Genomic DNA, 68,230 nt, shown 5'->3' with positions numbered 1-68,230 from the left:
GCTAATCTAATGTGCTCGCTTGCATGTTACATGACCTGGTGTTCAGAACATAGATATGTCAAAGCAAATGGGGAGTAGACGCAATTGCTCCCGGTAAATGAGAACGAGTTGACACTGTCCAAAGTGGAATGCAAGAAGACGTTTCTCTAAAACCGACAACAGTACTTGAACGAATCAGTTCAGGAGAGATGCTGCGTCGTCCAGAGTCAATGCAAGTGCTCATTTTCCGACACCTCACATTTCTACGTTTTCGCGCTCATATGTTTTTAGGTCGTCTCCTCCCATGCCCCCATATTTATTTCAAAGGAAAAAACCTTGCAAGTAGTGTTCACTGTGTGAATGAACGATATGGATGTGTAGGTAGTTTGTGCTTCCTGCTAAGGCAGGGAGTTGCTCGCACTTCTTATGTTCGAGAAGGGAACCGTAGCTCCATCGATTGAGGGCTTGGCGTATGCCATTACTTTGCAGCTACTTTATTTGATTGCGTTATTGGTCAGTCCAGTGATCCTACCTAGAAAATTAGGTGTCTCCCCTCTTTGTCTCTAATTACACGTCTCTCTCCAGGGTGTGATTTTAATAAAATCGTTTTATCATTTCGACTGCACATGCAAGGCCGTTTGCAAATACCATATATAGTACTTCCTCCGTCGCATAATTTTTGTCTCAAATTTATCAAAAATGGATTTATCTATTCCTAAAAAATGTCTAGATACATGTAACATTTTGACAAGAATTATGGAACGGAAAGAGTAATTAATTACACACACCACCAGGTAACTATGTATTTGGGACTAACCCACGCATTCCGTACCTTACTGACTGGGCACGGATTGCGGGTCAGGGCATGGTCCAAATTAAGAAGTCCTACCATCCCGCTAGCCACGTATCATTGCCAATAGAAAAAGATTTTACATTAAATTTTTTTGCAATGGATTTTTCTTTGCTGATCATGCTTCAGCATAGGAGCCTGACCATGCCAGACACAATCCGGATCAACAACAACTGTGACATGGTTTGCAATAACATGGACCGGTGATTACCCGCAAAAAAAAAATAACATGGACCGGTGATACATGTGTCCATATTTGCATCCCAGTCCAAATTAAAACACAATTGTCGATCAGCACTCACGAATCAGCGTATACATCTTTTATGACTGCATCATTTTCGCAAGGGTTGTTAGATTTTTCATCTTTAGAGTATTTTTTGAGAAATATCAGTACCTACATGTATTTATATATGATCTAGCGCTTGCGTTGTAGTTCTAGATCTCCATAATTCACCGGTTTCACCATCTTTCTCTCCCCACCCAAACGAAAATTTCACAAGAGAAAAAAAGAGACGAGAAGACCGCTAAGATCGCATACATTATATCCTAGCTAGCACATATACAGCATTAAGAAGGAGACATCGGGAAGGGAACAATAGAAACAACCAGAATATCTGTTGGACGACAACCCGTCATTTGCTATTCGTTTTTCTTTCAGTCGGCTGTCTGACATTGCGCCATTCATCTCCCAAATCACAGATTGATAACCTGGTTGCGAGGGCTCCATGATGCTCCCATATTTGGGTCAGGATGAACCGCACGGGCGATTGGCACACAGATTCGGCCTCTCCTTTGCAGAATCTATCCGGTGCACCCATGTTTATAAAACAGTAGTAGCAAGAATATGAGACACAAAGTGATTAAAAACAGTAGTAGTTCTTATGCCGTGCGTCTTGTTCACCCACGAGTTGTGACAATGCCAGACCTCAGACAGTACATACATTTATGCAAGAGCAAGTGTGCAAGTCAGTTGGTCATCCCTAAATCTTCAAGTATTAACATTCTGCAAGTTGTGTAGATTTAACAATTGTCCTCATTGGTTCTACACGTCGTGTGTTGGCAATGAGCCCTTGGAAATACAAGCCCTCCTTCCCTAGAGCATAAGAGCAACATATTGATCCGTGTTATATTCATCCGCACACTTGATTGCACTAGTGAAATTCCACAAGAAAGAATATTGCCGCCTGCAGGTTCATGTACAATTTTTTTTCTCCCCCTTTTTAAGCTGCCTCTACCAAAGGGCAGCTTAATTTTGTTGGAAATAATCTTTCCTTGCCGTGAGTTAGTAACAGTCCAAGTCCCTCTGAGTTTAGGATTAGGAGTTGTGTCTGTGTACACGTGGGTTTGTAGTCCGAGTAGGACTTGATTCAGCTAGCTATGTGCGTATATATATACATATGTATGCGGCTGATTTGAATCAAGCTTGTAACGTGAGATTTAAAAGAGGAATAAAGAAACAAGGCACGACAAGTGACTTTGGCCAAATAATTTGGTGATCCTCGTGTGCGTCTTCATGTGATTGATTTTTGGGCAAACCCAACAAATTTGGTTTTGCAGTTGCAGTGCAACCTGAGTACCGAACTGCTGGTATTTAATTATCTGGGAGAAGATTAAAAAAAATATAAATATACAAGCACAGCATAACATTGTCTACGCTTGAGTAAATCGGTCTTAAATCGTGATCCTGAGCACACCGGCCGCTTACATCAACCATCACCATTAGTTGATTAATTAGAATCACTACGGGTCAGATTCTGGAGTCTCAATGGCGCAGCTCAAGTTGAACTGGACGCGCGGACTTGATGGGGCTCAGGATCCTACCGACAATGCAGCCGTATGCTACCGAGGTCTGTTTCTGAGGTCCTGCGAATGTAGCGAGCGTCCTGCCAGTGCATGGACATGCGTCATAGCTCCATGCACGGAGCAATGTCCATCTCTTTCCCCAAGTCTCCTATTCCCTTCTGACAGTCTTTATTTTGTCATTCTTTCATGCATCCTCTTAGACTTAGGCTCTTAATTAGTTTGTCCGTTTTCTTATTTTGGCTATTTTTGTAGCAGCAAAACGAGTGGGTGGGTGTCGACATCTAGTAGGTCATCGAGCTTAAATGGAGATGGGGAAATATGTACGCATATATGCGACATTATTTGTAGTTACGCACGGTGTAAGGTAGGTTGGTAGGTCTCTCTGTTTTGCAACTGTTCCTTTTTAAACAAGATATAATGTAGTATTTATTGTTTCTTTTCAAACAAGTTGGCAGGATCGTATTTGCATAGTTGCCGTCCGATTTTGGTCCGTTCTGAGCAAACTCAACCAGTCAGGTAGATGACAGGATAACCATAAGCTAGCGCAAAAACAAAGTTCTTTAATCCACTTCACCAAGGAATATACTCAATTTCACACATCACAAAATTCACAACTCAACAACTCAACTTATTTGCAAGTGATGACACCCTCAAAGCATAGTCATAACACAAGGTTGGTGCGATGAAATTAACCAAGATAGGTACCTCGCTAAGGGCCTATTGCTTAAAAGAAGTGAAAGAAGAGGATGACCATGGAAACGCTGAACCTCTTCCACCTTATCATAGCAAAAATAAGACCAACTGACCAAGGGCCTCCTCCCACAGCCTTGGTTCTGCACACCATATCCATTGCTACGATATCATGCGATGTAACTCCTTAATGGACAGCCCCAGCTGCGCTCTTTTGATGCATCAGTCCAATCGAGATTTGTAAAGTAGACATCCAGAGGGGGGACATTTAGTCGAACACTAAATGGGTGGAGTCCGGGAGGTTTCCTTGCGTAGATGGAGACGGGGGCATCAGCACCCAACGCTGCAACCCGTATTACCGGCCAATCCAACTTGAAACACAAGCCGATGTCTCCTACGATCTGGTGCACATACCCAACACTAACCTTCACAACCAGCGGAGGCTGATCTCTGTGCCGATCCCTGACGGATGTTGCCATGCCCTGGAACTCCGCTCGGACTTGTAGGCATGCGCCATCGAGCAAGGACACATGAGGCCCTGAACCTCGAGGCGGTGGATCAGTGTGATGGGCCACCCACTCCACAAGTCCCTTAGCCGGGAGGCAGTGGAGGAGTGCGACGAACACCCACCCATCGATGGAGGCGACGATGGGCAGCGGGGTGTTGGTTCGTCCAGGACGCAGTGGCAGCGCAAGTGCTCTTTTTCCGACGTCTCACATTTCTATGTTTCCATCCTCATATTCTGTTAGGTCGTCGTCTCCACCCATTCCCATGTGTTCATATGTGAATGAACGATATGGAGTTTGTGCTTCCTGCTAACTGCTAAGGCAGAGAGTAGCTAGCACATCTTATGTAGGGAAAGTGAGCGGTAGTTAATTCCATCAATTGAGGGTTGGTATAGTGCCATAACTTTGCTACTTTATTTGTTTGTTCATCTTGGAGTTATTGGTCATTCCTGTTTCGTAATAATACCTAGCAAATTATGTACGCGCGCGCTGCTCCTCTAACTACACGTCTCTCTCCCCCCACTAAGTAACACTGATCGGGGTGTGATTTTATCATTTAAGTGCGCAAGGCTATTTGCAAATAAGATAGTATACGAGGACGGTTGTTTACGTACAATTAATTTTTAGGGCAACAGTATGACAGCACAATATGCTCCCTCCGTTTCTTAATATCTATACATTTGGGGTTGTCATAGCACTACGGGAGAAAGTGGCTTTGCCTCCGGCAAAGCTTTTGCCGGCAGCTTTTTTTCGGGGCCGCCGGCAAAGCCCGTCGGCACGGAGGACCACCGGCAAAGGAATCTTTGCCGGCGGCTTTCTCACGGGTCCGTCAGCAAAGCCTTTGCCGGCGGCCGAAACGACGGCCTCCAGCAAAGAAAAGAAGATCACGACATGCGGTGCCGTTAACGGCTGAGCCCACATGTCGGGCCTTTGCCAGCGGCCAGGGAAAAAGCCGTCGGCAAAGGGCCGGCACGTGGCACGCCGCGAGCCGGCCGCGCGTGCCACGGCTGGGCCCACATGTCGGGCCTTTGCCGGTGGCCAGGGGAAAAGCCGCCGGCAAAGGGTGGGCACGTGGCACGATCTGGTGCGTGCCCACGCTCAGCCTTTGCCGGCGGCCAGGCCTTTGGCCGCCGGCATAGGGTATTTTTTTTGCTTTTTTTATCGCAGCAATTTGAAATATTTTCACAGCACACACACACACACACACATATATATATGTATGTATGTATATATATGTATATCTATGTGTGTATATATATGTATATATACAGATATATATTCATCCACATCACAGCAATACATCCACACAAAATCATCGACGCATTCACATCACAAGCATATATATAAACATCTCATGAAAGTCCGAAAACATCACATATCTCACAACAAAAGTATTACAAGTGCTCATCACATGCATGGTGGCAACATATTACAAGCTAGCTAGTGTTCATGCACGACAAGATGGTGACTCGGGCACCTTCAACATCCACCACCCATTGCACCAGTAGAAACCTATGAAATGGAGTTGAAATAGCATAATTAGATATAAACAAATGAATTGAAGTGACAATTGTAGTATTTGAAGCGGAACTTAGCCATTTGGCTCATTTTTGAGCAAATATGGCTCATTTGGCTCCAAAAATGCCACCAAGGCACAATTTTGGAGCCAAATGACCCCTAAATACTCTAAAATGGCACGATGGCAACATTTTGGAGCGAATATGGCTTATTTGGCACCAAGATGGTGCCTTGGTCACATAAATGTGCCAAATGGCACAAAAATGCCACCAAGGCACCATTTTGGCTACAAAACGAGCCATTTCGCTCCATTATGCCACCATGGCTCCATTTTGGAGCCAACATGGCTCATTTGGCTCCAAAATGCGCTAATATGGTTCTTTTGGCTCCAAAATGGTGCCCTAGTGACATTTTGGAGCCAATATGGCCAAAAAATGGCACAAGGCACTCTGTTGGAACCAACATGACTCATTTAGGTCCAAAAAGGTGTCTTGCTGCCATTTTTGAGCCATTTGGCTCCAAAATGCCACCATGGCACTATTTTGGAGCTAATATGGCTCTTTTGGCTTCAAAATGGTGACATGTTGGCATTTTGGAGCCAATATGACTCATTTGGCTCCAAAATGCCACGAAGGCACCATTTTGGAGCCAATATTGCTTTGCCATCAAGCCACCATTTTGAAGCCAACATGGCTCATTTGGCTCCAAAATGGTGTCTTGGTGGCATTTTGGAGCCAAATGGCACCATGGCAACATTTTGGAGCCAATGAGCCATATTGACTCCAACATGTTGGCTTGGTGTCATTTTTGGGCCATTTGACTCCAAAATGCCACCTAGGCACCATTTTGGAGCTAACATGGCTCTTTTGGCTCCAAAATGTTGCCCTGGTGGCATGAATGAGCCAAATTTCCAAATATGCCATCAAGGGACCATTTTGGAGCCAAGATGGCTCATTTGGCTCCAAATTGGTGCCCTGGTGGCATAAATAAGCCACATGCCAAAAATGCCACCAAGGCACCATTTTGGAGCCAAGTGAGCCCTCTTGGCTCTAAAAGGTGATCTATGTCACTATGTGATGCTACGTTACGCAGTTCTATGTGTGGAGACAAAAAAGTAAGTTTTCAAAACAACGGACCTCGAGATGAGACAAGTTTGTGGCAACTTACCCGAGTCAGTGCCTAGGAGCAGGTGACTGGCCAGGAGGGTTACCTCCAGCAAGGCTTGCGTGTGAAGAAGGGTCGTTCGAGCCACGGCCGGATTGATGCTGTTGCACAGATGATTAGGCATTGACCCCAACCCTCAACGAAAGTAAGAAAAGTCATGAATGGAGATTGAAATGTTTCGAGTGAACTCACCGGAGTCTGTGGAGAAGGTTGTGGAGCATGCTCAATCTGGAGATTGACAAACGCCAAGTCGAACGGCGGTGGTGCTGTAGGCTGCTCTTGAGAGGTGGCGGCGAGGTACGGTTGCATATTGAAAAGACAAAGAGTTGCAGTTACGGAACTAATACCATGCTTTCTTGGCTATTATGTGCGGTAAACATACCCTACGGTGGTCGTACTAAGCTCTCGGTGCGGCCTGCATCTGAGCCATCTGAGCCTGCATCTGAGCCTGGACCTGAGCTGCCACCTGAGCCTGGATCTGAGCATCCTGAGCCTGCCTCTGAGCCTGCACCTGAGCCGCCACCATAATCTCCACCTCCTGCAATGCCATTACAAGTTCATTGTCGTTACAATGAAATGCGAAAAGACACAAGCTGGTGAATGAAGAACAACTAACCTGCTGTGAGAACTGCCGTGCACCTGGACAACTGCGTATACTAGCACTCGAGCTCATGGAAGTAGCCTTCAGGTGAGGTAGGCCGGGAATGGTGCTCGGATCAATGGTTCCATTCCCGAAGACCAGCCTACCGTGCTTCATGCCTCCTCCTGCCCTCACGACCACTTCCACATCCAGGTCGTGCTGGCTAGGATCAGTCCCGGGGCCGTGCACCTCCTCAAACACCTCCGCGTAGCCTGTAACCTTGGCATGGTCAGCCGGGGTGGCGTAGGCTTCGGGCGGGGCGTTCGCACTGTACTCCGACACGGTGCTCGCCTTTCCCCTGAGGGCGCAGTCAACGGCCGTGAAACTGGTGAGGCGTTCTTTATCCAGATGAGACTTCGCATGAAACAACAAGCAACAACAAGATAGTTAGGGGTGAGGCTCGCACATGAAGATCTTTTTGGGAGAAAAACACATACATAGTTGTTGATGTAGCCGTGCAGGTTCACGCTCCCTTGATGGTGCATTCCACTTGGGTTCGCCAACCTCCTCTCCCTAAGGAGCCCGTGAGTCTCCACGTACTCCGGGCTGCACCACAAGTCCACCAGCGCCTTCCAGGCATTTAAGTGCGAGACGCACCAGTGCGGAGGAACCTAAATGAACAAGTACAAGCCCAAACACGAAGAAGTTAAGCCTTAGCCCTTATTAAGCAAGGAAATGCACTTTATTTAACTTTACCTGCATGTACTTTTCGTGCTCGAGATGCGTCATGATACATTGTGCCTTGTCCAATTTCTGTTTCTTCACTTAGGCATAGTACTTCCTCACGGCGTAGACACGCGCGTGATAGAACATCTCGGACAATGCCTTCTTCACACTTGCCTCGAAGTGCCGTGCAATTTTTGCATCATCAATGCCTTCCGCCAGCTTGAAGAACCGCTGCAATTATACAAAACGGATCCATTCATGAGTTATATATTTTGCATTACAATTGTTCTGACTAATGTATGCATTGTGCGAAGGCGACTTACCCAGAATTCGCCCTTCACCCGCTCGGCTTTGTTCGCATACACCATATTCTCTCTATCTTGAAAGTCCGGTCGGGCCACGTAGTGTGCCCATGTCCGAGCTACCTCTGGCTCCTCTTTTCCTTCAAGAAGAACCATGCCAGGGAAGTGGTCCTTGAGGAGGACCCCAAGCACAGCCTTGGGTTGCATCGTAAAACACCCGGCTGCAACAAACCATCCAACCCCTGCACAAGGATAAGACAAGTCAATTGCAGTTAATAAATGAAACAACAATTTGATGTAAACTAAATTCTAAGATCAAGAAAGGTACATCTTGGTTGTTGGATGAATGACCGGCTTCTCAGCTTCACAAGAGGGCCGCTTGGTGGGGAGACGAGTAGGACCACGTTGGTACACTTTGTCTGTACCAGAGCTGGAGGCAGCCCCCGCCGAGGCTCCCGCGGAGGTACCAACAGAGTGATCCTGCAGCTCGTCCTCACCAAAGTCCCCCGCCTCCATCTCCATCTCCCGCACCTCCTCCTGAATCTCCTCCTCCCTGTCATCCTCAGGATCGTACAGTGGATCGAGTGGCGGCGGCGAGGGAGAGGGCTCCCTCTTGGCTTTGCCCTTTGCTTTACATGCAACGGTTTTCTTCGGGGGTTTGGCCTTCACTTTAGGCGGAGGGTATAGCTCTTCGACACGCCTCTAAGAGGCACTACGCCCGCCCACCATGGTTCAATCACCTGCCATGAGGAAAAGTGAATAAGTTAGTACGGATTATACAAGTAAATGTAAAAAATAAAACAACAACTTGATGTAAACAAATGAAACAACTTTATGTACAATACAAGTAAAGTTGAGATTCAACGAACTAACTAATTAAGTAGGACGGATTATACAACTAGATGTAAACAAATGAAATAACATCTTGATGTAAATAAAAGAAACACCAACTAAATGTAAACAAATGAAACAACTTGATGTACAATACAGTAAAGTTGGGATTCAACGAACTAACTAATTAAGTAGGACAGATTACAACTTGATGTAAACAAAAGAAACAACTAAGTATGGGCATGTGGTGTAGTCTTCGTCATCAGGATCAACTAGAAGAGCCGCATCAAGATCACTCTCAACATCACTATCAACATTGGCATGTTCTTCATTGTCGTCGTCACCATCACCATCAACCTCGTCACCTTCACCGTCATTGTCTACTTCCGTGCCCGGAGAATCAGTATACCGTACCACGAAATCACTTATGTCCCCGCCAGCTTCTTGGAAAAACTCGTCGCCAGGCTCTCATTGCGGCAGATAATCTTGGTCGTTTGGTTATGGTAGTTTACCATGTGGCTGCACGTGGTACACGACATCCAAACCCTGAAGGCGAGCCTCAAATCACACAAAAGATGGTCTAGAGAACTTGAAATCTTGGATCATGTCATCAAATGGGTACATAGAGATGGTGTTAAGAGGAAAACACAATTCAAGAATCTGAGGTTGCACTTCCTTCACAAACTAGACTAACCCGCAAGAACGTTCCGGACTTAGGGGGGAAAAGTCGCAATTCGGACGGACGGAGCAGAATCCTTTGAGGACTTGGGTAGCTTTTTGGTTTTTCATGTCCCCATGTGCTAGTACAACACAAAGGTATAGAGTAAAGTGACTTGAGAACACAAGTTTTGGTGAAAAGCTAGCCCGGAGACGCCACGAGGCCCGCAGGAGAGGGCGATGCCTGAAATCACACGACGAATAATCCAGAGAACTTGAAATCTTGGATGATGTCATCAAATGGGTTCATAAAAATGGTGTTAAGAGGAAAACACAATCCAAGTATCTGAGGTTGCACTTCCTTCACAAACTAGACTAACCCGCACGGAAGTTCCGGACTTAGGGGGGGGAAGTCGCAATTCGGACGGACCGAGCAGAATTCTTTAAGAAATTGGGTAGATTTTTGGTTTTTCATGTTCAAATGTCCTAATAGAATAAAAAGCAAGTCTAAACTGACAGGAAAACCCAAATGTTTTGTGAATAAATAAAGTAAAAACTAGAAGAAAAAAAAGTGAACTGAGCCTAACTCAGGTGGTCTGGTTCCTTGTGGTGGAACCAGCTCACCCAGATCAAAGTCCTAGACTTGACATGGGTGTCACATTTCCCTGGATTTTTTCCAGGATTTAACCGGCGCTATTCTTTCAGTGGTGGGTGACGTACCCGTCAACAGCGAGCCGCCTGCGGTGACTTCGTCAATCTCTCAAGATCTATCGGCCAAGTCTTTCGGAGGTGTTCATAGGGGTAGGGTGTGCGTGTGTGCGTTCATAGGGGTGAGTGTACGCACGTGTTGTGAGCGTCTGCGTTTGTACTGTGTTTCTCAAAAAAAAACTGGAAAACTCTTTGCCGGCGGCATTTTGCGGGGCCGCCGGCAAAGAAGCCTTTTCCGGCAGCATTTTGCGGGACCGCCGGCAAAGGGTTATTTTTTTTTCTTAAATTCGTGCGCGCGTGTCCAAATTTGAACGGGTTGTTCGGGAAAAACGAATCTCTTTGCCGGCGGCTTTTTTGTGGTGGCCGCCGGCAAAGATATTTTTTTTCTTCCACCGCCGGCCGTTTCGCCCGCCGTTAACCTCGCATGCGGGCCCACGTGTAGGGGCTCTTTGCCGGCGGCCTTCATTTGCCGACGGCTTTTCGAAGAATTTGCCGGCGGCCGATCCTTTGCCGGCGGCTTTTCTCGGGGCCGCCAGCAAAGACCCAATAGAAAGCCAATTATGTCAACTTTGATGGAGTTTGTATATGAAAAAATACCAACATATACAATACCAAACAAATACAATATGAAAATAGATTTGATAGTACGTAGTCCTAATGATATTAGTTTGGTGTTTTATATGTTGCTGTTTTTTACCTACAAACTTGATCAAACTTTGACTTAAGACAATCTCAATGGTATAGATATTTTGAAACAGAGAGAGTACTTGAGTGTGGGCACACAACGACATTTGGTTCGGGCATACACATTAATTTCTCACGCCCGGTTGCGGTGACGTGGTACTGATATATGTGTTCCATATTTGCAGCCCAGTCCAAAGCACAATTTTGTCAATCAACACTCAGGATTCAGCATATAGATTTGTATCCTTTTCATAAGGGTTTTTGTATTTCCATCTTTAGGGTCTTTTTAGAGAACTGCCAGTACCTACATGTACGTATATATATGATCTATAACGATTGCGTTCTAGATCTTCATACTTCACATGTTTCACCACCTTCACTCAGAATTCTAATTCGCTCATCAAGGAGGATGGTGGCATGTCCAGTTGCTAATTCTCGACTCACAGGATGAGCATGCGCGCCAAATAGGTGTTCGTACGTCAGGAATCTATTTGTCAGAGATCAGCATGCAAGAAAACAAGTGCAGGCTGGTAGCACCCGAGGCTGCTAGGCCTACAGAGTAACAGCCCTCTCCTTCCCGGCGCTTCCTACTCCCTAATTTATTTGCTGAGTGTGGTTAAGTGACAAGAGAAAAGGAACGAGTGCTGTGCGGTACCAAAAAGCATATGTGTGTTCATTGTGTCCGTGTGTTAATCTCCTGGCCAAAGCTATCACTAGCTCCCATGTTTATTTCAAAGGAAAAACATACAAGTACACATAGTGTTCATGTGTGAACGAACGAGTTTGTGCTTCCTGCTAAGGCGGAGAGTAGGTACTAGCTAGCACATCCTACATATGTAGGAGAAGGGACGTAGCTTCAATTGAAGGTTGGCATGCCATTCATTTCTGTTGAGTTCATCCCATCAGTAATTTAAACACATGCATGCATGTTTCATTCGCATCATATGTACGCGGCAGGTTTTAGTACTTATTTGTCCATCTTGTGTGAGTTTTTATCATCCTTCCTTTTTTTATTTTAGTACTACTACTTATTTGCCCTCTCATATTTACCGGTCGAACCACAAAAGTGACGACGATGAATCTATGTGCTTGTACGTCAGCCTTACACAGCTACTGAGTACATCTTTATCATATTGCCCACGTGGGTTTCAAAATAAGTGCCCTCAACTTTTTGTTAACCCCAACCCAAACATACGAGAAACATCGCAAGAGAAATAAAGATTATAATATATTTGGACTATTGACCATACATATAGAGAAACAAAAACTGCATTTTGAACTACCCTTCCAATTCCGCTTAAGCAGATTGTCTACTTGTCTTTAGTTAGAGTGACCCCGCGTCGCAAGAACGAAAGGAATTTTTTTTATTTTGAGCGGAACCTTTAACTTCTCAATCCCATTGTTAGAATTCGGTATATCATAATTAACTGAAGTTTGATACTCCCTTCCTCCAACAAAGGATGTCTCAACTTTAACTAAACTTGAATAGATCTATACACTAAGTCATATCTATATACATCCAAATTTTAACAAACCTGAGACATCTTTTATTGGACGGAGGGAGTACATTAATTTCTAGAAACGACCAAAATTGATGTTGCACAACAAGCTGTTACTTTATCTGTCTTTTCATTTCCTTCGCGAGTCTCCATCAGTGGCCGGTTCGTCTTGCCGTTCATCTCCTAAGTCAGAGCTTACTCACCTGGTAGCAAAAGGCCTCCTTGATGCCCTCACCTGGTAGCTCCGGTGTCGGGAAGATCAGAGAACGTGTTGCTGCTCGATCTACTCAAGCGCGCAGCATAGGAAACACGAGAGGGCGATCAAACAGAACAAGAAAAAGAGAGTTTGCGCTGGGTAATTGCTGCAGCTTTTCCGTTTTTCTCTCTCTGTTATTCATCGCCAACTCCTCAAGGTCCCCGCGAGATCGCTCCAGCAGCCATGCTTGCGAGCTACTCGCTCTGATTCTAAATTCTTGACTCAAATTTGTCCAAATATGGATGTATCTATTCTTAAAAAATGTCTAGATACATGTAATATTTCGACAACAATTTAGGATCGGAGGGAGTATACGCTAACGGAAGAAAATACCAGCCAAGTCATAACTGACGAAACTGAAGAAATCGACAGCAGACAGTGTGCAGGGTTTTTATTCAAAAGTATAACACAGAGCCAACCAGGACACAAGTTATCTCCAACTCCTTGTCAGGTGTTCCTGGACTTTACATGATACATTGAAAACAATTTCAATTAGTTAGCTAGGTGTTGGACGAAATAAAATTTCTGCACTACTCCTAGGTGTGTACCTTATCGCCTTATTGGATCGAACAGCGGTCTTCTTGTTCCTGGTGTCTCTTATTCCCAAATTCTTTGCTCAGTTGTCCCTAGTTTTGTTCTTCTCTTGTCTCTCCATGCCACTAACAGCTTTTCTTCTTCTACTCTTCTTTTATTCTCACCTGCGGCGTGCATGTTTGATAGCAGCTGCAAAGAGTGTCACTAATGAAGTTTGTAACTACATAGTACTATTGATTGGAAGGGCATATATATATGCACATACATCGTGGTCGTGGTATGGATGATCCAAGATTGTTGGCTGCGTACTATTCTGCATTCATTCCTCCGTGTAGTACATTTCTAGCTACACAATGAGTAGATGTTGAGATGTTTCAACGTTGAGCGTGCGCTTGTTTTAGGGGATTAAAGCCCAAAGTGATTTGTATCGTACTATTAATCGTTGTGTTTTCGATGGTTCGCTCCCCCATATCGGACCAGCAACTCGCCGCCCTTCTCATGGAGCACCTCCGCGCCTTGCCACTTCCCCTGTGCTTCCCTGGTGCGTGCCTCTTAAAGCCCAAAGTGATTGCGTTAGATGAAGATGAAGATGTCAAAGCAAAGCGGGAGTAGGCACAATTGCTCCCGATAAATGAGAAATTGACAACTTGACAATGTCCAACATGGGATGCAATTAAGAAGATGTTTCTAGCTCTCAAAACCGACGACGTACAGTAATTAATTGAACAAACAGCTTCAGGAATCCTGATCTACGACTAACACGCGAACAAGCATGTGGCGGCCGAGGTGTTGATTCGTCTAGAAAGTTGTGCCAATGCAAGTGATCCTTTTCCAACGTCTCACATTGCTACGTTTTCTCCCCCATGATCGTCTCCTCCCATTATGATATTTATTTCAAAGGAAAAAACCCTACAAGGCTGCAAGTAGTGTTCATGTGTGTGAATGAACAAAATGGATATGTAGTTTGTGCTTCCTTCTAAGGCAGATTGAGTAGCTCGCACATCTTCCTTCCATCAATTGAGGCTTGGGCGCTTGGCATAATGTCATTACTTTGCAGCTACTTTATTTGATTGCGTTAATGGTCAGTCCTGTTTCCTGATCTTACCTAGCAACTTACGCGCCTCTCCCTCTTTGTCTCTAATTAGACGTCTCTCTCCAACAAAATGATTTTAAATATTGCATTTATGTTTTTGCAATGGATTTCTCTTTGATGATCTTGCCTCACCAGAGGAGCCTAACCATGTCAAAAACAATAATACGGATCAACAAAAGTGACATGTTTCGCAATAGCAGGTCCAACGATAATACTCCAAATTAAAGACTATCTCACAGGCCATCAGCTGTGGCCTCGATCGATCTATAGCATACTCGAAGACCTATCTTCGGCGAAGCCTCCGCTCTCCCAGTACACGCTGTGGTGTTACAGAATGTGACATGTTCCTTTGCTGATCCACTTTTTAGCGAATAGGCGCTGGTATTGTCAGCAACCCGTTCGCCGGGCATCTCAGCAAGAGAATTAACCAACTGCCAAGTGCAAACTGGTAGCACTCGTGACTATCAGGCCTCCGGAGCAACGGTACTCTCCTTCCTGACGCCTCACATCCCTGAATCCATTTTCAATTTTTCTTCTTATCTAGTACTTCGTTTCAAAGACCATATATGACACGCCAATCAACATTATTTTCACCTTCCTGGGCTGGATGGGCGCTATACATCATATATATATGTGCAACGTTTGGCTGTAATGCTACTCACATTTTGATCACTAGTACTATAAGTTGACGTAGACCTTTGGATCTACTAAAATAGACCGGTTACAACGACATGTCCACACATACATGTGATTTTCATTTAGAGTTCCAGTATTGCACACTATACATACATCAGATATACTAAGAAAAATTATTTTGCACCAGATGCGAGTTCCAGTATTGCACACTATACATACAACAGAATATCATATATACTAAGTAAAATGATTTTGCACCAGATGTAGATACGTAGGGGTTTTTTTCGAAGGAAAGAGAACAGGCAGTTAGTAAATACTCTGTTGTACCTACCATATAAATGTTGTGGTTGTTCTCGAACATTAATTTATGAGAGTGTCTATTTCACAGTCGATTTAGAAATAGTTATTTCTCAATCAACGATCATAGTCATCCAATTAAGATTTTCTCATCATTTATACTTGCATGAATCTCAATGTTGCATCGGATGGTTATTAGCGTCGACTTAGAAATAGTTATTTCTCTATCGTCTTAGAAATAGCAAAACCGTTAATTTATTTACTTGAGACAATTCTGATGCATACTTTGGAAATTAATGGTCATCTATATATGATGCTATTCACAGAGGTTTATTCGGTCATTAAAGTTAATCTAGTGCTCTCGCTTGCATGTTAGATGACCTGGTGTTACAGAACATGAAAATGTCAAAGCAAAGCGGGAGTAGGCATAACAATTGCTCCCGATAAACGAGAACTTTTTTTTGCGGGTACCGATAAACGAGAACTTGACAGTGTTCAAAGTGAAATGCACACTGACAGTGTTCAAAGTGAAATGCAACACCTCTTCCTCCCTTGCTGGACTTGGGCGCCACAGGCTGCAGCACTCGGCCCACGCCCCCACCTCCCTTGCTGGACTTGGGCGCGACGGGCTGCAGCACCGAGGCCCAGGACGACGTGACAAACGTTGCGGCCTCTTTGACTCCTGGGCCGAGCTGTGCCCCATCGGAGGAGCTTCTCGGGACGCCTGTGCTGAGCGCTTCTCGGGCACGATCGTTGTCACCCACGCAGTGCCGTTCAGGAGGGCCACGTACGGTTCATTCCCACTCCTCGCCTGCTGCTTCGGTTGGAGAACCTCGGACGGATACGACCTCCCGGTTCGCGTCTCCTCCAATCCACTACGGACGATCTCGCACCTCCTCTTCGCGCGCTTTGGTCGTTGCGCCGCGTCCTCGCAATTTGGGTGAATTCCTTGTTGTGGCCAAGTCTCGCTCGGATGCTCTTCTGGTGAACCCCCCTGCACACCGCCGTCAACTGGCTCCGGACTTCCAGCCTCGACGAAGCTCCCGGTTGGCAGGTCAAGCGCCAGGGCTGAACTCCGAGCAACATGCCCAGCGGGTGCTGCTGCGGAAGCTCGGTATTGTCAAAGAGGATGAGGTCCCCTCCAAGGAGGCCATTGGCGCTTATCGCAGGCTGTTTGAGATTCCCCTGGAGGAGGACATGGTGGCTGCCATCGCGGATCTCTTCGGTTGGACCGTCGCGTCACTCCGAGGTCCGCCACCGCCACGATCTGATCTGCTGGGTGGTCGCCTCGTGGAGGCTTGACCCCTGTTGTTTTTTCGGGTGTTCCCAATTTGTTGTTATGTCATTTGATCCAAAGCTTTTGGTGTGGAACGTCCGCGGCCTGAATTGTGGGGCGCGTCGTTGGGTGTTAGGACCATTGTTTCCTCTACGGGCGCGTCCATTGTATGTTTACAAGAAACCAAACTCTCTGTTGTAACCCCTAATCTGGTTATGAATGCCTTGGGCGCGGATTTTGATGATTATTTCTGCTTGCCGGCGATTGGCACTATGGTGGAGTTTTGATTGCCTGGAATAGTCGCGTCGTTCAATTGTGCGCCCCCCACCTTGCGGAGCATTGCCTTACGGCACACGTTACCCTGTCGAAGGGGCCACCTTGGTGGCTGACCTGTGTGTATGGCCCTCGGCGGACGCGGACAAGATCGCTTTTCTTGATAAGCTTCGGGATGTACGTGACCTCCACCCCGGGCCTTGGGTGGTTTGCGGCGAGTTCAATCTGATCTACCGCGCTGAGGACAAGAACAATGGCAATCTTCATCGTCGTATGATGGGACGTTTCCGACGCTTCCTAAATGACTGTGAGCTGAAGGAGATCTACTTGCACGGCCGTCGCTATACGTGGTCTAATGAGCAAGAGGCTCCCACCCTTGTGCGGCTGGACCGGGTCTTCTGCACAGTTGATTGGGAGGAATCCCATCCTAGTTGTTCTCTGCGTTGCCTCTCGACGGTGGTCTCCGACCACTGCCCACTTCTCTTGGATTGCAAGCCACGTCCATGCGGCCGTAGGCGCTTCCAATTTGAGAAATTTTGGGTTAGGCTCGAGGGTTTTTCTAAGGTGGTGGCTGACGCCTGGGCTTCCCACGTTGAGGAATCGGATCCGTTTCGATGGCTCTTTGCTCGCCTAAAGCTGTCCGCGAGATGCTTAATGGGCTGGAGTGACAAGCATGTTGGCTGTGTTAAGCGCCAACTTTTGGTCGCGCGGGAAATCATTTTCCGGCCGGATGTCGCCATGGAAACAAGACTTCTCTCGGTGCTGGAGCGTGCGCTGCGCTCTAAGTTGAAACAGGCTTATTTGGGTCTCGCCTCGCTTGAGCGCACCATTGCCCGCCAGCGGGCCAAGATCTCCTGGCTGAAGGAGGGTGATGCTAACATCACTTTCTTCCACCAGCACACTTCCTTTCGGAGGCAGCGAAACCTGATCCATGGCCTGTCGGTTGATGGCACTGTCCTGTCAGATCATGCAGATATGGCTAAGGCGGCTTTTGACCATTTCTCCTCCATTTTAGGGGAGTCGGAGAATCGTCAATTCTCCCTTGACCTGGACTTCTTGGGTTCCTGCCAGGGCGACCTGTCGGACCTGGACGCTCCCTTCTCGGAGGACGAGGTATGGGAGGTGGTTAGACACATGCCGTCCGGCAAGGCGCCGGGGCCTGACGGCTTTACCGCTGAGTTTTTCCAGGCTTGCTGGGCTTTGGTGAAGTTTGATGTGATGGCTGCCTTCGACAAGCTCCACTCGTTGCGTGGGCGCGGTTTCCAAGGATTGAACCAGGCATTCCTGGTGCTAATACCGAAGAAACCGGACGCCGCAACCTTGAAGGATTACCGGCCTACTAGCTTGATACATTTCTTTGCCAAGCTGGTTGCTAAGGTCCTGGCCTCTAGGTTGGCTCCGAGGTTGGGTACTTTGGTGGGGGACAACCAATGTGCCTTCATAAAAAAGCGGTGCATCCATGACAACTTTGAAAGGGCATTTCGATCCTTAATGAGTTTTGGTGTTAATGACAACATAACTTGTGGACTAATCGTGCGCCAAATGTATTCAGATTTGATAACTATTGTTGTGACATGATTCATCGCCCTCAAAAAGGAAAAAAGCGTATAAGGATTTACGGCTTTTTATTTTATTGAGTCGTAGGAAAATCCGTACTATAAAGAGGGAGTCCATTTGGGAAAGCTTTGGGTGAATCAACTTCACGTACACAAATCTACTAGATTGCATCCACATAAAGCCTAAACCCGATTTTGAGTTAAGAGTTGTCGTTATCCTGCTTTGGCTATCAGACTTTTCCAGTGATAGCCGGTACTACCGCCTAATTAGCCGGAGGTTCCGGTGGGCGGAAGTTCCGCCCTGGTGCCGGTCTGGTACTGAAACGCTACTGGAATCCTACTGCGTAAAGCGGTAGGAGGCCGGTAGTAGGACGGAAGTTCTACCCCTAGGACTTCCGGTCCACTACCGGCCTGGTACCGGGGTTACTGAAATGTTTCCTAATGGCTGGATTTTGATGGGGTATAAAAGGGGCTTCGTCCCCAACAGGTTTCTTGCCCGAGCACACCCAGTTCATCCCCATTCTCTCACTCAAGAACACCAAGAGCTTCAAATCTTGATATCTCTCTCCCTGGTGCATCCCCCAAGCCAATACTTTGAGGAAGGGTTGAGAAGAGCTCGATCTAGGGTTTCACCAAATCAAAAGTTGATTCCCCTCGTTTTTCTTGGTGGATTTTGTTACTCTTGAGATTTTGGGATCCCTAGCCGGAAGGTGTCTCTTCAAGCACTCCAATCTTGTGAGGAGTTGTTTGAGGATTTGGGAGGAGCCTCAAATTTAGTTGTGGATTCGTGCCCTTCTCTTTGTTTGTAAAGGTTCGGTGTTCGCCTTCAAGCAAGCCATTAGTGGAACTCACCTCGCCTTTGTGGTGTTGTCAGAACTCATCCCACCTTTATGGTGTGGTGAGTTGGAGAATAGTGTGAGCCTTCGTGGCGTCTCTTCCTTTGTGGTAGAGCATTCCTCCAAACGGAGACGTACACCGATCCCAATAGGTGGAACTCCGGTGAAATCTTCGTCTTCCCGTGTGGTATCATACTTGCCCCCTTTACTTACTTGTTTACTTCATTGTCTATACTTTGCTTCGGCTATTTTGCACTTCATACTAGGGTTGCATTCCTTTTAGAGAATTTAGTGGACCCTAAGATTAAGTGTTTGTATCTTTCAAGAAAAGAAAAAGAAAAGTTAAAATTTGTTAGTTGCCTATTCACCCCCCCCCCCCCCCTCTAGTGGACCATACCGATCTTACAAACTTCATGTTGGTTCAACAGACGGCCCGATATCTCAATCGGCTTCGGGAGCCTCGGGTCATGCTCAAGTTGGCCATTGCCCAGGCTTTTGACTCCATCTCTTGGGCCCTCCTTGTTGCGGTGCTGCGACATGCGGGCTTTGGGGCTAGATTCCGTGAGTGGATCGCCATTCTCCTGTCCACGGCGAGCACCCGCATCCTATTGAATGGGGAGCCGGGACCACCGATCTGGCATTGAAGGGGTTTGCGACAAGGAGACCTGTTGTCGCCCATGCTTTTCGTGTTGGTGATTGACACGCTCAACCGACTCCTCTCTAAGGCCTTTGAGATGGGGATTCTCCGACCGCTCGCGCCTCGCCAGTTTTCCACTGGCGTCTCCCTCTATGCCGATGATGTGATCTTATTCTGCCACCCGGATCGCTCGAAGCTGATGGTGGTCCGTCGCATCCTTGCCCTGTTCGGGCAAGCTTCGGGCCTGCATATCAATTTTTCTAAATGCTCGCTGTCTCCAATTGGTTGTTCTGATGAAGAGGCCGTGGAGGCGGCAACTACGATGGGTTGCCAGCTTGCCCCCTTCCCGGTTCATTACCTCGAGATTCCCTTGGCGCTACGAAAGCCATCTCCTGAGGCGTTCGACTGCTTGGTTGATAAAATCGCTGACCATCTCCCATCTTGGAAGGCGGGAATGATGTCTAAGGCAGGACGTCTGACTTTGATCAAGTCGGTCTTGTCTGCCATGCCCCTACACCAGCTGACGGTGTTAGGTTTGTATCGCAAGGTACAGAATAAGGTTGAGAAGATCATGCAGCGTTTCCTGTGGTTAGGACGGGTTGAAGCCAGGGCCAGGAACTGCCATGTCAACTGGCTGAAGTGCTGCCGTCTGTTGTGCCTCGGTGGGCTGGGTATTCCGAACCTCGTCAGACTGGCCGTCAGTCTACGTGCTCGCTGGCTTTGGCGTTTGAAGACTGATCCCCTTCGACCTTAGCGGGATCTGGATCTCCAGTTCTCTCACACGGAGCGTGCCATCTTCTTCGTCTCTACCAAGATGGTAGTCGGCAATGGTGCCACCGCCCTGTTTTGGAAAGACCGGTGGGTTGACGGCCGGGCTTTATCCGAGTTGGCCCCGGATCTCTACCTTCTTGTTCCAAGGCGCATTCGGAAGACCCGCACGGTCTGTGTGGCCCTCACGGATAGACGTTGGATCCGTGATATCCAAGGGGCCGTTGGCTCTCTGGCAATACATCCAGGTTTGGAGATGGACCCGCACCGTTTGCCTCTCGGACTCGATTGATGTCCTCTCCTGGCAGTGGACGACGGATGGCCTGTACTCTTCCAAGTCTTGCTACCGGGCCCTCTTTCAGGGTGGGATCACCTCCGACACCTGGAAGCTGAACTGGAAAACTTGGGCCCCTCCACGGGTGAAATTCTTCATTTGGTTGGCCTGCCAGGACCATTGCTGGACTGCTGAGAGACGGGCACGTCATGGGCTGTCCCACGCGCCACGATGCTTGTTGTGTGACTAGACCTTGGAGACCATGAACCACCTTCTTGTGGGCTGCCCGTTCTCCCGCATCTTGTGGCATGAAGCTCTCTCTTGGATCCGCTCCACCTGCGTCCCGTCGACCGCCGGCATTTCTTTTGCGACTTGGTGGCTGGAATCCATCCGCTCCTCCCCTCCCACCGCGCGGAAGGGCACGGCATCCTGATCATGCTTACGGCGTGGTCTATCTGGAAGCATCGCAACGCTACCGTCTTCGACAACGCAACCCCCAACGTCGCCTCCCTCCTTGACCTGATCAAAGCTGATGCTAGATGTTGGGTGACTGCGGGCGCGGCAAGCCTCGGAGCGTTGCTGCCAGCTAGTTAGGCGTGACGCGTTGTATTTCGGGTGTGGCCCTCTGTGGTCTTGTACATAAACTTCTTTCTATCAATGCATCGAGACGCAAAGCTTTTGCGTTTTTTCGAAAAAAGTGAAATGCAAAGAAGTCGTTTCTAGCTCTCAAAACTCACAACGGCAACTGAACAAATAGGTTCTGGAATTTTGATCTACGGGTAACACGCGAACAAACATGCCATCGCGAGGTGTTGGTTCTTCTAGAAAGCTGTGGCAAAGCAAGTGCTCTTTTCCTGACGTCTCACATTTCTATGTTTTTCTCATATTTTCTTAGGTCGTCTCTCCCTCCCATTCACATGTTTGTTTCAAAGGAAAAAAAAGAAACTGCAAGTGCATAGTGTTCATGTGTGAATGAACGATATTAAGTTTGTGCTTCCTGCTAAGGCTGGGAGTAGCTCGCACATCTTATGTAGGATCGAGAAGGGAATCGTAGCTCCCCATCAATTGAGGGTTGGCATAATGTCATTACTTTGCAGCTACTTCATTCATTTGATTGTCCTGTTTCGTGATCCTACCAAGCAAATTAAGCATCTCTCCCTCTCTGTCTCTAATTACACGTCTCTATCCGGGGCGTGCACAAGGCCGTTTGCAAATACCTAGAAGCCATATATCTCAACTTATTCTGTAGACAACCTCAAGAAAATAATTGATGAAGCGCCAAGTGCTCCTCCCAAAGTTTGTATCGGCAAAAACCAAGATTTTGTTCAGTACATGTGATGTTCAAATGGCTCGAAAACCCAAAGAAAATGAAGCGCCATCGATGCCACCACTACTTAGCTCGATCATGTGTCAATTGTACCGGTCGAGGAAACGATGATAATCTTTTTTTTTTACGAACTAGACTGGAGCTCTGTCATTTCATTTAAGCAGGGGGAAGTTCTGTACAAAGGAACAAGAGTTCCTGGGAAAATCAGAGAAGAAAAAGAAACAGAAACAAGCAAAGGAGGTCAACTAGCCAAAAAATGATGATAATCAGTGTGCTCAAGAGTGTCTCAGCATGCTGGTCTGTCGTTTCAGGCCGGTTCATCAAGCTGAATGGTTGTTTCTGCGCCATGTGCGCCAACGCCGGCATACCCAGAGACAACCAATTACTACGTCTTCTGCCATTTGTTCTTAGAATTACACAAATAAGCACCACGTCACATGTTCCTTTCCTGATTTCCTGACGTCTCACATTTCCACGTGTGTTCTCGCTCGTATCATTTTAGGTCATCCTCTCTCATATATGTTTATATAATGTTTATGCGTCAACAAATTAACGATGGAGCTTGTGCATCCTGCTAAGGCGGAGGTCAGTAGCTAGCATTTCTTATGTAGGAGAAGGGAACCGTAGCAGCAATATTGGCTGAGGGTTGGCATGATGCCATATAGTTTGCTGCTGTACTTCATGTCTTCATTTGTTTGTTCATCTTGGAGTTATTGGTCACTCACGTTTTGCATTTGGTTGTCTCTTTGCTGATCTTCCTTCACCAGAGAAGTGTGTCTAGTAAATTAGGCACATGTGTCTAGAAATCAAATTAATCTGACGGAGATCCGATGAAGAATATTTCGCGCTGATGGTAGAACAGTTGACATCTCCTTGAAGGAGACTCCTTCCCAGCACCTCCTATATATTCCTAGGCTTGCAGTTGGGGCAGGCTGCGTTGGCACGCAAAAGAGCCATTCGAAGTCTGATGTGAGCTGCCCCAAGGCCAAGCTTTAGGATCTTTTTAGAGAATTACTAGTACAGTACTCCATGCACAAAGGAGAGAAGAGAGCAAATCAAAACCGACCAAACACACGATAAATGCAATGTAATGAATCAGCAAGGCATCTTCAGGGGTCACCAACTCCCAACAGATAAAAAGAGATCATTAATAGATTCAGAGAGTAGGGAGTGTGTTTCATCAAAAATTAGTTGGCTAGACTTGAAAGGCATCGGGAATTATTTTATGGCCAGACGGTGGCTTGTGACAAGCAATTTGATCCCTTCAGCCTCTAGCGCTTATGGCCGTTTGCGCTTATGGGCGTCACTTCGACAAAAGAAGCGTGTTTGACAGAAATCCTCCATTTTGCAGCGTAACTTAATTGCATTCCATTTTAATTCCTTCAGAAGGGGAAAAGGTGTAGCTCAGGGTTGATTTCTAGCTATGGTGGCCCTTGGCACTTGCTAGCTCAGGGTTAATTTGCAGTTCATGTGATGTGAATCGGAGGATCTTCGATGGAAATAAAAGGGTTCTTTTGAGACCAAAGGTCAGGATCAACCTGGCCTTGTCCCCACGAAGGAGGCTTTTGAGGCTACAACCGAAGTGCCTGGCCGTATTCGGTCCTTTTCTTTTCTAGATGTCCTTTTTTTTGTTTCTGTTGTTCTGTAACTGTTTCTTTTCTTTTTAATGCAAAAGTAAAGCGCATGCTATTCACATTAAAAAAAAGACCTTGTTATCTACATCTTGAGCAAGTTTGCGTCAAAAAAAAAATACATCTTGAGCAAGTGATAATCCGTTTGAGATATTCAGTTCACTTCCAAAACCTTATTGCAAATATCTTATTACAAATTTTACCCTGACAATAATGGGTAGTAGGAAACATGTGCATTGCTATTTAATATATAAGAAATGACCCCAATTTGAACTTTGTACTTGAATCCAAGGGCGTTTACACACGGACAGTGATAGCTACCCACCGCCACAATATATATAGTCCAGCATGCACAAAGGAGAAGAAAGCAAATCAAAACAAACTAGAGAAGAGTATTGCACTGCACGCGATAAATATGCAACGCAGTGAGCCAGCAAAAGGCATCTTCGTGTCACCAATTCCCAACAAATAAATATAGCTCCCTCTCCAGCCTCCTGTTCTGATTCCTCTGAGTAATGATAAACCGGAGATCACCCATAGATTTGTAGAGTAGAGAGCATGTTGCATCTAAATGAGTTGTGTAGACTTAATGTTGCATCTATATGAGTTGTTTAGGCTTGAAAGGCACAGGAATTATTTAGCAGCAGTAAGGAGTGGTGAAACGAGCAATATTGTCCCCGCATGTACAAGAGCAGGTGTGTTTACGGTTTCAAGGGAGGCGAGAAAGCTGATTAGCCAATTCTATCGGATGCGGAGAGGCGAAAATGCTGAGTAGCCAACTGTACCAGATGCTAATTGCGGCGTCGAGCGAGAAGGTTCTGAGGGTCTTCTCAGGTTTTTTGTGTTTAGTGAGGATCCTTTTCGTTTTTGTTCTAGGACATCTCTGTCCTCCTGTATCCTCTGCATACTGTATTCCCCTACTAATAGACATGTACGTATGCCTGTGGGGTGTTCGCTTTCAAAAAAAGAAATTGTACCAGACGGTAAAGGGGGCGAAAAAGATGAGTAATCAGTTGTACCGGATGGTAAGATATCTTATGGCTGTGTAGTACCAGCCATATTTCTCACCTGGGACAACCCCCATGGCTGTGTAGTACCAGTCAAATACCGGCATGCCAACTTGCAGATCAGTCACTTTCTCAGCTGGGACACTCGCATCCTGATCTGAGGCTGCAAACACATTGAACAAGATGACGATATGGATAGCCTATCTTGCTTCTCGTACTGCAACCACAAAGCCTTTCTGACCCCATAATGAAAAATCAGCTTAGCCGTACCGGATGGCCCTCCAGGACAGGCTCATCTCCATCCAGTGAACAGAAACGCCATGCACCTGGCCACATAAAAGTGCTGAAGATATATTGCTCCATGTCTTCCACATATGTTAGGTGATGCAATGCAACCAACCATGCATCTAGAGTAGAGATCACACAAGAGAATGCATCAACCAACCATGGTAAAGCAAACAAAACAATGAGCAGTGCCTTTGCTCACTGTTCATTTGTCAATTTGGTCAGATATGGTTAACAGCTCTTAAGAACAAGTGGAGAACAGGTGATTTTGCATATCAAGGCACTTCATTGATATTAGTCATCGGACTGGGGGGATAGCAATGAAAAGTTAAATAAAAAAAACACCAAACAGATGGAAATCACTCTATGTTTATTGCACTGGTAACAGTAGGCATCAAAGCCTTTGTGTAGGAGAGAAAGAAAAGAGGAGCAAACTACAAGCACTAAAGGGCAGAGTGTAACATAAACCCGTTGAGATGATGTTCTCGGGGAGAACAGAACATCGTAAACACGACCATCAGTTCAATGTAAACATTACCAGAACCAGTCCCCATTTAATCAGGCTCGCCTTCATGAATCATCTAAGGGGCGATTGAATAAAACAAACGCAAATGGAAAAGGCAATGTTTATTACAGGCCTAAAATACCACTCACGCTCCGTCATGGGTAATCCTCTCCCTCTCCATTATTCCAATCTTCAGGCTCGAAACTTTGTAGTGTTCATTGACATCAATGATGACAAAAACTCTGAACTGTATGATCTTAGAGGCTCTTGGCTGCAGCAATGACGCTCTCCGCGGTGATACCGTACTCCTTGTAGATAATCCCAGCAGGAGCACTAGCACCGAATTTGTCGATGCCAATGGTCTTGCCCTTAGATCCGACATACTTTTGCCATCCAAGAGTAGACCCTGCCTCAATGCTGATTCTTGCAGTGACAGCCTCAGGGAGAACGCTCTCCTTGTATTCATCTGACTGGTCGTCGAAAAGTTCCCAGCAAACAAATGACACAACACGGACAGTCTTCCCCTCCTTCGTCAACTCTTCGGCAGCCTTGACAGCAATCTCTAGTTCAGAACCAGTACTCATTATGATGAAGTCCGGCTTGTTGCCAGTTGAGTTGTCAGAGATAGTGTACCCACCCTTCTCAACACCCTCAATTGATGTACCAGGCAGATGAGGCAGCTTTTGCCTGGAGAGAGCAAGAATAGATGGCCTCTTCCTGTTGAGGACCGCGACTTTGTATGCCCCAGCAGTCTCCTTGCCATCAGCAGGGCGGAACATCAGCATGTTCGGCATTGCACGGAAGCTCGCCAAGTGCTCAATGGGTTGATGGGTCGGACCATCTTCACCAAGACCAATAGAGTCATGGGTCATAACATAGATGACTCCAGCTTCGGACAAGGCTGAGATCCTCATGGCACCTCTCATGTAGTCAGTGAAAACAAAGAAAGTAGCACAGTATGGAATGAGCCCTGGGGTGTGCAGCCCAATGCCATTGCAGATGGCACCCATTCCATGCTCCCTGACTCCAAAGCGGACATTGCGCTCCTCAGGCGTATCCTTCTGGAAGTCACCAAACATCTTGAGCAATGTCATGTTGGAGGATGCAAGATCAGCACTGCCTCCCAGAAGACCAGGCACAACTTTAGCGAGTGCATTCAAGCACTGCTGAGAGAGATTCCTAGTGGCGTCTGCTGGGCTCTCGGTAGTGTATTGCTGGACAAATCAAACAATCTGCCATTAGATTCTCATTGTTTACATATCAGCTAAAGTATCATGAGTAATTACGGCAAAACACTTACAGGAAGAGCATCAGCCCAGCCAGCGGGCAACTCCCCTGTGATGATACTTTTCAAGGCTGCGGCATCTTCTGGGTACTTCTTCTCATACTGAGCAAACTTAGAATTCCAATCAGCCTCAAGTGCAGCACCTTCGGGCACATGACGGCTCCAGTGGCTGCAACAGTCCATGCAAACAAAATGATTAGATCGACATTATGCAGGTTCATCATATGATTCAGATAACCAACAGTAAGAAATAAACAAACCTCTTGACATCCTCAGGCACAAAGAATGGCTCATAGGGCCATCCAAGGTTTTGCCTGGTTGCTTCGACCTCGTTGGTACCCAAGGCAGCTCCGTGCACACTGTATGAGTTGGCCTTGTTGGGAGATCCAAAACCAATTGTAGTAGTCACCTACGAAGAGCAATATCTTGGCTAAATATGATGATCTCTACAACAAGAAAAAACAATACCCAGGTAACAAAAGAAAGTAACCTTGATTAGAGTGGGCTTGTCAGTCACTGATTTTGCTTCCTGGATGGCTTTACGGATCTCGTCGTAGCCATCATTGCCATTCTTAACCCAGATTGTGTGCCACCCAAGAGCCTCAAAGCGGGTGCTCACATCCTCTGTAAAAGCAATTTCTGTGTCTCCATCAATGGAAATGTGGTTGTCATCATAGAAAGCAATCAGCTTGCCGAGACCCCAATGCCCAGCCAATGAGCAAGCTTCGTTGGAGATACCCTCCATTTGGCACCCATCTCCCACAATACAATACCTATTCAAAATTCACATACCACTTTACTTTATTTGCACCACCCAAACTAAAGTAAGAACATCAGGCATTCACAACAAGCTCAGAATATTACGTGTAGTGATCAACAATTTCACTGTCAGGCTTGTTGAAACGAGCAGCCAGGTGCTTCTCGGCAAGTGCCAATCCGACCGCGTTTGCAATACCCTGACCAAGAGGACCTGCATAAGTCAAACAGAAGTCCAAACTTTTAGTTTCATGCTCTAGTATGGCAGTTCAAAGTTACTATGAGCTCAGCTGAGATTAACAGACCAGTGGTGACTTCAACTCCAGGGGTCTCAAAGTTCTCAGGGTGGCCCGGGGTCGAGCTTCCCCATTGTCTGAATTGCTTCAAGTCGGCTTCCTGCAACATCATAGAGGCCATAGTTACAGCAAAGGCCGATGTCATAAGAGCCAGGTGATGTAAATTAGCCATATTAAACAGCTAGTAGCTTACTCCAGGTTTACAATTAAACATGGGTGATGAGCCCAAGGTGCACAATCTGAGTTCCCAACAAATTTTCATAGGAACTTTACAAATTCAACTAAACAGATCTCTGACAGCTGGCCTAAGGTACAAAACCGAAGCCGGCATGAGAAAAAAATTAGCAGCCAAGATCCAACCTTTCCACTGTTTCACCTAACAAGATCCCAAAGTTTTGCCGAAACCAACTCCCGATTCCGCCGGCGGCGCTCCAACTAACCAAACTCGGCAGCGAAATTCCACACGCGAGAGAGAAGCAGGAAGCAACAAAAAACAAGAGCGGGGGATGAGATGATTACCTTGACGGCGTCGTATCCGGCGAGGTGGAGGAGGGCGTACTGGAGCATGCAACCGTGGCCGGCGGAGAGGACGAAGCGGTCGCGGTTGAACCAGTATGGGTTCTTGGGGTTGTAGCGCATGACCTCGTCGTAGAGGATGTGGCCCATGGGCGCGCAGCCCATGGGCAGGCCCGGGTGGCCCGAGTTGGCCTTCTCGACGGCGTCGATGGCCAGGAACCGGATCGTGTTGACCGACTTGTCCAGCAGCGCCCCCGTCGCCGCCTGCCCCTGCACCGTCTCCACCGACGCGGCCGCGCGCACCCGGTTGGTCCGTCGGGAGGAGGAAGACGAGGCGGCGGAAGGGCGGGAAGGGAGGCGGAGGCCGCGGCCGGCGAGCGAGCTGAGGCGGAACCCGAGGCGCTCTGCCGGGGCGGAGCAGGCGGAGGAGGCGGCCCCGGCTGGCGCGGCCATGGTGGCGTGCGCGGCGGCGACGGAGTGCGCGGCCATGGTGGTGGGTGAGGAAGGAAGGAAGGCGGAGATGGCGAGGTGGGTGGGGAAGGGAAGGGGAGGAAGGAGAGCCGGGAGGAAGAAGGAGAGATTGGGCTGGGGCTTTTGTATGGGTTTCCGGGTGCGTTTTGGGGTCGTTGGACACGGCTACCATGGCTCCCTGGACACGGTCCATGGACCGTGTGATCATAGGGTCAACTGTCAAAGCCTAAGCCGCCGGTGGCTGCTGCGATTAGTGCCGCTTTCGGCCGAAAATATTGAAATTTTAAGATAGCAGGAGAAAGATATGATTTTTATTTACTTGCCATCCTAAAACATTGGTTTGTATATTATGTGAATTTTGATATAAAGGTGTGTTTCGAAATCAATAGGTTGTTGTTTCGCTACTGCGTCTCGTTGAAATAAACACAACAGATTTATTAATTCAGCTTCGACCCTTGCTTTACCAGGACGGACTCAACGCAAAGAGCAAGCCCCTCTTCTTGATCCAGGTGCTCACTCGTAGAGAAGATTGCATCCACCTCTTCTTTCGCATGCTTGAACGATTTTACGGTTTGGTGCCGTCGAAAACTAACTATATGCGTGGGGAAGGGGTAGGTTGTCGACGATATCTGGATAGCTATAGTTCTGATGACTACCCAGTGAGACAAAATTGACCCTCTGTCATGCTCAGAATTCTTCGTAAGGATAGAGCCCTAAGAAATGATAAAGCATTTAGAAACATTAGTTGTGATGTCGTAAGCACTATTGGTCTCATTGTTGATGGAATCTAATCGCACCTACTCATTTTGGAACCCTACAGGAACAAAAGATTACCACACTTGTCTGATGTTACTATTTCTTTTTCCAAAGGCCTGCTGCAAATATATTACAAGGAAAAATGTATATAAAAAAGTTAATAAAAAGGGAAAAAATCTATCTAAATGAAACTATCAAGCCCTTAGAAAGAAGAGGGCCCTAGGGAGTACTTCTTTTGGGATAATAAACTGAACTAAGCATGCAAACCCTCCTCTCCTTTCCTTCTAGGTGATTTTCTGAATAATCACCTTTTAAAATTCAACATTTACGGTTTCACGTTATATCAACACATGGGCAAAATCAGTGAACTCAAAGTCAAATATTCCATGAAACATGGAACGCCCAAATTAGTAGAAAAAAATGTGAGTAAACTAATCTCGGTGATCAGACACCATGCTCTTGTCATCTTGTGACTTTGGTTTGGTTTGGGTGTATGGACCGGGTGCATCTGATGGATGGCTGTGGTGAGGTGGGTTGGTGGATGAAGAGATCAGCGGTGGCCAGAAGAGAGCTCCTGGCCGCCGGAAGAGGGTAGGAAACGACTGGATATTATAAAAGATATTTCTCGACCTTTTGTTATTGGTCTGTTGAGCCTTTCTGAACGAGATAAAAAAATTGTTGTAGGCCTTGCATTTTTTTTCTTTCTATAGAACAAAGAAAGAGGCTGTGACTTTTGGCCCTTTGTGCAGGTTGGGGTCGTCGCCGTCACAGTTGTTTTCTGGAGCCATTCCAGCGTCGATGGCGATGTGCTTGATGACAACTTGAAGTCAAAAATTATTTACTACCATGAGTGTTGATATGATACTCTGTTCCTGGAAATCTATGCTCACCACTGGGCCATAACTGATGGAACCTCTGCCACGGGAGGATAACAACAGAAGGAAACAAGCATCGGCAGGGATCTACGCCAGGGAATATTCTTTCTATTTAATTTGAGTTAAAATTCGATATTTCTACGACTTCCATTGGCATAATTGGACTTTTTTTTTTAGAATCGATTGCCATCGTTGATTTTTTTTAGAGGATAGTACAGTGCCCTTGCGTTGCCACTGTCTCTTAAATACATGCACATGAAAATTCATGTAAAAGAAAACATAATTTGACATCCATCGGAATGAACGAAACAATGTGTACAATGGAGTATGACATGTGTGTTGTTTGCGCAGACGGTGTTCTATTTTCTACTTGTATTTAACATAATTAGACTGTTTGATTTCCATCAAATCTAATGGCGTAATTTCATGTCGTGTGCGTAGTGCCACTGTCTATCATGGCCATCCGATTGATGAAAGTCTTGCCCATGTCCCTTATCAATCTGTCTGGTCCGGGTCTGGCAATGCACGACCCGGACCCACGACCCGGACCCAGTTCAGCACAGAGCCCAGAATAGCACATGCAGCCCAAAAACATAAGGCCTATCGCAACACCTGCGGCCCTGCTATAGCAATACAACTTCATATTCCTATGTCTAAACCTAATCCTAAGCGAGAACCCCCATTATAGCTAGCCAACGGGCCGGGCTTTTTGAAAAAGCCCGCGACCCCACCGTGCGCGGCCTGTTTTGGGCCCCGCACGATGATAAACGCGCCGTGCCAGCCCGCAACCCTTGTCGGGCTGTGCTGGGCCTCCGTCTGGATCCCACGGTCTAGCATGGTCCGTTTGGCAAAAAAATTTACTATTTTATATTTCTCAGGATATTTTTCCCTCGGTTTGGCCCAATCCTGCACCGGCCCATCCTCTATTTTCTCTTTTTCTCCCGGCCCAGCCCCTGCCCCCTGCTGACCTCCTCTAACCTCTGTTTCTGATATGGATCAAGAGGATTCACATCCCATCGATCCCCAATCCCCCACGAGGCCATGACCTGGACTGCCTCTCACTCGACTCCTTCTTCTCCGCCGCCAGCCCAGGCCCTCGTCTCCGGCCTCTCCGCTTCCAAGCATGTCCCAGAGTGCCTCTCCCTCTCTGTCTTCGGCCGTCTGGCGGTCTGGCTTCTCCGACTCTAGCTCCGCCCCGACCCCTTCTCTCTGTAGCGGTCCTCTCAGCGCAACAAGCAGCAGGCGGCGTCCCCGACCTTTCTCCAGCACGGCGGCGACGAGCTGGGCTTATTTTAGCCCACCGGGCTAGACGTGCAGAGGGAAGCAGAGGTGGCGCGACGAGCGGAGGGGAAGGCAAGAGGAGGAGGACGGCGACAACAGGAGATTGGGAGGAGGAGGAGGAGTGGAGGGCTGGAGGCGCAGCGGTGGTGGGTTTTCCTTTCTTTCGTGGGTACCATGGTGGGGTTGCTTTCCGTGGTATGTACCAGTTTGGACCGCGGGCTGAATTAACAAAGAATTGAACGGAAAAATTGCAAAATTCACGATGGACGAAGAACGAAGGAAGCGTTCCTCCATTTATTATCTGGGTAGATTCGCATAATTGATCGTCGCCCCTGTTCGCATGGGCAGAAGGAGCTGGGTCCACAATCAGTCCATGGGCCATGGCATTCCGGGCTCACAAAAGTGTCCGGGCTTCTTCGGCCTTTTATCCCTTATGCAATGCAAGCGGCTATTCATTTTTGTTTTTAATTTTAATAATGTAGAAAAGAATATATCTCTTTGCACCTAGATCTGCGTCTAGAAATGCATACTTAGCAGCTAAATGGACAAGAGCATATTCTAATAACGGAATCCATCCTGGCTGCTGCCGCACTGAAGAGGGCAGCAAGTATTTATCGCTTTGCACCTTTGACTATTATTATTATGTGGTGCACCCTTTGAAAGCCCCAAAAGGATCAGATCAGGCCATCAGGGTCAGTTATCGTTGGCTACTGGAGACCAGAGTACATGCTGTCCAGGCCAGCCAGAGAGACGTACGTACGTGCACCAACGACTTTGTTACCAAGTACCCCTCCCTCACACATTAAATGTTGAAATATTTCATGTATCTAGACGTTTTTTAATATAGATACAATCATATTTGAGCAAATTTGAAACACTTAATATGGACGGAGGTAGTATGTTCCTTTGCTTATCAGAATTGGTTTCTCTAGCTTGGACTGCATCTTCTTCTTTTTCAGAGAGAGAGAGGGAGATTTTCTGAACTTCACTCGACACACAGCAGCTACACATTTTCAGAACTTCAGCAGCTATGTGTTGCTGTGAAATGTTAGTTGGTTTGTCTGGTTACTTGTTCAAGACATTTTGTTGCTGGTCAGAAATGCTGGCCAGCCAGAGATGAATTGATCCATGCACATATCTCACGCTTCCACCAGATTACAGATTAATGACAGTAGGACGGTAATAAACAGTAAAGATAAACTGTCAGCTTGGATGATCTTGGCCGTTGAGAAACAAACTGAACGGTTTCCCCACGCCGTAGGATAACTGAACTTAACTGAACACAACACGGCAGCTCCTTCTCATTCAGATTTGGCCAGCTGAGATTGAGATTCATCTGGTTGGTAAGCCGTGCTACATGTGCTTGGCTGGTCAAGTCGTTTGGTTGGTAAGCTTTGCTTGCCTAGTTCATTAGGTATTCCATTCCATCTAACCTGATAATGCCACGCAGGATCCATCTAACATGCATGGTAGGGAGTACTTTCGGATTTGATTCCTTTTTTTTCAGATTTGTTATTTACTACTCCGTATTAAAAAAAACTTATGTACTATAACTATAGAAGATGTTCAATGAAATCTTTCAAAAAATAAAAGAATTCATAAATGCTATCCGCGACGCATAATTAAAATATTAGTTCGTTTTGACCAAACCTTGAGGAAAAAATAAAGATTTATTAAGTTCAAGTTCCGTGTTTAGTGCCATTTGAATTTCGACACTTTTCTTGTCCATCAACAAAGCCAAATATTTAGAACGTAAGCTGTCTTTTTTTAATGGGGTGCAAAAGCATGAAGTTTAATTGCACTTAGCAGACTAACATTCAAAAAATAACAAAGATTTTCTTTTACCCGGGATCATATGCTCTACAGTGGCGGGCCCTGGAAATTCCGAAATTGCCCGGACCGCATCGTGTACCTACGGAGGTCTAGACCCGCAACCCGCTAAGCAGCCAGTCCGTCCTTCGTCGCCGTGGTTGGTGGCACCGGCGCCCTATTTCACCTTCCCTTCCTCCCACCAACCACGACGAATCACCAGAGCAGATCGCCACCAAATCCCCCGACGCCTCCAACCCCTCCTCCCCACCAACCCCCGCGGCAATGGCGATGGCGGGAGCGACGACCATGGCGTCCAAGGCTGCGGCGGCGGTGTCGCTCGACCGCGCCGCCGGCCCGACGGCCTCATCCAACTTATCACGCCGCCTGAGGATGCCCGCGCGGTCCGCCAGGGGGCTGCGCCTGCGGGGGCGCGGCGGGGTGGTGCTCGCGGCGTCCGTGGCGGCGCCCGCGGCGCCGGCGGGCGCGGAGGAGGTCGTGCTGCAGCCCATCCGGGAGATCTCCGGCGCCGTGCAGCTGCCCGGGTCCAAGTCGCTCTCCAACCGAATCCTCCTGCTCTCCGCCTTGTCCGAGGTGAGCAACCGGAAAAAGGCTCCCCCCCCGGCCTCCCCCCCCTCTGTCTCAATTCGGATGTAGACACGGAATTGTTGGTTCCTTGTCATGCTACAAGATCATGGGAATTCCCAGTGAAAAGGGTCTAACCATAAGTAAGATGTACTTAAAAAAGACGTTTGGTAGCCAATTCCTATGCTACTCCTTTATCTACTAAGTGAATTGTTATGATATATGAGGTTGGAAGGTACAAGCATAACCAGGTGATCCTACTTCGTTGGCGAGTCCAATTTAAGGACTCCAGTTTGTTTCATGATTGCAATTCGTATGTAAAAGCAGAGTGTTTATTTAGGACGACTATGTATAGTTCAAATGGTACTTTATGGGGCATGTGGAACTTCTGTAAAAGAATGTACCAGCCTTTAAAGGGTTATGTTGTACTGGTAATTAACATTATGTATTCATAAAGATACATATTTGAATTCAGAATTATGCAAGCTCAGGGTTCAATCACATTGCTGCTAAATGGTTTGATCTCAAAAGAGACTTTTTAGGTGAACATTTTTGACTTGTTATTTTTTTGCATACAACATTAGTTTTTCTTTTGCACAAGCTATAAAGGTATGAAATGTAGGATCTTCTAGGGTTTATTCAGTTTACATTATTGGTGAAAGTTGTAGTCAAGCATCCCCTGTTCTTTCTTTTTTACAATAAGAAACTTGTGCTGCTTTACTTTGCTGCCATCTCTAGTTGATCCTTTTTTTTTGCAAAAAATCTCTAGTTGATCCTTACCTGGCTTTTACTCCGATTAGGGAACAACAGTGGTGGATAACCTGTTGAACAGTGAGGATGTCCACTACATGCTTGAGGCCCTTAAGGCCCTCGGGCTCTCCGTGGAAGCAGATAAAGTTGCAAAACGAGCTGTAGTTGTTGGCTGCAGCGGCAAGTTTCCGGTTGAAAAAGATGCAAAAGAGGAAGTACAACTCTTCTTGGGGAACGCTGGAACTGCAATGCGGCCATTGACGGCAGCTGTAACTGCTGCTGGTGGAAATGCAACGTATGTTTTTCAATCCTTGTTGAAATTAGTACGGAATCCATAGGTATATTTTGAGACTGATGATGTATCTTCTCTGAACTTCAGTTATGTGCTTGATGGAGTACCAAGAATGAGGGAGCGACCCATTAATGACTTGGTTGTTGGTTTGAAACAACTTGGTGCTGATGTTGATTGTTTCCTTGGCACTAAGTGCCCACCTGTTCGTATCAACGGAATTGGAGGACTACCTGGTGGCAAGGTTAGCTAGTCACAAACTTGCATGTTATGCACCTTTGTTTTACGCATTTCCGTTATATGTCAATGTTATGGTGCAATTCAACCATACCCTACGCTGCACAATAACTTGAAAAGTGGTCAGAACCAATAAACCCTATTTCAATTAAGCTCAAGCAAGCAATACTTGGTTTGTGCCTAGCAACTTATGTTTAATCTTTGGGTGATGCTGTTTGTGTTTTGGTCTTAGGTTGAGCGATTGTAGGTTAGCACTTAACTTTGTATTACATTCCACAGGTTCAGCTCTCTGGCTCCATCAGCAGCCAATACTTGAGTTCCTTGCTGATGGCTGCTCCTTTGGCTCTTGGGGACGTGGAGATTGAAATCATTGATAAACTAATCTCAGTTCCTTACGTTGAAATGACATTGAGACTGATGGAGCGCTTTGGTGTCACGGCAGAGCATTCTGATAGTTGGGATAGATTCTACATTAAGGGAGGTCAAAAGTACAAGTAAGTTATAACCGTTCTACTTCTTGTACAGTAAGCTGTTTTACTTCTTCTGATGGAGGGGTATTAAAAAAGATTACGCTTTTCAGTTTGCCCAACCATTTACAGATGCACGTGTGTTTAAATTATAGATAAAGCATTGAAGAAAAATACTGATGACTTAAATATTGTGGCACCACCAGTTTGTACTGAAACTTCTCTTGTGCACTCAAAACTGTTTGTTTTAAAAAAACTTCATAAAAATTGCAGTAATCATTCCCTAACCGAGCGTTTGTTCTGGAATTGATAGGTCCCCTGGAAATGCCTATGTTGAAGGTGATGCCTCAAGTGCGAGCTATTTCTTGGCTGGTGCTGCAATCACTGGAGGGACTGTGACTGTTGAAGGTTGTGGCACCACCAGTTTGCAGGTTAAATTCGTCTCCTTTTCTTTTACCTTTTTGGTTCTGCATACTCCCATGTTTGCATTATAACATGATCAAAGATACACAATTGTCAACCAAACAATGCTTTAACAAATGGATAGTCATATGGTACAGCTGAATCTGCGAAACTAAATAGCACTGAAGTGGCTTCATGTGCTGTCATTCTCCCTGACGGTGCTTAATATTGCAGGGTGATGTGAAATTCGCTGAGGTACTTGAGATGATGGGAGCGAAGGTTACATGGACTGACACTAGTGTAACTGTTACCGGGCCACCGCGTCAGCCCTTTGGAAGGAAACACCTTAAAGCTGTTGATGTCAACATGAACAAAATGCCTGATGTCGCCATGACTCTTGCCGTTGTTGCCCTCTTTGCTGATGGTCCAACTGCTATCAGAGACGGTAAACTCTCTATGGCCTCTCATACATGTTATTTCATAGCAATCACTCTAAATACCAGGCAATAAGAAGAAGAAAAAAGGAAGCCACAACAGTTCATCAGAAAAAAAGAACTCAAAAGTATACTCCCTCCGATCCTACATCATTGTCTCAAATTTGTCCAAATATGGATGTATCTATTCTTAAAAAGCGTCTAGATACATGTAATATTTCGACAACAATTTAGGATCGGAGGGAGTAATTGTTTAGGATAGGCTACTTTTTGTAGTAGCTGCTGTAGCCTGGCCAGTGGCCAACATCTTATATATTGTCTTCGTTTTCTTACATGCTATGGTCCTGACACTTGTCATTCTCTCCTGCAGTTGCGTCCTGGAGAGTGAAGGAAACCGAGAGGATGGTGGCAATTCGGACCGAGCTGACAAAGGTAAACATCTTTAATGTCCTTATATACCCGTCACCTGTATACCCCCTTGCTTCTCACCTCTGGTGTGCCCTGTGGTATAGCTGGGAGCACATGTCGAAGAAGGGTCTGACTACTGCATCATCACACCACCGGAGAAGCTGAACGTCACGTCGATCGACACCTATGATGACCACCGGATGGCGATGGCCTTCTCCCTGGCCGCCTGCGCCGAGGTGCCAGTCACGATCAGAGACCCCGGGTGCACCCGCAAGACCTTCCCCAACTACTTCGACGTGCTAAGCACTTTCGTGAAGAACTAGATAGGTCAAGATGCTATAATAAGTTGCGTTTGTACTTCGTAGTCTGTCCCTGGGCTGAGGAAAATTTTACTCTTTCATCTTCACGCGAGAAGATCTACGAGTCTGTGTAATATTAGTTTGTAGCATGGCATATGGTTTTTGAGATAAAAATGAGTTGTATTTCATACTAATTTGTTTTGAATAAGCAATAAGTTACCTGGCAATTGTGATATTTGCCCTCCGGAGTTCTGAGATGTTCTGTTGGCTGTTGCTACTCAAGTGAACTGAGTTAGTCACCATCCTGAGGTGATCACTGGCACATCTAACGCAGCCAATCTATGGAGGAAAACAAAACGAAATAGATAAAAACGTACTCCCTCAGCTTCCATAATTCTTGACGAAACTTTGTCTAGATAAGACTGTGTTAAAAAGAACTTGCTTCAATAATTATGGAACTGGAACTAATGGAGCACTCCGTAGAAATATTCTTTTGACACTTACGGCATCAACAGACAACACTATCCAAAAATATTGCTCCTATACATTTCCTGGGATAGTGATTCTATGGTGATATACAATCTATTTTTAGCAACAAAAAATGACAGATTTTGAGTAAAACCATATTTGTTCGATCCCACCAGTTTTTGTCAAGATTTTGACCCCTCATGCAAATATTGCATATTCTACAGCTCCACACAAATGTGGCAATCATAGACGAGAAAATTGAGCTCATAATAAGTAACTGGAGCGATAATGCCACTACCACAGCATTCTTACGACGATAAAACAATTAGGTGCACAAAAAAGCTCCAAATCACAAATCATATAGATCAACAGCGAGCCAAGTATGAACATCCATTCGAACACACCAGAGAGCTAAAATTGATCGATAACTTAGGTCGATAGGTACTCAGAATCACGATGCAAAGAACCTAGTCATACAAAACCAGTTCTCATACTACAAACTTCAAAAATATCTTGATCGATGGTGTCTCTTCACCCTTGTAAAAAGATAAAAGACGCTGGACAACATAACTACTGGTCGCTGATGGTCACTTCAACCTCGACACCGGGCTCAATGGTGATTGAGGTGATCTGCTTGACAACATCAGGAGAGCTGACAAGGTCGATCACCCTCTTGTGCACACGCATCTCAAACCGATCCCAGGTGTTGGTACCTGATCACAAAAAGCAAGATGGCGTTAGCATTGTGACCTATCCAATAAGAAGCATAATCTATACAGAAATAACAAGCAACTCCAAACAGAGGATGACTTGTTTGTAGCAGACTGAGCATCAGTTTTAAAAAGCTCGATTTTGTAACATCAAATGTATCAGTAAAATCATATGTAATCATCATTTGCTCAGCCCATCCACAAAATAAAACAATTTTCATCGTGTACTTCTGTACCTAGATGTGTAACTCTGTTCCTAGATAACAACATCAAATAATCAAATGAGACCAGATGAAAGATAACAATGACTACAAGCTCATATCACGGATGTTTAAGTAATTTTAAACAGTGATGACTAGGCGCTGATATTCTATACCAGAACGCAAGAGCTTTTATGCTAACACGGAGCCCAGGACAGGCTAACCATCAGTTTTAAAAAGCTCGATTTTGTAATTCCTCAAAGAATATCTCAGGAATATCTTGTTTTAGCATCATTTGACTAGCCAAGTGTCCACAAAGAAACTACTTAGGAATTTAAGCTGGAGCAATTAACTATACTAGCCAAGCATCAGTTTTAAAAAGCTCGGTTTTAGATACTTCAGTGATGTAACATCTCAGTAGCATCTCCTTGTAACATCACATGCTCAGCGGACACAACCTTTGATTATCAAAACTAAATCTCAGCCTTATTGTCCTACACAAACAGAACTGCACGCAGACAGAAAACTAAAACAAAACAGTAGTACCGACGATGATATGATAAGCATCAGTCTTAAAAAGCTCGATTTTTCAGACATCAGAAACCCAGAAGGCCTCAGTGATCTAAATGTTTCGCATCATCTGCTCAGCACATCATCATCATCGAGGCAATTCACAGTCCTAACATCTAAACTGCGATCACCCAGCAATCCCCACCCCCAGACCCATATCATCATGAACATGGACACAATTACAAGTAAATGGGGATCAAACGACGGGAGAGAAGCACTAGTGGTCACCTTCTCCACAAGGGGACTTCCTGGTGGTGATGTTGAGCACCTTGGTGGGCATCCTCACGGGGCCCTTCACCCTCAGCTGCTTGTCCTTGGCTCCCTTCACCAGATCGGAGCACACTGTTCACAACCTCAACGAAGACACACATCAGATCAAAGCCTGAGATCCCAGAGAACAACAGAACGAAAGATGAATATGGATGGATGGATGGATCCCGGAAGATGCGTACCCTTCTCGAGGTTTTTGACGCTCTTGGAGGAGAGGGTGATGCGGATCCGGTGCTGCACCTCCTGCACGCCCTCGAACCCGGCCTTGCCGGACTTCATCGGCGGCGCGTACGCCAGCTCGGACGCCATGGTTGGTTGGTGGGTGGCGGGGAAGAGAGGAGAGCCGCGGGCTAGGGTTTTGCGAGGCGAGGGAGGAGGCGGCGGCGGCGCTGGGGAAGTCTAGGTTTTGCGGGAGCTCGCGGGTGCCGCGCTTATGTAGAGGTTGGTGGCGGGGGAGAGTGTTCCTCCCGCCGTTGGATCGAATGATCGAGCCGTCCGATGGGAACTGGCTCGTTTCAAGGGAGGGGGTGTTTGTGCTTGTGCAAATGACAGTGGACCCAATTTGTCAGTCGGTAGAAGAACGTGACTAGACTAACACCATCTATTTTTTTTTTTTGACAAAAACGTCTTCATATCATCTATATATACTCCGTATATCTTAGATCATATATGATTCATATTCCTCCGTCCAACAAAAGATGTCTCAAGTTTGTCGAAATTTGAATATATCTAGACATGACTTAGTGTATAGATGCATTTAAATTTAGTCAGTTGAGACATCCTTTGTTAGATGGAAGGAGTATTTGTTCTCATCTCAAAAATTTATATCAAATGAACAAGCGATGCGGTCTGGAAGTGTGATGAACCGCCATCATCTCTATTGAGTCTTTTGTAGGAGTGCCACCATCTCTATTGAGTCTTTTGTAGGAGTAAAATATCGGCTGACCTTCCAAAAAAAACAAAAATACTCCCTCCATCCCAAATTAAGTGACTCAAATTTATCTATGTCTAAAAATCATCTAGATGCATGTAATAAAAAGTCACTTGACATTGGACGGAGGGAGTATACCGGCTCACATGCCGTTCAAGCACAGCTGTTCAACAGACTCGAGCATCGATGGCAGAAATATAGCCAAATCATCAAGCGCAAATTTTATTTATCTCCGCTCCCTGTCAAATTAAACATTGATCCCTACACCTGATTCTGATGGATACATCGAGCAAGTGTCAGCTAGTAATAATAATACCCAAACAGGGCAATGAAACATATTGACACGGTGAATAGATTTGACAGGCATCATCAACGGTGCAAATCAGTTCATCAACGATTTGTAACAACCACAAGAGCAGCAGAAATACAAGTCTCCAGCTCGTGTTGGTACGCGACAAAGCAGCCCTTTTTTCAGATACTAACAGCACCCTTTTAGGTACTTGCAGGTGAGGAGAAAGGTGTAAACGTGTGTGTGCATCTGAAGACCTCAACAAGAAGCCATACAAAGACTACAGTTGTACTTGTAGAGGATATCTCTCTATCTTTGGAACGGTATAGGCGCTCGTCCTGGCCATGTTTCAATCTTCTCGAAGTACTTGACAGGAACGACGCCGTCGAAACCCTCTGTCAGTATCACCTTGTTTTCTGAGATGTATAGCTTCATCCCATCTGAGAAGCAAATTTAGGTTGCCAAGTATTAGCCTGGAGTGAGATAATGAATGAAAGACTTGAATGGTTTGTGACTATTATAGCAAGAGTTGATGATAGATACCTTGCAGTGCCTTGCTGACATCCAAATATATCAAGATGTTAGCACTTCGCCTCATACCTGAAGGAGACAATCTGTTAGTTCATGGCAAGGCCACGGTGGAGGAAACACTAGGCCACAAGCTGGAAACAAATGGTGTCCTGTATGAGTTGATGCCCCTAAAGAATGAAACAACAGCAATGATTGGAACCACATTGCATTTACAACAGAAGCATAAACATTAAAGAGCCTTCAGCATAGCTTTTATTAGGCGAACGGCCATAGTTCTTCTACTTGTTTCCAGAAGAATAATTCAATGAAGTATGTTGTAATGGAAAAAACCATACCGCTAATCACTTCCCCGTCTGAGGGTAAACCACTCGAGAAATGTACATGTAACCTTTCCATACGTTTTAGACCAGATTTCAAGATTGAATCAAGATTTTTCCTGTAAGTTCCATGGACACAAACTGTCGACAAAACAAATTAGCACAATACACTACCATTCGGGAGAAGATGAAAACATAAGTTTTAAAATCACATACCTGAGACTTCGTCAGCTGATAAAATTGGTGTCAATAAGCTCTCTGAAGTAACAGTCTGCAAGAGGTTTATAGGATTGTTATAAAGCAACTTCATTGATAAGAGAATTAAGCTAGCAGACCTCATGCACGACCCACCCCAAGCTGTAGCAGAACAGGAACACTGCTACCGGAGATTTTTGCATGGGAACTATGCGTCTTTTAATTAAAGCAGGGAATGAGGCTCAAAAACATAACCTCGACCACTGCAATGGTAAAAGAGATTACTTGTGATCTCTCACTTAAGATCTGATATGATTCTTTCAAAACATACACATATACAAAGCTACAATTATCATCCTGGAGACATTTTTATGGTATGCTGCTGAAATTTCTAATTTTGGAAAACGTTGGCATCAAAGAGGACATGGAATTTGAGCTGAGCTGTATAGCACATCGAAGAAGCTAGAAGAAAACTCCCATCCTTGATAAACACACGTAAACTGCAACTTCTTTTTTCAGTTCAGGCCAACAAGGAAGCCGATGACATTACTATAACATAACTACTTGGTAATAGAGAAATAACAAGTGAGATGATAATACTGCGGAAAGCATTTACATCTACATCGCTAAAGCATACAATGTCTCATATGGACAGCCCAGAAAGTGGTTTGACTCATGCCGGTGTTCCTTTTGTATGTCTGGTCCTCTCAGGCTCTCAGTGGTTATGGAAAAATAATGTGTCGAACATTAGAGATCGCCGTGAACAAGATAAATGGCATTGTGCTTGTAAAAACATAGATAAATACATTAGTGCAGGGTTTTTTAAGGCGGAGAACATACTCTCACGGTGTGCCCCTGGTTAGCCCGAATCAGCAGCTCCCCATCTTCCTCTAACAGACCAAACCTCTGCTTATTATCCCGCCTGACCGCCTACACGCGAGAAGGCAAGATTTTACTCATCGTGTTTGAAGCCACTCACAATTTAGTACAGTACAGCAAATTCCATAATGCGATCTAGAGAAAAATTTACAACATAGTTATATGTCCCCATACAAGTTCATGATGCAAAGCTAACAAGAGTGAGACAAGATGCTGTTTGAGCTACTAGCAGAGTAGCAGTACCTCCCTGATTTCGTCCACGGTGTGGGACTTGAGGGGAACCTTGGCGAAGGTCTGGAGGTTGAGAGTGAGCAGGTCGCGGACCCGCACGTAGCCGTCGCTCCTCATGTCCAGGCGCAGCTCCGACGCCATGTGCCGCAACACCCTCGTCCTGATAAGAGAACCAGAAGCAGCAGTGAGTAGCCTCGATGCGATTGGCAAGGGAGCGGAGTCGGAGTCTGTGTGTAGATGGCGTTACAGGAGGCGGCCGAGGGCGTCGATGCGGTCGTTCCCGCCGCCGCCGCCGCCGCCGCCGCCGCCACGGCCACAGGGTCGCCGGCTCCCGCCGCCGCCGCCGGGCGGGGAGGCGAAGGGTGCCGCCTGGGAGCGGTAGCCAGAGGTGGAGGAGGAGGACTCAGGGCGGTTCATGGCGAGCGAGGGGCCGGGGGGTGAGGAGATGTGGAGGAAGAGGAGGGAACGGAGCGAGGAGGCGGCGGCCGTGAGAGCTCTCATGCATCTTCAGCGGGCACCGGGCACCCTAAACAGTGTCCCTATCCCACTTTTAAGGACTGAACCCACAAAACCTTTTTCAACGGGGTCCCTGCTCGGTCCTTGTTCCATGAAGGCCCCTAGAACATCCTCTCCGACTTCTATTCCCACGGACCTTTTGGGGAGCTCATGTTCCATGCTAGGTCAGCTTCTTCCTTCCGAGCCTCTCTTCTTCACGTGCCCTCCGTCGGCCGCTCCACCTTGCCTCCCTCTCGCCGGCGGCCAATCCCGCCGCTGCCGTTCCCCTCGCCTGCCACCCCAACCGTCGCCCATTGCGCCGTGCCTCTCTCCTTGCACCCGCTGCCCGTTGCGCCTCGGTTATGCCCCACCGGCGCCGCCTCTCCCTGGCAGCGAGCTCCGGCGTGCTGTCGGCATCGCCTGCACCCCCCGCGTCGCCTCTGTTCCCCTCGCCTGCACCCCCAGCCGCCGCCTACCTCGCGCGCGCCCCCGGTCCGCCGCCACACTACCGCCTCCGAATGTTGCCGCCGTGCCGCGTCCCTGGCCGCCTGCGCCACCGCCTCCAACCGCCGCCTTCGTGCCCCCGTCCTTGGCCGCCCGCGCTGCCGTTGACAGTCGCGTCGTCGGACCGTGCCGCCGGCCACCCCACGTCGCATGCCCCTGTCCAGCGTCCGCGCACCGCACCGCACCGCCTGCCAATCTATCCTAATTCCCCGTCGTCCCACGCCCACGCACAACACCGCCGACCGCTCAGCCTGGCCGCGAGCTTCGTTGCGTCGCCTGGGCTTTTCATGGCCGCAAGCTCTTCAAAGCCGATGTGATGGGGAATTTTGGGGAAGAAAAGGAAAACAGAAAAGGAAATAAATAGAGACAAGTCACCGACAAAGAGGAAGCATATGTCATAAACAAAATAGGGGCTGTGGAATAGAGGATACCGCTGAAGATGTTTGTAAATTTTGGGACCCTACATTACATTACACATGTAGTATGTGAACTTACGCACTAACACACGCCACACGCAACACACCCTGTCCTGATAACAAAACTTTCAGAGAAAAAGGAAACTGTTTGGATTCACCACGTACGCTTCCGTGTCACATGACAAACCAAACACTTAAAAAGAGTTGTATGTTGCAACAGGTCCAAAAGAATGTATCAAAAACATATAGTCTTTTACCAAAACATGTACCAAAAAACTTGGATCATTGTCTGTCTATCTACAAATGGCCCAAGAAAACCGCATAACCTAGGCTTTTAAACCCTTACGGCCCAAACGATATCATCTTGACTGCAACTTCTTACTCCCTCCGATCCATATTAATTGTCGAAATATTACATGTATCTGGATGCTTTTTAGTCATATATGCATCCATATTTGGGCAATTTTGAGACAAATAATATGGATCGGAGAGAGTATTTCTTCGTTCATGTCAACGAGGAATCCAATGTTATTACCAAATAACTAGTTAGCGAAAGGGAAAGCGTCACTGAAATTATAATACTGAGGAAGCATTTACATTCTGAGCCAAAGCATGCAATGTCTGAATGTCTGATACTGTGATGTGCAACCCTTAATTTCACCATTTGAGAGCCATTTTGGCTTGTTAATCATGTAAAACAATGCTTATACATGTGGTAGGCTGAAGTAGGAGTTGTTTGCACATGTTAGGAAGCTGAGGAGGCTGAATACAAAGCTTTCTATTTAGACTTATCCCTTGCTCGAAAATAGACAGAGAGTTGAGTCTTCTGAGTTCTTGAGAGCTATAGGGTTAGGATGAGAGGAGAGGCATTTCATCTACCAAATCCATCTAGATTTGAGAGAGATTGTTGTGGGATTGGAGCCTCCCCATCTTTGTTGGCTTCCACCTTGTACTCTTCATCTTCATAGTGAAGCTCCGTGCCTGCCGTCGCCCGTGGTTTTTCCCCGCAAGGGGTTTCCACGTAAATCTCCGTGTCTCCTCTTGATTAGGTGTTTCTCTTGCTATATGTGTTGCTGTTCATCATCTCTACTTGCTATTGGCATCTATTGCTCAAATTTGGTGCTATTTTTTTGAGTTGACACTTGAGGCAAGGCATACTTGTGTTCTTTAATATATGAATGATTTTATTGGGGTATTGATGTTCTAGTAAGCTATCCTTATAGCTGTTAATCTTGTGTGCAGGTTAGAGAACTCGGTGTGTTCAAATTTGATATGCCGGTTCAGATTTGTTCTATGCACACAAGGTGTTTATTGATATGCTTGTGAGGAGCAGCTTGCTGTTTTGAAGGTCTTCCGCTGTCCCTCTTTGCTCACAGATACGGACAGCCTAGAAAGTGGTTTGACACGTGCCAATAGCAGAGCTCCTTACGTATGTCCAATCCTCTCGGTGGTTATAGAAAAATGATGTTTCCAACATTACAGATCGTCATGAACAAGATGAATTTCGTTGTACTTGTAAAAACATAGATAAATACATCAGTGCAGGGTTTTTTTAAGGCAGAGCTCATGGAGTGTTGCTGCTACAGTCTGTCTGAAGAACAGGGCAGCTGCCTTCACTGCCAGCCTCAGGAGCTACTTGCCGGGAGGGAGCCCCTGAGGGAGATCTTCCCGTGCATCAGCCAAGCCTCAAAACTGCAATCGATAACTTCAGGTGCTTCGAAGTCCTCCAGGATCCGCCTCCTCTTGAAATGGATATGAAACTGTATTGATCAGATAATTCAGATGAGAGAAGGGTCTGTGGAAAACTCCTTGGATCAATTACCAGCACCACCTCAACACCTTAATTGCACGTACAAACTAGAAAATTGGAAGGCTAAGAAAACAAAATAGACGAACGTTTTTGGTCAAATATAAAACATTATTGCAATTAATTTCTTCTGTGAAAATAGCGTGGTCGATCGAACGCTGCTAGCTGCTGTTGCGCTAGCTAGCTCCATTATGCGCATGCAGAGAATATCGATCGATCAGTTGGCAACGAACACCACATGGGAAATGGAATTCGCATCTACATACTAGTTCATGTTAGTAGCTGACTAACATGAATTAATGGACCGCCAAGCGCGCGCGTGAAGCACGTTGCAAAAGAAGAGAAGAAATTTCGTTCTCAGCATGTTCGAAATTATATAACTCGACACACACGGCGAGTAGCTAGTATGTATCAATACGATATTCGTATTCATGGTACCTACAGGGCTACAGCGGGCTGTATAAAGGCACAACAGCCAGCCCGGGAGAAGACCACACACAAACAACAGTAGAACACACACGCAAAACAAAACCTTCCAAATTCCAAACAAATTACTGGTCCATGGCGGCCACCGCGATGAAGTTGCAGCTAGTACTTGTGCTGGTGCTGCTGCAGGTGGCGACGATGCCAGTTCAGCCGGTTTCAGGGTGCCATGACCCACGGGAGGTGGACAGCTGCTGGCTGGTGTTCCGGTACGGGCCAGACCCTGCCTTCCTGAGCGGGTGCTGCGGGGATATAGCCAGGGACTGCGTCTGCGACCTCCTCCGCCGCAACGACGACCCCTTCTCCAATGCCTTCCGGAAAGCCATCAACACCCACTGCCGATTCGCGTGCCGCTAGACCGATATATGCTCCTCCTCGTGCTTGCATTGCGTCTTCAGCTCGTACGTCGATCGATTTCGGCTCCATTTTGCTTCATGTGATTTCCACCATTGTGTGCTTCCGTTTGGGTGCTACGTTGCCTTTGATTTGGAGTTGTGTACTGTACCCCGCTCGCTCTGTGCGTCATCGTTCTGTTACCATTCGTTGTGTATCTTTAATTTGGCACCACGTACGTGTTCAATAAACAGCAATGTATGTGCATCTTTCATGTGTCTTCATGCCATATACTCTTGATTGGCCATTTGTACTCGGCAGGGTCTACATATATCGATCCTTTAAAAGTATAGGATATATATCCCTGCTGAAAACAAATAAGCACTTCTTCGAAAGGAAATAATTTAAGCATATTTCAAACAGTAATAACAAAATCTACACATGTACATGTCCGTGTCGTTTATGTACGTACTCCCTGCGTTCCAAAAATTTAAGGCGTATTTTATTTTCATTTCCTTAATTTTACTAAGGTTTTAATCAAGAATTGCTCTATTAACATGTGATTTATGTGATATAAATCATAGCCAGTGTTTTTGAATACAAAACCATCGATATCAATTTCATTTCACAAAATTTACATATTAATAGACTAATTGTTGGTGCAAAGCTCTGTCGAAAGAAACACAATATGCCTTATATTTTTGGAATGGAGGGAGTATTTAAAAAAAAATTCTTGTAAAAATGATTTTGCTCACGTAAAATGAAAAAGAAATGTACTGCTTTGTAAATTGCTTCTACAAATATTGAATTCGTCTTCTGTGTCTACAACAAAAATATTCCCGTTTTACATGAAAATCGAGCATATGCTCCCGGGAGTCAAAACGCTATATGGACTGTTACAGGACTTGACGGTCTTCAATTGCACACCTCTTACAGGATTTGTTTTAGAACTGTTTCGGTTATTAAGCCCAAGTTTTCATTAGGGACAGTAAGCCCAAGTTTGAAAATAGGCTTGGCAACTTCCCCAGGCCACGATGATCGGTCCTGGGCTTATGGGCCCTAAAAGACTGCTTACAAACCCGCTTTACCAGAATGGCCGAAGCCCAATCTAGGTCCAATTCTAGGCCTGATGAGGAATTGCAGAGATGAACACCAGAATGCTTGAATTAAGAGTCGCTCAAAAAAAAAAACAGAATGTTTAAATGAACCAAAATTAAATCCCAAAGTCGTGCTAGCACATCATGTCTAAAATCCCCTGGGTCCGGTGGTGTCGTGGTAGCTAGCGGCCGGCCGGGATAATGTGGACACATAAAATAGTAGCACCACTTGATTAACTAATCTTCGGCGACGTGCTAGCTGATCATGCTACTTAAATGGTTAATCCCTTTACGACCTGCTGATCATATAGTGCTACTGCCCTACCTGTACATACCACTTGAATTTGTAGATCGATCTCACACACAAAACACGAGAGACGACCGGCGATCCATATGGCGCTGATCGATGCAGCTGCAGCAACGCTAGCGGTGCTGCTGCTGCTGGCGGCGGCATCGTCGGCGCCGGTCGCCGAGGGGCGGCAGACGGCCGCCGTTGAGGGCTGCAGCGGCGTCGCCATCGACCCACTGGTGGTGTATGTCTGTGCAGAGGCTATGAGTGACTACTACCCGAACCTCGTCGACCAGTGCTGCAACAGCTTGCTCCTGTCCGATAATGGTGGCCAGGGCAACCACTGCCTGCAGTGCAAGCTCCAGGAGGAATTCTCAGGGTGGGGGGACTTGGGGCAGATCTTCCCATGCATCAGCAAAGAGGCCAATTGCCAGCAGCAGAGCTAGCGCGCGCCGGCGGCCTGTACTGCATACATGGTTGGTACATATCAATGTTCATGTATTCAAGATTAAATTTCACAAAACCTCCATTTTAAGGTTTCACGGAGTCACACAGAAAATCACAGGTTTGTACCGATCTTTTCATAAAACCCAAATGACTCGGATTTGGTTATTTGACAGCGGAACCGACAGAGGCGGCCCACAGGTCAGCCGCCACGTCTGCAGTTTTTGTGCATCTCATTTATTCACATAGACCCCTGTTCTATTCACAAACTTCTCCCTTCTCCTTCTCCCCACCAACTGCCATGGAGCTTCTATTCCTCTCTACCTTGCCCGCAGCCGGCGACCTGCCCGGCGCCGCCTTCGCCTGCCCCGGACCGCCACCGGCGACCGGCCGGGCCCGGCGCCTCCTCCGTCTGCCCCCGCCCCGCACCCCTGCCCCGCCCAGCCTCCGTCAGCCCCCGCCCCTCGCCGCCTCCGCCTCCGCCGGCCCCGCGCCCCTGCCCCTCGCCGCCTCCGCCTCCGCCCGCCCCGCGCCCCTGCTCGGCGCCGCCTCCGTATTCCCCCGCCCCGTGCCGCCCCCGCCTCCGCCCGCCCCGCACGGCCCCCGCCTGACCCGGTGACCCGCCCCTGCCCTGCGCCGCTGCGCCTGCTCCCGCCCGCCGACGGCGACTCGCCCCAGTCCCGGGCCGCCTCCCGCCTGACCCCGCCCACTGCCGGCAACCGGCCAGCCCCATGCCGCGTCCGCCTGCCCCATCCCACCGCCGGCGACCCGCCCCTGCCCCGTGCTACCATCGGGTTCTTAGGTAACTTTTGTTTTTTGTTTTTGTTTTTTGAGATGTGATTTGGAGTTGGGTGCAAATACAAAGTAAGACGAGGGGTTCGGGAAAAGAGAGATTGTCTGACGTGGGGACTTACTTGTGGGTCATATCTGTCGATTTCGTCTATCAAAATGCCTAATCCTAGTTCATTTGGGTTTTCTGAAACAATTAGACTCGTAACTTGTGGTTTTCTGTTGCAAAGCATAAAACTTGTGCCCCCGTGAAATCGTATCCCCAAAACCTGTGATTTCTTGAAATTTACTCTTCAATATTAAACAAGAACGTTCATACGAATTCTCATCCAAGTTACTCCTCCGATCCATATTAATTGTCTCAATTTTTTTCAAATATGGATGTATTTATGCCTAAAAAGCGTCTAAATACATGTAATATTTCGATAACTAATATGGATCGATGGAGATTTTACTTCTACTTTTTACTATTTAAGGTACTTCCTCTGATCCTAAATTCTTGACTCAAATTTACGCAAATATGAATTTAAAAGACGTCTAGATACATGTATTTAGGATCGAAGGGAAGGGTTAGAAATTTCAGGGGAGGTCCACTCTGTGTATCCGCCGGCGCTCATGGTAAGTAACCCATAGATACTATCCTAGCTACTGAAGCTCTCCTTAATGCAAGTGTTTAGGATTCTGGTTATGTTTTGCCATCATTGCGCGGGGGTACGTCTTGATCGAACGATCGTACGCTCGCGGGCACTTGCACGCCCGTACTGTATGTATGTGCCAACTTGCGTGTGAGGACAACGCCGTGGCCGAAGGGGTAATCCCTCAAATGAACGCCGTCAGATCATATAACTAAGCTACTACAACTTGATTCATGTCTTCATCCGGCCAGCTAATCAGTTACTTGGGTATGATGGTATATCCATATATAGCCGTACTACTTGGTCTATAAAATCAAAGTGCTGGAGCAAGCAAAGGGATCGGAGATCATCACACACAACACAAACTGAATACACCTCTTCTGTCTTCTGAGCTAAAATCAAAGGGCAGGAGCAAGCAAAGGAGAGATCAATGGCGGCCAACGTAGCAAGGAAGCTGGCGACGGCGATGATGGTGATGGGTGCGGTGCTGCTGACGGCGGCGGTGGCTGCCGACGTTGAGGGCCAGACGACGACGACGGACTACTGCAACGCCGTCGACCCACTGGTGTTAGGCGTTTGTGTGGAGGCTGCGGAGAAGAATTCCCCGGGGCTCGTCGAGCAGTGCTGCAGCAGCTTGTTGTCCAGTGACCCGGAACAAGCTGCGGTTTGTCCGGAGGGACTCAAGGAGAAGAGCCTCAGGGAGATCTTCACATGCACCATGAAACAAATCAGAGTTTAATTAACACGGAGACAGCACGCGCTGAACCCCGATTTCCTCTTTCTTCAGCCTTTTCCTCCGAAGGCCGATCTTCGCGTGCTCCTTGATGTCGGCGTGGCATCCGACAGGTGAGCGCCATCTGTTAGAAATAAGTCAAACCACCTGGTTTCGGGCTGGTTGAGACTAACTGACTCAAAATGTGTGGCTGACAGATTTGTGTGGTTTGGCGAAACTACCACCCCCAAAAGAGTGCTTTTTTTGAAATGGGAACGCCTGCAGCTCAGTCGGTGTGTGATGTCCATGCATGTGTGTGTGTTTCAGAGTTTGGGATCACGATAAAAAGCATTCGTCTCCTTATAGTAACATAACTTCAGCTTCCATTTATATGCTTCTCATGTGTATTGCTACAAATTTTAAAACGATGGTATAAATTTGAAAAATGACTGATCCTGACGGCTCGGCCAACACCACGGAGAAAGGAAAAAGGCAACAAAAATAATAACTTGCAAGTAAAACTTTATGCGCGATTTTAAAAATTGCAAGGGAAACTTTATGCGTGATTCTTGCGCGATTCTAAAAATTGCAGGTGAAACTTTACGCGTGATCCTAAAAGTTGCGGGTGAAACTTATGCGTGATTCTAAAAGTTGCAGCTGAAATCTATGCACGATTTTAAATATTGCATGGAAAAGCTTTGGTTACTCTCGAGCTCCTTGCTCCTCCTATCGGCCACCGTCCATCTTGTCCCATACAGATGACGGCCGCGCACAAGTCCAACGTTAGGAAGACGGAAAGTTTAATCGGCCCCACCGCACGTCTTTTGAGCTGACCGGATCGCATCCGCTGAGGCTTTCTCCCGTTCACACGTCTGAGTCCCGATTCCTCCCTTTCTCTTTTTCTCTCTGCTCCCCTTCCCGTCCTTCCGCCTCCTGCAGTGAGTCCCGCCGGCGTGCTCCCCGCCCTGCTCCCCGCCGGCTCCTTCCTCCACCATCGTCCCCTCCCTCCACCTCCTCCCATCCTTCCCTCAGCCGGCCCCTCCTTTCGCCATAGATCCCAATTTCAACGTTGCTTGGTTTGGTTCGAGGAGGAAGAGGGGGAGATGAAGAAAGGTGTGCCGGAGTTGGGCGTTGAAGGTTGATGCACGCTCATTGTCTTGGTCCAAGTCCGCAGACTCTGAAAGGTACGCAAATCCCATCTGACGAGCTAGCAGCTTGATCTATCAAAACCATGATGTGTCCCTCCTTGCTCCAGGCGTCGGCACGGCCGGTGGCCAGCAGCAAGACAAGGATGAGCTGGAACATCAGCATGTCCGGTGCTGCCATCTTCCCTCTCCCTTTGCTCTGCTCCATATCCTCCGTCAATTGATTGAACACCTGATTTGGATGAGCAAGAGTTATTGCCTTGCTCTGGTTCTTCAATTGGTCACACCTCATTCAGATAGAGCAGTGGAAGTGTTCTTTCATTGCTCAATGTTGTTTCTTCAGTGCTCATATGAAACCTGTTTGAGGTAACAGACGTCCTTCTTTTAGAAGTTGCTTATTTTGTTCTTGTGGGGTTGCCTCACCCAAATTTTAGCAAAGAGTGACATAAAGCAGATGTGGTCTGTAGAAATGTTCTTGTGACTTGTGAGTATGGTCTGTACTATTTTGCTGATTGCAGTGAAAATGTTATTGTGATATGGTCTACGCTGGTCTAGCAAAGAGCCAAAAGCCCAAAAGGTCATCGTAAGGAGGATTGCAGGAAGTAGCTTGGAACTTCTTCCATCAACTAAATAATGAGAAATATTCAAATCTCTTTTGAGCAGCAAGAGAGCGTGAGTATGAATTTTGGCAACACATGTGTTGTTGTTCTCGACAACAATTAGAGTAAGGGGTGCCAATGCGCGATGGCACAAGTTTGTAGTGGTGGTGATGGTGGTGGTGGTGGTGGTGGGGGCGGCGGTGTCGTCGTCGTAGTAGTAGTTGTCGTCGTGGTAGTAGTGGTGGTGGTGGTAGCCGTAGCCGTAGCCGTAGCCGTAGCCGTAGCAGTCGCAGTCGGAGTCGGAGTAGTAGTAGTAGTAGTCGTACCTCTTCCTACTGTAATAAAGCCAAAATAATCAAGGCAGTGTAACATAAGGACGGGAAGGTAGCAAGGTAATTACCTTATCTTTGTATAAACCCTTCGGGGGTTTTCTAAAGGAAAAATCGTATGTAAACTATATTGTGAAATGAAGTAGTTTAGTAATTTCCTTGGTCTTGTTAAATGTGTTTATACGGATGGGTGCTTATGCTAGGGATCCTATAGGAGAAACCTCTGCGTTTAGTTCTCTATTAAGCCTCTCGTATGGCGTTTGAATGAGAACCTTGTAACCGTAGAGAAGTGTTCCCTTCGGATGGAATTGACTGGGAAAACGATAAGAAATCACCCATATAAACTTGTTTAAGAACACCTAGGAAAATAAACTTAGCTACTCCTGAAGCAATATAGTGAAAAATACGGTGAGTACTGAGTAGAATTTTTACACCACTGCACGAACCGTCGGTAGCTCAGTTGGCCTCACCAGTCTTAAAAGATCCTGTAAAAGATAATCTTAATAATTAAATATTAATCAAACATATAATTTAATATTAGTCGATATAACCTGAATATTTAGTATCTAATATTTATTATATTTTGACCATCAGCCAAATGTTTTACGCCAACCTATATGTTTGACCATCAGCCAAATGTTCTATTCCCTCCGGTCGGAATTATTTGTCGAAATATTACATGTATTTAGACACTTTTTACACATAGATACGTCCGTATTTAAGAAAATTTGAGACAAGTAATACCGATCGGAGGAAGAACTATATATTTTATTATCAATATCATGGATGCAGTCCAAATATGCAGCCTCCGTCCATGTGTAGCTGTGGATGTAACAGTTTCAGATCAGGAAGGAACAGTGGTTTCCCATGTGCAGCTGTGGATTGAACAGTATTGGCATGGCCCATGTTATGGCCCATGTATAACACTAACGGCAGCATTCCTCCACACCGTTTGCTGCCATCACATCGACATCTGCTTTCGTCAGTCATGGCAGGATCCAACGGGCTGATGCATAGTTTCGGACGGCCGTGATTGGTGGAGCAATGTGCTCGAGAGTAAAAAATCCTCTCATATTGCATTGCAGGTGAAACTTTATACATTCTAAAAATAAAATCGCAGGTGAAACTTTATGCCAACCACTAAGCCAGCAAGCAAATCTTCTGCATCGGTTGTTATTTTTATTTAACTGGGATTTGTCTTCGTAGAAATTTCAGCACGAATCTCAGCACATGTCTGATGGTCCACGACGTCGACTGAGAAAACGAAATTCTCAGGCGACCATGTCCTAGCAAATCCGTTTTTAAATTTATTCAAATTCTTAGCTATGACCAAAATTGTGGTGTCTATTATTGGGATAAAGACCAATTTTTTGGTAAGCAAATACCTCCTTACTAATCCCAGTTTATTTTATTTTTGACAACTTTAGGCAGGGTGTGTTTGTGGTGAGCACAAGTCTAATCTATCAAAATTTGGCTAGCCAGTATCTTAGTTAAGGTTTGGTTTGTCCATATTTTGTCCAATATTAACAAGAAAATAAACCGGTACGTATGTCAAATAGTGGCCACTATCTAGACAAAAGCCGAAATATTGGCCATAATAATAAAAAATAGCCTGGTTAGTTTTGGTCACCGTCTAAACACGTCGCTAACCTCTTGGCAACATAATCTCTGATCAACTCCATTTTCTGCATCTCGACAAAATTTACCAATCATGCCCCATTTGGAAAAAAGGATATTCATAGGAACTTCATAGGAAAGGAATTTCACGGGAAATTTTCCTACGATGTCCTTTGGATTGTAGGATTGGCATTGAGAATTCCTATATGAATGTTTTCTTTCCTTCATGTTTCGGAGGATTCAAAACATTTGCTCAAACTTCATGTTTCCACTTTCTTTGAGAACTCCGATACAACATGTGTCTTTTTCTCTCCTCTTTTCTCTCTTTTGAAAAATATTTTCCTACGAAATTCATGCGAGGCATCCAAACAACTTTGTTGTAAAATTCCATTCCGTAGTAATCAATAGAACATATCATTCAATTTCTGCAGATTACATGCTCCTGGATTTTTCCTATCCTACGACCCCTTCTTTTCGGATTTAGGACGGGCTTCTCCGACTTCGAGAAGCCCGTCCTAAAAGCCGAGAAGAAGGGAGGTCTATGTTCCAAACGGGGCCTCAATAGAAATAAAAAACACAATAAAAACCTTCGTGATAGAAAACGCAACATAACACAGTGAGATTGGACAACACTGGAAGCTTTATCACAACCCTGACACGAGACCCATGGGCGGATCCAGCACATACTGAGTGGGGGTCAATGCCCCCACTCAAATTTGATACGCCAATACAAATTATAAATTTTTACCATTGGTGCCCCTTCTAATTTAAGTTATAACCTTTTAAAAATGTTTAAAGTGTCTCCTCTTAACTATTCTCCTGGCTCCGCCCCTGGCGAGGCCAATACAGCAGCAGGAGGCGAGCAACAATACAGTTCCTCAAGAGAAATGCAAAAATAAGAGTAAAGTACAACCATGTAAAAAAGCTAGATTTCGAACTTGTATACGGGCAAAAGGAAATTGTCCTCGAAAAGCTGGAAATTCCGTCGAAAGGAAGTACTGTACTGTACTAGGCACAGCAGGAGCGACAAATTTACCACTTTACCCGGCACTAGCTTTCAGGCTTCCAGCCACAGCCACAGCCGTCCTATTGCCATTCCCTCCCCCCTTTTGAGAGCTCCACTCCACAGTCCTCAACACCCCACCGCTCTCTTCTCCCCCTCTCGCTCGCTCCAATGGCGGCCACCGCGCGCGTCCTCTTCCTCCCCTTCCTGCTCCTCCTCCTGACCGTTCTCGCCGCCTCGGCGCGCAACGAGGAGGACGCCCAGGCGCTGGCCGCGCTGAAGGCGGCCCTGGACCCATCGGGCCGGGTGCTGGGCTCGTGGGACCCGGCCCGCGGCGACCCTTGCGGCGGCTCCTTCGTCGGCGTCACCTGCGACCGTGGCGCCGGCGGCCGCGTCACGGGCGTCTCGCTGCAGGGCCGCGGGCTCTCCGGGACCCTCCCGCCGGCGATAGCCGGGCTCCGGCGGCTCAAGGGGCTCTACCTGCACTACAACGGCATCAAGGGCGCCATACCCAGGGAGATTGGGAAACTGTCCGAGCTCGCTGACCTTTACCTCGATGTTAACCATCTCTCTGGGCCTGTTCCCGTCGAGATTGCAGCCATGGGGAACCTCCAAGGTGAACCTCTTTCCCTGGCTCCTGGAAGATTGCTTTTTACCTTGGTTTGTTTGGCCGGTGTGTGCATTTTCTTGTGGAGTTTCTGTTGCTCTTAGCATTAGGTTAGAAGTTCAGGCTCCTAGGTTTGCTCGGACTTGCACATCCGGAGAGAACACAAGTGCAGAGTTCTCTTCAGCAGCAAGTGTCAGTCATGGCGAGATCTTTCTCAGATTTTTTGCTTGCTTGATTTTTTGATTTGCAAACCAAAATGGCATATATTCTTTTTCTAAGATAAGAAAATGGCTTATCTTTGAACCAATGTGCTCTGACAGAGTTACAGTTCGTTCTTCGTTTCGGTTCGATTTTTGCTAGCCGAAGGATGCTTCCAATTTTCGCCGGTCCGAGGCGGGATTTTTGCTTGAAACCGGCACTTCATTTATTAGTCCCTGTCCACAATTTTAAGAAAAGTCGGTGGGCTTTTGTTCATGCTCATTTATTAGTACCATCCAAACTGTACTAACTGAGATTTTGTGAGGAGCAGGGGCTCTCATTAATGCGAAAATCTCAGAAGCACATGTCACAACGGTTAATGTTTTCAAATGGCACGCTCACCTGCTTTTGTTCTTATTGTTCAAATGGGCAGTTTGTTTACTTCTGTTACTCCAACCATTCATTTTGTATGTCCCTATTCGTAGTCTCCTTTTGCAGCAGTGTGGCAGCCACGTGATCCATCTTATTTGATCTACCTTGTTTGACTCCGCCTGCATTGGTAAAAGAAACTAGCATGGTGGTTTCTTGGAGTTGAAAAATGAGGTTTTCACTTTGTTTGGAGCCACTTGTCTTGGTATAGATTCCCTTTTGTGGTAACTTCAGGTAGATCTTGATGCAGAGGCAATGGGGATTTCTCTCAGTATGTCCACTGTTTGTGTTCTTTGTCTGGATGAACACAGAATGTACAAGACTTACCCTTTGCTGTCCTGTTTTGCAGTGTTGCAGCTGGGTTACAACCAGTTGACAGGCAGCATACCACCCCAGCTGGGCAACCTGAACAAGCTTGCTGTTCTTGCACTGCAGTCCAACCAGCTGACCGGTGCCATTCCAGCAACTCTGGGTGACCTTACTCGACTGACACGGCTTGATTTGAGCTTCAACAGACTATTTGGATCTATCCCTTCGAAGATCGCTGAGGCTCCGCTGCTCGAGGTCTTCGATGTTCGCAATAACACTCTATCCGGGAGCGTCCCTGCTGGTAACTGGCTCTTGCTCTACCTTTATGAAGGTACGGCTTTAGTGTTCATCGTATTAACTTGTAATTTGGTTTCGGATGCTAGGCTTGAAGAGACTGAATGGAGGCTTCCAATATGTGAACAATAGGGAGCTTTGTGGAGTTGATTTCAGTTTGCTTGATCTTTGCACGTCTTCAGAGAATGGCCTGAATCCTAGCAAACCTGAGCCTTTTGGTCCAGATGGCACTATCAAGAGAGGGCAAGTACCCCAGTCGGTGAATCCAGACACAACCAGATCTTCAAAGGCCTCTTCAGGAGTTCTTATTGTCGGTATTGTTGCTGTGGTTATTGGTGCTGCATTCTGTGGAATATTTGCATTCTCATATTATCGCCGGCAGAAGCAGAAGATTGGCAGCTCTCTGGAGGTTTCTGATAGTAGGCTTAGCACAGACCACTACCAGCAGAAGGAAGCCTGCCGAAGGAGTGCTTCTCCTCTGATTAGTATTGAGTACTCAAATGGATGGGACCCGTTGTCAAGTGGAGGTTGCGGATCATCCGGTGAGGTTGGTGATAGCTTTAGGTTCAACCTTGAAGAGGTCGAGTGTGCGACTCAGTACTTCTGTGAGGTTAACTTGTTAGGTAAGAGCGGTTTTGCTGCGACATACAAGGGGATGCTGCGTGATGGCTCTGTTGTTGCTGTTAAGAGCCTCAACAAGACAAGTTGCAAGCAAGAGGAGTCTGATTTCTTGCGAGGTCTGAAGACACTCACCATTCTGCGACATGAGAACCTTGTTGGCCTGAGGGGCTTCTGCTGCTCTAGGGGGAGAGGGGAGTGTTTCCTTGTGTATGATTTCATGGTTAATGGGTCCTTGTCACGATATCTTGATGTTAAGGATGGTTCCGGTGCTAGTGTTCTCGATTGGCCTACAAGAGTTTCCATCATCAGAGGCATTGCAAAAGGTTAGCAACATATCAATTCTAGTAGCTTCCTTTACTTAATTAAACATCATTACATCTGAGGATTCATTGTTTTCTAATCCAACATCAATCTGCTGTGCATTTGCAGGTATAGAGTACCTACACAGTAAGAAGAGCAACAAGCCATCGTTAGTGCATCAGAACATATCAGCCGAGAAAATTCTACTCGACCACCACTTCATCCCACGGCTGTCGGTCCCAGGACTGCATAAGCTCCTTGCTGACGATGTTGTCTTCTCAACCCTGAAGGCCAGCGCAGCCATGGGGTATCTTGCCCCCGAGTACGCTAACACTGGCCGCTTCACCGAGAAGAGCGACGTCTTTGCTTTCGGGATCGTTGTTCTCCAGGTCATCACAGGCAGAAGGGCTGTCTCACAATTGAAGGTAGGCACAGCGGTCAGTGACCTCGAAGGCCTGGTTGATCTAAACCTCGACGGTGTCTTCTCAAGGACTGAGGCTGCTAAGCTCGCAGCGGTGGCCGTCCATTGCACAAACGAAGCGCCGAGCCAACGGCCGACGATGGAGGCTGTTGTTCAGCAACTCAGCAGCTGATGCTGAGGGCCTGAACAAGAGCTGGTATGAAAGAACTCTTTTGTGATAGTACTAGTAAGCTGGAGGAGGGTAATGATCCAGTTGCCACTGACATGCTAATGTAGTAATGTGGAACATGTTGGCACCGATTAACTAGTCACTTTTCTAGTGATCTCACCTTTTGTATCACAATCTTTTCATCACTGGAATGCTGAAAGTTTGTGTGTGAGATGTGAACCTTTGGTTCTCTAGATCAGTATGCCATGGATGTAGATTTGTAAGCCATTAGGCCTAGCTATTAGCAATTTTAATGCGACTTTGGTCATCAATGCACTACTGGCATATTTCCTGCATTCATGTGCTCTGACGTGTATACCAAATTCAGTTAACATGTTGTAAGAAGATCAAGAACTGCCATATGTTATAAATAGTAACATACAAATTTCAATCCTGGCCAAATGATAGGGTATTTTAATAAATCTTTTTTACAGCTTCAAAATTTTAGAATGTTTTTTGCTTCACTTGAATCTGGGGTAAAAAACTACTCCCTTGTACTGTATTTTAAGAAGGGAGTAGCTGCAAACAAACATGGGCAGCAATGGACTGCTGCTGATCTCAACGGTGCAGCCGTGAGTCAACTTTCAAATTTGAATCTCTGGACCCAAAAAAAAGGACATTTGAACAGTTGCATCGGCCTGCCGTCTCCCTGCATATTGTGTACCCGGATGCATGGGAACCGCAGAGCATGCTGCTGCCCTTTTTTGCTGCCTACCAACTGGGGCTATGACCGTTTGCCCTGGACACTGTTCATTCCTACCTCTGCCATTATTGTTCCCATCTCATTCTATCTCTCATTCCATACCTCACTCCATGCTAAAGATAGGAGAATTTCATATCATTTATAAGTCTTTGAATCTCAAATGTATCCAATGAAGGTACTATACCAATATAGTAACACTGTCAAACTAGGAGCTGAAATGCGAAGCAGTAACCAAGGGAAGGCTAGAACAACATCTGGAAAACAAAAAGGAAATGGAGAGAAAAAGGCTACTGTACAACAATCTTCTACTAATGACCCAATTAATTAGGGAAATGAAGAGAAATCGAATGGCCACTGAACCAACCGTGAGGGAAGTCCAAAATCCAGCCCGGTTCCAGCAGCAGCAGAATCTGCCCGTTCATGGGGAACACAAACACAAAGGATTAGTTTAACCAAACCAAGAAACGAAAGCGACCATGAAAAGAAGCACCAACACACAGCTCAGCTCATCTCATCTAATCTCAAGGCCCGATCGCCGCCCAACGCATCTAATCACATCGCCATTATCCCAGCCATTTAGTTATGACAAGAAGGACAAATCAGTCTCTCTACAGCATGCAACGAGGTGTTCATTCTTCCTTCCTCTTTCTTTCGACGGATGGCACCACTTTTGCTGCAGCTGCAATGATGCCGCATATATTGGGAGCAACCTGAACTTTGCGAGGCACTCTTTCTTTCCATCTCTAGGCCCAGTGTGTGTGTGTGGGCACGTACCAGGTCCTTTTCGCGCGTGTTCAAAGCGCAAGAAGGCATGGGGCAAATCTTTAGCATCCATCAGATCAGAGATAGCTCCACGATAAAAGCCCTTTGGGAACGCTGTCCAGTCCAGCATTTGGTTTTTACTTTCTTTCTCACCGTTTCAGGGGTTCGGAACACAGCAGCAGCATTGACTCTGCGGCCAAGCTGCACGGGGCACCGTGATGGCTCTTATCCCCCTCCACTGTCCAAGGAAGCGGCCGTTGCATTGAGCCAGTACTACAGCATTAATGCACTGGATTTGAAATCCTTTCGACGAGCAACTGGCTGAACTGAATCTCCAGGTCTTTCTGTTTGGTTTGCCCACGTTTTGGTCCGTTGCCGGTGCTGATTAAGCCACGTTTAGTTCAAATGGCCTCTTTCAATTGTGTGGCTCACAAAAAAAAGGATTGATATTAGACCTCATTTCGATGCAGATGCTGGTTTGGCATTTGAGCGAGAGAGAGAGAGAGAGTGCTTGGCTGTGGCTCCTGACATACAATTACTCCCTTCTGTGAAGAACGGTGATGACATTGACAGCATTGCCGTGGCAATCTCAATGTGTCTTCTGTTCTCTGTACAAGACAACACTACCGCTGGTCTGGTGGTGTACACCGTACTGTAGCTAGCCTTCTGTCTAGGAATGCATTAGCACAGTTTTGTACTACTCTACATTTTGCTGATGGTGTGCACGGGCCAAAATACCAGAGGACAAAAGGGAATCCAAAGCCTTTTCTCCTACTCCTCACTGGACCATGAGTCAGTCCACTAGAGAAAATGGCTGGATTGGCAATGTCTTTCACGCTGTGACCACAACTCTGCAATCCATTGGTACCCATGACAGAAAAGATCCACGGGCGTCTGGCTCTTCCCCATGGTCAAAAAGCTTAAGGCTTTCTGTACAATAATAAAGAGTATTTCACTCACATCAGCTCATGCTAGAAAAGCTGGTGTTAACAGGTAAACGATATCACAAGAGAGAAAATATACGAAACCAGAACATCCGCTTCTGACTGTTCCAAAAGAACATGTTTGCTGGACAAGTAACAAACCCTGAACAGGGCAACTTATTTGAGTTTTTCGAGTGTTTGGATCAACTGCTCTGTACACGTCCGTTTATTCATGGTCTATGATCTATCACTGATACAAGTGAACTGGTGAAGGCAGTGAAGAAGATATTAGGTTCAGCACTGGTACACCACAGAACAAACATTTGGTCAAGTAACCTCTGCTTAACTGTCGGAAACAGCTCCGCTAACGGGGGCCTCTGCTTAACGCAGCCAAATCCTACAGGCTTGCCTCTCTAAACTCCGAAGAGCTTCACTTCGCTGGAATTTTCGGATCAGGTACTGAAACTGCAGCTATCAGGCGACTGCACTCTGCTGTTCTAGGGCCTGTGTCCACTCGGCAGGCCACCAGTCTGGTTTAATTGCCTTGACTCTAACACCCGTGTTGTTGCTGATGGCGAGGGACGAATTATGCTTCAGTGCTTCTTCGAGCCGCAACAGGCCCATTCCACGGCTGCCAAGAGCTGTGCTCACTGTACCGACTTTATTACCAGAAACATCGTCCATGACGTCGGAGCCTGGAGCAACAGCTTGTTCTAGTTCTGGTGACAAGAGGTTGCAGAATCAGTATGAGGTGGCAGATAGACTGGACAATTGAGTTATTTAGCACAGGATTATTACCTTGGTCGTTTTCATCTACAAACTTTAAGGGCATCAGGCGCTTCCTAATGACACCGCGGTGGTGTGTGCGTGCGATGAGCTCCTGCCCGATGTAGCAACCCTTGTCAAATGAAATAGCATTCAGGCCAGCAAGGTTGTACTCGAGTGGAATTGCTTCACCTGGTTCACAATTAGATAAGTTAAACAAAAGGAAGTAAATAGTTTTAACAAAAGGGAGTGAAAAGATGCACGGATTTGGGGTATTTAAGCAGGGAAATGTATAAGGTAATTGCTGCTGGATGACCAAAATGATATGATTAGGATTGCAAATGGTGATAAAAGAAAGGTACTTCCTATCCATTAGGTACGTGCCGAAACCATGTGTAATACACACAGTCCTTTCCACACCGCCTTGTTCATGTGCAACAAGGGGAGAAAGAGAATGCATCCTGTATCATACTCTAGGCTTCTAACCAACATAAACTAACCAGAATTTCCAGGCACTATTGTCCAGTCTATGACAGACCATGAGATCACCTATGTCCATGAACTCATATTAGAAGTGAACTTGGAGCGACTTTTAATCGAGATGAGAGAAGACAAGGAACCATACAACTGTGAGATAATACGCTGTTAAGGAACCACCTCTAAGCACTATTCAGTAAGGACATTTCGACATCTCCCAGCAACAGTACCGAAGTACAGAGTAGAAAAAATAATAGCTAGTAACTGTAAGTATGCCAATGTTACAGTGTCTTAATAAGCCAATTGGGAAATAAATCATACCTTTTGGTATCTCAGTTGAGCCCTCCGCAACTCCATTCTCTATTCGCCAAAGTAAGTAATGCCGTTCGTCTGCTTCTTTGTCAGACTCAACAAGTGGTGCTATAAACAAACAAAAGAGTGATTGTTCAGATGACTGGTATTACGTGTTGAACATTATATCAGATAAATTCATTAACTGTCAATAACAGATGACTTACGTATTGTATCAGCTGGAAATATCCCTCTATACCCAAGATAATCGAGTCGAGGATCTTTGAGCCACTGCCACCCATGACCATTCCCTTGTGCAGATGACTCGGCAGCAAGGTCAGTCCCTTGCCCCCATCCAATGGATTCAGCCTCAGGTTCTTGAGTAGAAGATTCAGAATGTGCCACGTTGCTTCCGAATCTTTGCCAGCACAAAAACTCCTCGCTTACATTATCTATCTCAACCTTGTTTCTTAGCCGGTATCTAGAAAATGGACAAAAAAGTTGCCGGGCATAAGAATTTGACTGGAGATGTAAGATAGGCCCCCGATCCTCTGGTATATATGCTACAAGGTATCACTACAACAAGCTTCCAAATTCTCATGTACTCCTACTAGAGCTCAACATAATAGCCTAACAGCTGCAATTAGTTCAAGGGAAGCTACTCAACAGTCCATACCAGAGTCCAGAACGATTCAGAAAATACAATCTTGATTGAGACTTGAACAACAAAGCTAGATCTACATTCGCAACAGTGAGTCAGAGGATGTTATTCTTCAGTTGTAAGTATTTGGGCATTTGGCACTGAAACTTCTAACACCTACCTAAGAATCAAGACTCCCAACAATCGGACTAAAATGTTCCAACCGAACCGGGCATGTAATCATCTGCGAATCGGGCGGAATTCACCGATTATTGCAAGCAAACAGCTAAAATTCAGTCAGCCAACTGCTTATACTACAGGAACTCCATTTCCAACAGTAGTAATTGCCCGCATCCATCAATTAACTAGGAGTAACTCGTAGGACTCTTAATTCCTTCCCCTAAATTAACGTGCTCCGCTCGCAGTTCACAGGGCATCGCATCACATAGAGCAATGACTTCCGTTTCAGAATGGAAGTCGAAAAAAAAATTCACCTCTTGAAGCACGCGAGGAGGTCGTCGACCTCGTTGGCGTCGACGTCGGCGAGCACCTCCCCTCCGTCCTCCTCCTCCTGTTCCCCGCGGGGCGCCTCGCCGGTCTCGGGCGCGGAGCCGGTGCGGTCGAGCATCTGCGACCGCGGGGCCGGGCGGTAGAGGAAGAGGTCGTAGAGGAACCTCCCTTGGGGCGTGAGCAGCGCCGCGTAGGCGGGGGGCGGCGCCCGCGCGGGGACGTTAGGCGTGGGCGCGAACCGCTGCGGCTGGGAGGACGGGGAGGACGAGGAGAAGCGGGAGGCGAGGAGGTCGTTGGTGAGCAGCGAGTTGAGGAACCGCGCCGCCTCCGGGCCACGGAAGCGGACCACGGCGCGGGAGGCCAGCCGGCACGCGAGGACGTCTGGGTCCGTCGGCGGGCTCGTGTGGAGGAAGCGCCGGCGGAGACCGTCGGTGGCGGCGGGGCCGCGCGGCACTAGGAGGCGGCGGCGGGCGAGGTGGCTCAGCGGGAGCGGCATGATGGGATGGCCGTGGTGTGTCGCTGCGCTTGCGGGTTTTTGGGGCAATGTGAGTATATCTGAGGGGTTTTGAGGTGAATTGAAAGGTGGAAGCGGCGCGTGGAGGAGGCGTGGCGGGCGAAGAAGTGTGTAGGCGAGCAAGTGTCGCCGGCCCTGCTATGCGACAGCCGCCGTGTCACCGTGGAACGCAAATTATAAAAAGGACTGCTCACTTTATTTCTTGTCCAAATATTACATGTATCTAGACATCTTTTAGAAATAGATAATTCATTTTTAGACAAATTTGAGAAAAGAATGTAAAAAACGTGACACGTTCCAAATTTCCGAGACGTTTCGGTACATCTTACGGGGGTGCCCTACCGCTTGGTGATGTGTTTGTGTTGCGACACTGGATTTTGAGCTGACCAAAGGAGGAACAGAACAATGCTTTACAGAGTGCTGCGTGCTTTTCGTAGCATTACGGTTTTGCTATGTGTATAAATCGTCTAATTTTTGGTTGAGCTTGATTGTGCTTGTGTTTCAAGGTTCGGAACAAGAAACTAGGATGACCGGATTTTTTTACTGTTACTTAATTTCCAGTTTCGCTAGTCCGTACGTCCATCCGTCGTCTGTCGTCGCGCACGCACGAGCATGCCAACCAAAACAATATCCCGCGATTTAAACCTTGCCATCCGGTCAAAATCCCGTGATTATCTCCGGCTTCCTTTCTCCCTCGACAACTGCTGCCACCGACCCGGAGCCAACATTTTATGTTTTTCCTTCTTGTAGAATACAACATATTGTAACGAAATTCTCTGTATTGTCAGTTGTGCTGCTGGACATTTGCAATAGATGAATACTAATTTTTCTCTCTACCTTGAAGGTTGTCAATTCCAGAATCTTTGGTTATCCCCAGTCTGTTATGAGGTTTGCGCTCATCTATTACTCTGACAGCTTCTACTTTGACAGCTTCTACAGCTTCTACACTTGATGGTTTGGTGCATGGTAGGTTGCATATAGAGGAAAGAGCTGCACTGATACTTGGTAGCAAAATGATTGGACTATATATTGTTAGAGTCTTGCCTTCAAAGCTTACCAGTGAATCCAAAAATTCTTCGACTGCTAAGTTTTTTTAATCGTTTTTTTATACAAATATTGATAAGAAGGTACCCAACTCCTCTATAATTTGTCATGTTTGTTGTCTTTCACTTTTTCATGCGTTCAAAAACATTCCCACATTGTTCATGCTAGAGGTAATCCAGTGCCCTTATCTTACATTAAGCTTGCTTTTTGTGTTGATTGGTGATATAAAAGAATGAATATTTACTAGATAGAGCTTAAATTTTGATTGCAAGCATGGGTACTGTCAGATGTTGTGTTAATGAAGATTTTAGTACTTCCTGACAATGACATGGTTTTACTTTTCAAGGATCCTGGTTCGTAAATATTCAAGATATTGAATATTTAAATTTCCACGAAAGCTTCAACTCTTGACTGTGACTCCAAGATAGCTGAAGTAAAATGAGTTCCAGATTCGACATATACCATTAAGAGTTGAGATATTTTCTCATCATCCAAATCATCTTAACTTGACATGATTCATGCCCCTGTAACCAATGGGATATGCTCCAGATTCGACTTATACCATTAAGAGTTGAGATATTTTCTCATCATCCAAATCATCTTAACTTGACATGATTCATGCCCCTGTAACCAATGGGATATGTAGCTGGATCAGCATGCATCTTGTTTTAGAAACTGTGTGGACATTGAAGTGACCGCAGTGAGAGCTTACAGTACCTTAAAGCAATTGTACTCTTCCATGAGTTAGAGCTGCTCTCAACAATCCACTGTTGCACTCATATATAGTTATTATAGGGAAAAAGATATGGGTGTGTTGTTTGATCTTTGAACCTAACAGACAAAATATATTTGTCCTATTCTAATTAGCTGTACTAACTTTTCAGATACATGACACCTGTTAAGCATAGACTGAAGCTGACATACGTGGATTTCTCAACAAGCTTGGTGCCACCTAGCTAAGTTTAGCATGCATCGTCGTGTTGCTAAATTTCTAAAGTTGATTGGACCAATGAACATTAACACCTCCATACATGTCACCACCATGTATTGTAAAATATGAAAGACAAGTATTTTTTTTCTCCATTATAATTTATTTACCTCATAGAGAAAATCCTGCTGAGTACCCTTGCAGGTGATGAATGATAACTGAGTTGTAGGCATTTGTCGAGGAAGGTCATCACGGTCTGGTAGGGGAGTTGGCGACAAAGCCGAGGAAGGTCATCGCGGTCTGTGTAGGTGGAGTTGGCGACAAAGCCAAGGAAGGTCATCAGGGTGTCGAAGCAGAGGTGTTAGGTGATCCGGTTGGGTTCAGGGTGATGGGATAGGTTGAAGGGGGATGTAGGGCGCTAACACACTTTTTTTTTTGCGAGAACAAGAAACATGTAGTGATGTTATTTTGTTGTTAGAAATCAATAATGGGATGAGATATCCATATCATGAACTTTATTTACTGTCTTTTCTTTTACAAATATTTTCATTCCGTTGCACGGGCACCTAACTAGTGTGTTTTAAGATTTGGGATGATGTTAAGATAATTATGGAACTGCACCGTCAACTGAGACATAGCCAAACCATTTGTTTTATTCTACAGTAAACCATCACAAACGTCACATGAGAGCAAATGCAGTTTTTACAGACACAAGACTCGACAGTGTGAACACAAGACAGCACGTAGACTCGACAGCGTTTTAATTTCACTGTCACGAACACGAACAAAACAAACACCGGGTAGCACGTAGTAGATCACATCCGGACCTCCAGGCATCCATCCATCTCTCAAACCTAGCTCTCTAAAGTAACAGATACACCTGAATCTAATGAACTGCTAGCACGACAGAGCATTTCTTTCTTGTTCATGTACTCCATGGACACACAAGCAATGACCTCTTCAGGAGATTGGGATGATTCGTGATGATTTTGGCCGCCCACCGCGCCTCCTGGGATCCCCCTGGAGTTGCTGCGTCCCAGGAAGAGCCCGGCTCTGTGCACCATTAGCACTGCGGTTACCTGTGGCAAATCGACCAACATACATTTTGAGGGTTAGAGAAGGCAGGAAGTGCAAATGCGTGTGTGACGATTTTGCCAGTAACAGTATGATATCTTATAGTACTAGAAAAAGCATCTTAAGTACAAGGCTACAAGCCAATCCACATATTAACGTCAATAACAGTCACAAAATAAAATAAAACTGATACTTCCAGCGTGCTGCTTATTGTCGGGCGAACTTGACATCCTCCACAAATTCATTATCTATTTAAATTCAAAATTGATACAGAAGTAGTGAAATTTTGACGGGTTAGTGCAGCATACTTGACAAAATGT

General features: G+C 46.3%; 7 protein-coding genes and 4 non-coding genes across 13 annotated transcripts in view; 2 read left to right on the top strand and 9 right to left on the bottom strand.

Annotated features, from left to right (window-relative positions):
• Positions 1-25,534: 25,534 nt before the first annotated feature.
• On the bottom strand, positions 25,535-29,105 carry LOC100837200 (transketolase, chloroplastic). The gene is made up of 7 exons (XM_003557192.3): positions 28,545-29,105; positions 28,035-28,125; positions 27,838-27,943; positions 27,464-27,746; positions 27,234-27,382; positions 26,989-27,142; positions 25,535-26,902 (listed from the first exon to the last, which is right to left on the bottom strand). The coding sequence occupies exons 1-7, from the start codon at positions 29,028-29,030 to the stop codon at positions 25,946-25,948; spliced, it is 2,226 nt and encodes a 741-aa protein (XP_003557240.1). The 5' UTR covers positions 29,031-29,105; the 3' UTR covers positions 25,535-25,945.
• A 4,774-nt stretch (positions 29,106-33,879) lies between these two features.
• LOC100837810 (3-phosphoshikimate 1-carboxyvinyltransferase 2) lies at positions 33,880-37,841 on the top strand. The gene is made up of 8 exons (XM_003557194.4): positions 33,880-34,327; positions 35,119-35,363; positions 35,448-35,601; positions 35,874-36,088; positions 36,375-36,492; positions 36,698-36,908; positions 37,268-37,329; positions 37,410-37,841. Exons 1-8 carry the CDS (start codon positions 34,019-34,021, stop codon positions 37,626-37,628), a joined length of 1,533 nt encoding a protein of 510 aa, XP_003557242.1. The 5' UTR covers positions 33,880-34,018; the 3' UTR covers positions 37,629-37,841.
• Positions 37,842-38,402: 561 nt separating this feature from the next.
• On the bottom strand, positions 38,403-40,239 carry LOC100838410 (40S ribosomal protein S20). The gene is made up of 3 exons (XM_003557196.4): positions 40,005-40,239; positions 39,781-39,894; positions 38,403-38,785 (listed from the first exon to the last, which is right to left on the bottom strand). Exons 1-3 carry the CDS (start codon positions 40,129-40,131, stop codon positions 38,643-38,645), a joined length of 384 nt encoding a protein of 127 aa, XP_003557244.1. The 5' UTR covers positions 40,132-40,239; the 3' UTR covers positions 38,403-38,642.
• LOC112270358 lies at positions 38,898-38,973 on the bottom strand. The gene has a single exon (XR_002962749.1). It is a non-coding gene; the product is annotated as a small nucleolar RNA SNORD36 (small nucleolar RNA).
• Positions 39,204-39,282, bottom strand: LOC112270357. Its single transcript, XR_002962748.1, has one exon. It is a non-coding gene; the product is annotated as a small nucleolar RNA SNORD36 (small nucleolar RNA).
• On the bottom strand, positions 39,345-39,428 carry LOC112270359. The gene has a single exon (XR_002962750.1). It is a non-coding gene; the product is annotated as a small nucleolar RNA SNORD36 (small nucleolar RNA).
• LOC112270360 lies at positions 39,543-39,628 on the bottom strand. The gene has a single exon (XR_002962751.1). It is a non-coding gene; the product is annotated as a small nucleolar RNA SNORD36 (small nucleolar RNA).
• A 710-nt stretch (positions 40,240-40,949) lies between the features above and the next one.
• On the bottom strand, positions 40,950-43,739 carry LOC100838114 (tRNA 2'-phosphotransferase 1). 2 transcript variants are annotated; one of them, XM_003557195.4, is made up of 7 exons: positions 43,443-43,734; positions 43,208-43,355; positions 42,926-43,015; positions 42,107-42,161; positions 41,909-42,031; positions 41,586-41,642; positions 40,950-41,482 (listed from the first exon to the last, which is right to left on the bottom strand). In XM_003557195.4, exons 1-7 carry the CDS (start codon positions 43,694-43,696, stop codon positions 41,352-41,354), a joined length of 858 nt encoding a protein of 285 aa, XP_003557243.1. In that variant the 5' UTR covers positions 43,697-43,734; the 3' UTR covers positions 40,950-41,351. The 2 variants fall into 2 exon arrangements, 1 of the variants encoding a protein (XP_003557243.1); XR_001405454.2 differs by having other exon boundaries at positions 41,389-41,482; positions 41,586-41,740; positions 43,443-43,739.
• A 6,137-nt stretch (positions 43,740-49,876) lies between these two features.
• Positions 49,877-59,575, top strand: LOC100830998 (leucine-rich repeat receptor protein kinase EMS1). 2 transcript variants are annotated; one of them, XM_024456559.1, is made up of 6 exons: positions 49,877-51,333; positions 51,418-52,383; positions 52,455-56,508; positions 57,476-57,736; positions 57,819-58,673; positions 58,780-59,575. In XM_024456559.1, exons 3-6 carry the CDS (start codon positions 56,064-56,066, stop codon positions 59,241-59,243), a joined length of 2,025 nt encoding a protein of 674 aa, XP_024312327.1. In that variant the 5' UTR covers positions 49,877-51,333; positions 51,418-52,383; positions 52,455-56,063; the 3' UTR covers positions 59,244-59,575. The 2 variants fall into 2 exon arrangements, with proteins under 2 accessions (XP_024312327.1, XP_003561214.1); XM_003561166.4 differs by having other exon boundaries at positions 49,877-52,383.
• A 2,189-nt stretch (positions 59,576-61,764) lies between these two features.
• Positions 61,765-64,894, bottom strand: LOC100830689 (putative transferase At4g12130, mitochondrial). The gene is made up of 5 exons (XM_003561165.4): positions 64,335-64,894; positions 63,428-63,681; positions 63,231-63,329; positions 62,466-62,624; positions 61,765-62,386 (listed from the first exon to the last, which is right to left on the bottom strand). The coding sequence occupies exons 1-5, from the start codon at positions 64,844-64,846 to the stop codon at positions 62,142-62,144; spliced, it is 1,269 nt and encodes a 422-aa protein (XP_003561213.1). The 5' UTR covers positions 64,847-64,894; the 3' UTR covers positions 61,765-62,141.
• A 2,570-nt stretch (positions 64,895-67,464) lies between these two features.
• Positions 67,465-68,230, bottom strand: part of LOC100836371 — a 2,845-nt gene continuing 2,079 nt past the window's right edge. Inside the window, exon 7 of the mRNA XM_014897476.2 lies at positions 67,465-67,915. Within this exon, the coding sequence (XP_014752962.1) occupies positions 67,797-67,915 (119 nt within the window). The 3' untranslated portion in view covers positions 67,465-67,796. The remainder of the gene's footprint in view (positions 67,916-68,230) is intronic.

Source organism: Brachypodium distachyon, chromosome 1 (genome assembly GCF_000005505.3).
Source record: "Brachypodium distachyon strain Bd21 chromosome 1, Brachypodium_distachyon_v3.0, whole genome shotgun sequence".
NCBI classification, from domain to species: Eukaryota; Viridiplantae; Streptophyta; class Magnoliopsida; order Poales; family Poaceae; genus Brachypodium; species Brachypodium distachyon.
This window is presented reverse-complemented; position numbering and strand designations above follow the sequence as displayed.

What these genes read in the sequence shown, in the direction of transcription:
- LOC100837810 (XM_003557194.4), top strand. Translation starts at nt 34,019, where the DNA reads ATGGCGATGGCGGGAGCGACGACCATGGCGTCCAAGGCTGCGGCGGCG. An exon ending in GAGGACTACCTGGTGGCAAG is followed by an intron (nt 35,602 to 35,873) that starts GTTAGCTAGTCA and finishes TACATTCCACAG; the next exon opens with GTTCAGCTCTCTGGCTCCAT. An exon ending in AAGGGAGGTCAAAAGTACAA is followed by an intron (nt 36,089 to 36,374) that starts GTAAGTTATAAC and finishes TGGAATTGATAG; the next exon opens with GTCCCCTGGAAATGCCTATG.
- LOC100838114 (XM_003557195.4), bottom strand. Translation starts at nt 43,696, where the DNA reads ATGAGAGCTCTCACGGCCGCCGCCTCCTCGCTCCGTTCCCTCCTCTTC. An exon ending in ACCAGGGGCACACCGTGAGA is followed by an intron (nt 42,162 to 42,925) that starts GTATGTTCTCCG and finishes AACCTCTTGCAG; the next exon opens with ACTGTTACTTCAGAGAGCTT. An exon ending in ATCAGCTGACGAAGTCTCAG is followed by an intron (nt 42,032 to 42,106) that starts GTATGTGATTTT and finishes TTTTGTCGACAG; the next exon opens with TTTGTGTCCATGGAACTTAC.
- LOC100837200 (XM_003557192.3), bottom strand. Translation starts at nt 29,030, where the DNA reads ATGGCCGCGCACTCCGTCGCCGCCGCGCACGCCACCATGGCCGCGCCA. An exon ending in TGGAGTTGAAGTCACCACTG is followed by an intron (nt 27,944 to 28,034) that starts GTCTGTTAATCT and finishes TGACTTATGCAG; the next exon opens with GTCCTCTTGGTCAGGGTATT. An exon ending in GTGCCTGAGGATGTCAAGAG is followed by an intron (nt 27,143 to 27,233) that starts GTTTGTTTATTT and finishes GGACTGTTGCAG; the next exon opens with CCACTGGAGCCGTCATGTGC.
- LOC100830998 (XM_024456559.1), top strand. Translation starts at nt 56,064, where the DNA reads ATGGCGGCCACCGCGCGCGTCCTCTTCCTCCCCTTCCTGCTCCTCCTC. An exon ending in AGCCATGGGGAACCTCCAAG is followed by an intron (nt 56,509 to 57,475) that starts GTGAACCTCTTT and finishes CCTGTTTTGCAG; the next exon opens with TGTTGCAGCTGGGTTACAAC. An exon ending in CATCAGAGGCATTGCAAAAG is followed by an intron (nt 58,674 to 58,779) that starts GTTAGCAACATA and finishes GTGCATTTGCAG; the next exon opens with GTATAGAGTACCTACACAGT.
- LOC100838410 (XM_003557196.4), bottom strand. Translation starts at nt 40,131, where the DNA reads ATGGCGTCCGAGCTGGCGTACGCGCCGCCGATGAAGTCCGGCAAGGCC. An exon ending in CGTCAAAAACCTCGAGAAGG is followed by an intron (nt 39,895 to 40,004) that starts GTACGCATCTTC and finishes GGTTGTGAACAG; the next exon opens with TGTGCTCCGATCTGGTGAAG. An exon ending in GAAGTCCCCTTGTGGAGAAG is followed by an intron (nt 38,786 to 39,780) that starts GTGACCACTAGT and finishes TTTTGTGATCAG; the next exon opens with GTACCAACACCTGGGATCGG.
- LOC100830689 (XM_003561165.4), bottom strand. Translation starts at nt 64,846, where the DNA reads ATGCCGCTCCCGCTGAGCCACCTCGCCCGCCGCCGCCTCCTAGTGCCG. An exon ending in ATTTCCAGCTGATACAATAC is followed by an intron (nt 63,330 to 63,427) that starts GTAAGTCATCTG and finishes GTTTGTTTATAG; the next exon opens with CACCACTTGTTGAGTCTGAC. An exon ending in TGTAGATGAAAACGACCAAG is followed by an intron (nt 62,387 to 62,465) that starts GTAATAATCCTG and finishes TCTTGTCACCAG; the next exon opens with AACTAGAACAAGCTGTTGCT.